Below are 72089 nucleotides of genomic sequence, written 5' to 3' on the forward strand. Positions count from 1 at the left end.
GATTCATCACTTACATATCACACCCCGTGTTTATCCCAACAAGTGCACTCCTTAATGCCCATCACCCATTTAGCCCATCTCCCCACCCAACACCCCTCCAGCAACTATCAGTTGTTCTCTGTATTTAAGAATCCCATAGTTTGCCTCCCTCTCTGTTTTCATCTTATTTGTCCTTCCCTTCTCCTATGTTCATCTGTTTTGTTTCTTAAATTCCACATATAGGTGAAGTCATATATTTGTCTTTCTGTGACTGACTTATTTTGCTTAGCATAATATATTCAAGTTCCATTCACATTGTTGCAAATGGCAAGATTTCATTCTTTTTGATTGTTGAGTAATATTCCATTGTATATACATAACACTTCTTTATCCATTCATCAAAGTTTACAGATTTAAATATATATCTCACCAAAACCACCCTCACAGAAGCATGAAGAATAATATTTTACCAAATATTTGAGTGTTGTGCCTAGACATGTTGACAAATAGAATTATCATAATTGTTTAAAAAAGGAATTTTGAAAAGTGACAGAACAGATTAAAGTCTGCCTAAACACATTAGGTAAAATTGTAAAGATGATACCTCAAAAAAACTGACATCTAAAAAAGAGCAGTTAACTCCACAATATGGGTTATTATTCTAGACTGAACTTGTTAGCATGCCATCTTTCTTCATCAGACTTCATTTATAACACTTTATATCATTTTTATATCCATAGTATTTAACAATGTTAATGTAAAATGTATGTATATGTGTATTTGTATTTCTTGTTCACAGTCTCAGTAGACTACATCTGTAATCCATTCACTTAATTGTTCATTCAAAATATTTATTGATTACTTACTTGTGTCAGACACTAATTTAAATGTTTGGGAAACACGCAGTAAAAACAATGGAAAAATTTTAATCATTCACCACATTCCTTAAGCTAGGAAACTCAAAATATTTCAGCATCTTGAACATTTTTATCTTGAAATTCCACCTTTTACATATCACATATCTCTTGAATATATTTTTTTCTCCCTTTCAACTTGTCTAAGTTGCTTACCTCACTGGTCAATTACTTTCAATTCCTTTTCCTTGAACTCACATGTGCCACAGCTTGCCAACCATAGAAAATAATTCTAACAGGCACATTTCTCTATTTCCTTGCAGCCAACACTAAATGTAAACAAATAAACAAACAACCAAAAGCCAACAAATAACACAGAAACCCAAAACCAAAGAACATTCACTTTAAGTCACCTTTGATGATGACATTCACTTATGATGTCTATTCTGCAGCTTGCCTCAACTGAGTGGGGTAAAATATTCTGCTATGTGTCTTCTTACCATCAGTCTTGCACAATATAGTCCAGTATCCACACAACAGAGAGTGAGTGTTAAAAATCGCATTTATTTATTTTTAATGTGTACTTATTTTTGAGAGAGAGGGAGAGAGCAAGAGAGAGCAAGCACAAGTGGAGAAGGGGCAGAGAGAAAATAGAGGATCTGAAATGTGGGGCTAGAACTCAGGAAACCATGGGATCATAACCTGAGCCAAAGTCGGATACTCAACTGACTGAGGCATCCAAGTGCCCGAAAAGTCAAATTTCAATGTTAGTCACTTGCTTCCTTCAACTAAAATAAATTATGTATCTAAGTTGCCTACACAGCCCCTTACAGCTCTCTGCCTGAACCTTATTCCACTTATTAACATAGTCTTCTCCAGCCATATGGAACTCAAGAATGTGCATATTTTGTCCTAATACTCTGAATCTTGAACATGCACTTCCAACTACCAGGGATACTTTGTCCTGATTAACAATTCATATACATATTTGAGGCTTCTGCTTAATCATCAATTTCATAAGGATGCTTCCCTAACTCCTAATTATTATAGATATTATTACATGATCCCTTAACTTTGTACTTCACTTCATAGCACATAAGCATATATCATTATTTGTTTGTTAGCTATATTTCCCAATCAGACAATAAGCTTCATAAAATATATAATCTGGTCTGTCTTACTTATTCCAGTGCTTTAGCAATAAGATTTGAATACAGCATGTGTTGAATTAATAATTGTTGAATTAATAAAGGAGTAAAAGATTATTTATAGACATAGAAACAAGTACTTAAAAAAGAGTAAGTAGTTTTCAATGACCCATACATTCCCATTTAGTCCCTATTCATACTCTAATGTGAATCTACTACATTGTTTTCATTCTCAAACAATGCCTTATCCCCTCTTTAAATCGTATGGATCAAATTGCAACTTCTCCTTGTACATTTTCTTAGCTTCCTTTGTGTGTTCTTATTCAGATCATCCTGGACAAAATCTCTTGCTTGAGTTTGTCATAAAACCTAGACCATTCATGTTCGGCAAATGATTCCATTTCCAGAACCTTTAGTCTTACGTTACCAAACATTTCATTTTCATTTTGATTCTCCTTGTGTCAAATCTTCTAATTATTTTTTCCTTTTTGATTATCTAGCATTTGTTATTACCTAAAATTATTTATGTATTATCCAGACCAAAATGGAAGTTCTTTGAGAGCAGCAAATTTGTTATGTTATTATCCACTGATTCTCCAGTTCCTAGATCAATGTTTGGCATATGCTAAAAATTAATAAATAATACTGTTTTATTGATTGACTGTGTCATGTGCCCTTATATATTTTAAAACATTTTTGAAGATATATCCTTTTAAGAACAGTGGAAAAGAATGTGAATAATAATTGTTTTCAATTATTTTTTAAAACTACTGATTAAGTGATAAAACCATTTTATATGATCACCTGGAGTTATAAATAGGGTATTTGTAATCAGATAAAATACATTTTACTTTTGTCTGATAACAGCATGTTTAGGAAATCATAAACTTGGTAAGACAAATTCTTAAGTATACCATCATAGATATTACCAAAATGTGCTACACTACATAGGTCAACTGTAAAAATTAACGAAGGCTAATGGTTCCAAGAATAAAGTGTCAGCTTGTCAGGGAGGATTACACAAAGCTCCATGAATGTAATTCTTTGACGTTTCAGTGACCTCATCAATAAAACACGGACAATAAATTCTCTCTCATCTGGGGTGATTTTGAAGATTTAAAGAAACATCACATATGAAAGGCTTAAGATATTTCCTAACATATATTAAATACTAAATGATACCCATTAGTATTGTACCCATATTAGTGGATATGAGGATATGACATCTCATACTGAATCATTAATATTTAGATACGTAGGTTAAAATATTTATTCTATATTCGATGTATGGATATGTTTTGAATTCAAGTGCAAAATTAAACATGACCTCTGAAATAAGATGAGATGTTACACTTTCTATGATAGCCTTTAGTTATTTCTGAAATTCCAGAATTACAGTTTCATTACCTACTGATATTTAGTGAATCAGAGGGGAAAAAATAATCAAGAAGCTCATAACTTACATGAAAGAAACTCAAGGATGTATATGTAGTATTATATAAAATTTTTGATGATTTATTTTATATAGAAGCCTGAGCAATTTAGACTCTGACTGCCCTTGGCCATAGGATAAAGTAAACAAAGATTATATCTTATTTTTCTTTTAAAATGAATTGTCTAAATCTTTTACTGAATTGACTAGGGTACATCCATAGCATGTAGCATGACTTCATTCATTAAATAAACATGTTGTGTCAAATATATGTTACTCTCAATTCCAATTTGAATTATAAAATGAAAGAAACTATATAAAATACAAATTAGCTAAATACATTACTGGAATGGCCTATCATTTGTGTGCAAGAGAGGGAATTGAAACAAGTGGTGAGAATGACCACTTTTTCGCTTATTTGATAATTCTTGTTTCCGTATAGTATATATAATTAAAACTTGAATATATTTTCCTATTATCATCCTTTATCACAGTTTTAAACAGATATTTTAACACTAAACCTTTCCAATGGAAAACAAGTTCAACTGGTGAGTCAGAAGGAGATTGAAAATAATATTTACAAAAAACATAAACATCTGCTCCAGGAACCTTTACTTGCTGAGTGATATGCAGTATTTCATTATATGCAATATTACTCAGCTCTGAAAAATGTGTACAGAACATAGTGCTCAGACTTTGCTGTTTTGAAAGAGATTTTTGAAGTTCTTTCCACTAATCCACTAAGGGTTTCACATTGGACAAATTATTTTGCTTGGACCAACTTTGGTTTCCTCATTTTTAAGATGTAAATTATAATAGTGTCAGCTTAAATAATCAATATAAGAACTATATGACATGTAAATCACTTATCACACTGATATTAATAGTGAACATTGGATAGATTAGTTCCTATTGTTATTCCAATCAATAATGAAAATATTGAATTCAATTAATAAACGCTGGAATCCCTTTTCAACTTACCTACTTGGTTATATGGCCATCACATTTTTTTTAAGTAAGTAAATTTAGTTAGAGCTGCAGAACATATACATATATTTAACTAAAGATTAACATTACATACTTTCTTATAAAATACATTTTAATGAAACAGTATAAATGTAGAGCAGGAATAAATTCTGAATAATCAGAGGTTTTATTTTAAAAATCTCAAATATCTACAAATATTACCATTCATTGAGTTGACTAAAAGATGCTGTTGGAAATAATCATTTACATTTCTCCTGCTTCCTTTTTATTCTCCATTTGGCCTGTAATTACTTAAGGTTGCTATCAGTAGAACATTTCCCACTGTGCATCCCTATGAAATAATTGCACCACACGGCAAATAAAAGGTTTATATTCAGACTGTTATTTTGGGTTCTTCAGCAACACAAATGCACCTGTTCTCAACACAATTAGGATAGGCCATATTGAAGATAATCAAAACAAATAATGAAAAATGGTTTGCTTGATTTGCAAAATAAGGCATAATGCCTACTCAGACACTGGCAAAGCTTTGATAGTGATGCTGTGTGGAATTAACATATTTAATGAAAATTGATTTTGTTTATGTACAGAGGTAATGGATATGCCTGCATAATTTCTGGGCACTGGCTCTTAGTTATTAATTATTATTTTATAATTTACCCAAGACAATTCAAGCCAAAGGTAGCATCTGTTTGGCACTGAGGTTCTACTTAGATTTAATTTTCCAGTTCAAGAGAAATAGCTACAGAGAGTCAAATAATCTATTCAAGGTCAGAAAAACAGTAATCTGCCTTGATTAGTGATCTACTGCAGCTCAGATAGTGAATCACAGGAGTTAACCAGCAAAATAAATTCTTGTCAATGTACTATGCAGAGAAAAAAGTGGGAGAGTAGATAAAGAATTAGACTGATATTTGTTTTCTGTATGTGTGTGCATGTTTAAAGTTTATTTATTTTAAGAGAGAGAAAGAGAGGGAGGGGAGAGAGGGAGAGAGAGAGAGAGAAAAAGAGAGAGAGAGAGAGAGAGAGAAAGAGAGAGAGAGAGAGAGAGAGAGAGAATCCCAAGCAGGTTCCACACTGTCAGCACAGAGCCTGATTCTGGGCTCAGTCTAACAGAACCAAGAGATCATGACCTAAGACAAAATCAAGAGTCGGACACTTAACTGACTAAGCCACTCAGGCATCCCTGAATTTAACTTTTAGAAAACTTGATTTATGGGGCGCTTGGGTGGCTCAGTCGGTTAAGTAGCCGACTTCAGCTCAGGTCATGATCTCACGGTCCGTGAGTTCGAGCTCCACGTCAGGCTCTGTGCTGACAGCTCGGAGCCTGGAGCCTATTTCAGATTCTGTGTCTCCCTCTCTCTGACCCTCCCCCATTCATGCTCTGTCTCTCTCTGTCTCAAAAATAAATAAACGTTAAAAAAATTTTTTAAGTAAATAAATAAACATTAAAAAAATTTTTAAAACTTGATTTAAAAAACTAAGCCTCTGAATCACTATCCAGATTGGTACATCTACTAAAAATTGGACAATTTATGTATCCTTGATATTTGCAATAGAGCTTTTGCAGTTTAAAATTCATGGTAACATTTAATTCCATTCCAAACAATAATTGCAATAGAGATTTTGTTAACATTATTACTTCACAGAAGTAATCTGTAATGAAATTGTATCAGGAAATTGAGATGAAGAGAGAATATTATAAAATTGAAACATATAATAAGTGACATGTTAGGAGTCAGATGTTTTGACTACTGTATAATCCAGGACTGTGTATCTATATAATTCTGTAGTAACTCTCTAATATTAATATTGCTGTAAAGCTTAGAATGTAGCTCAATCAATATTGGATTAAATGAATTGTACTGAATTCTCTTGCTGTTTCTATTATACACTACTTTCTCATTCAGATACAATTTTTTAATGTTTATTTAAATTATTTTATAGAGAGCAGGAGGGGCGGGGAGGGTGGAGAGAGAGAATCCCAAGCAGGCTCCATGCTGTTAGTGCAGAGCCTGATGAGTGGCTCAATCCCACCAACTGTGAGATCATGACCTGAACTGAAATCAAGAGTTGGACATTTAAACAACCGTTCCACCCAGGTGCCCCTGATACATTTTTTTTAATGCAGTGTCATGTTTCCAAGTATATTTCTTTATTAAACTTTGCAACTTTATAGAAAATTATCTCAGGCACCAAGCTGTGTTTGAGTTCCCAGCTTGGCCTGTCACTAAATCGCTCCAAAAATATAGTGCAAATACTACTTTTAGGGAATATTTGTCTTCCTTTAGTTAAGTTATAGGACTAGTTAAAAATAGAATATATTAAATCACACTGCAAGACAATCCATCTAATCTTCGCTTTGTGTCTTATAATATACAATTATACATACTAAATATACTGTCTATGAAACCCATGCAGAATTTAAAAGGAATAGTCTCTAGTATTAATAACAATTCTATATTTTAGCCCGGTATTTTTAGAGCAGTTATCTCTCCCCTTGTATAGCATATATTTTGATTTACTTTAAGAATAAGATTTCAGATAAATTTCTCTAAAGACTAATATGTAATATACTAAATAACATAAACTTGAACATTTATCAACCAGAAAAAGGTAGAGAATAGGCTGCCTCCTCATTCCTGTAGACACAAATACTATCACTTGAGTTTAACAATTTTATCTAAGTATGTGCTCTTTATCTTTCTCTACACACACACACACACACACACACACACACACACATACACCCCACATCTTTATTTTATGTATTCATCTAATGATAGACACTTAGTTTGCTTCCAGATATTGGCTATTGTAAATAATGCTGCAATAAACATAGGGGCACATATATCTCATTGAATTGGTGTTTTGTTTTATATGGATAAACACCCAGAAGTAGAATTGTTTGTTCTCAATGGCATTTTTCACAGACCTAGAAAAAATAATTCTAAAATTTTGAAGAGCTAACGCCATCTTGAGAAGGAAGAACAAAGCAGGAGGTATCATGCACCCTGATTTGAAACTACACTAGTAAGCTATAGCAATCAAAACGTATGGTACTGGCAGAAAAATAGGCACATAGATCAGTGGAATAAAGAGCCCAGTAATAAACCCATGCATAGAAGGCCAATTAATCTATGACAAAGGAGGGGATAATATACAATGTGGAAAAGACAGTCTCTTCAATAAATGGTGTTGGGAAAATTGACAGCTACATGCAAATGAATGAAAGTGAACTGCTCTCTTGTACCATATACAAAAATAAGATCTCCGTTTTTATCATGCTTCTTTTTTTTAAGTTTATTGTTATTAATTTTTAGAAAGATACAAAGAGTAAGCAGGGGAGGGGCAGAGAGAGAAGGAGACAGAATCCCAAGAAGGCTCCACACTGTCAGTGCTGAGCCCAATGAGACCTAGGCACCCCTATCATATTTCTTACAAGAAGTTGATCAGAGTTCTATAAGCCAGAAGTTACATAACATGACTTAAATTCTTCTGAAAATAATAACATGAATTAAAAATTGTAAACATATATGTTTAATTTAGATGTATGAACAATACCCATAAAGTAACACTTAATAGAATCCATAACTTTTGTAGGTAAGGTTGGAAAACAGTGTACTTTTACAGAATGAAACACTCTTTAGTGAAAATGGGGAAGATAGGAAAATGTGCCAGAAAGATTATCAAATCAATACTTTACAATATGTCACTGTTAAGCTTCACTTTCTTTTCATCAAATCTCTAATTGGAAACACACTATACAGTTAAAAAGTCATCAAATTTCATGTTCATTCTATGAAAAATTAGAAGTCTAAAGATAGAGAAATTATTAAAAAACATGTTTACACCCTGCTCCCTTATTATAGGAAATGATTATTTGACAAACAAAGAACTGTAGCTATGAAAAATGCCAGAATATGTTCACAGATGCAAAATAACTTGATTACACTCTACTTCAATTGGGAGTCCAAAAACAGCTGATTCAGTGGGTGCTTATTAAAGCCAGCTTCTGAAAAAGAGCTGTCAACGATTCAATTTTCTAAGGAAAAAAATGTTCAAAGGAGAGAAATGGGTCTAAAATTGTCACCTTTCAGAACTAAATATCTTGAGTACTAAAGGCTTACTCTGATTAACATTTACACAAATATTTTCCTTTTCCATTTTAACACGTTCTGAACTTTATAAATTTAGGGGTGGAGTGGAAAGTGTGACCTGTTTTTCCTGTGCATTAAGTTCTGTGGTTACTCTTCTCAGGATTAAAGCGTAAAGAAATATTATGTATGTCTAGAAGAAACAGAAGGAAATCTAAAGTTTCTTCCAGAAGCTTTCAGTAGAATTTAACTTTTAAGTCATTAATTGCATGGGTCTTGATAGACATAGCCTTGATAAAATAAATATCATTGATACTCTTTCAAATGGAGCATCTCCTCTTAAAAATGTTTTTCTATGGGGCGCCTGGGTGGTTCAGTCAGTTGAGCATCAGACTTCTGCTTAGGTCATGATCTCACAGTCTGTGAGTTTGAGCCCCACTTCGGGCTCTGTGCTGACAGCTCGGAGCCTGGAACCTGCTTGGGATTCTGTGTCTCCCTCTCTCTCTGCCCCTCCCCTGCTCATGCTCTGTCTCTCTCTCTCTCTCTCTCTCTCTCTCTCTCTCTCTCTCTGTCAAAAATAAATAAACATTTAAAAAAATAATAAAAAAAAGGAAATGTTTTTCTTAGGCACTCCAATTTCAGGTCTAGAATTGAGCTAATGGTTTTGAAGAATCCTACCTGAAGCACAGGGCTGTGGGGAAGTTGTGCAGTGCTCCTATGTACAGAATCAAAAGCTGACTAGAGAATAGAAGTTCCAAAATTGTTACATCGTTCTTTGTCTACTTATTACCTTCTCAATAAGGTAAAACTATTTAAAACTACCACTGGTAGTTGGAAGAACTTTACTTAAACCTGCTTCTTTGCTTCTTCACCGTGTGCTAATTAATATATATACACTCACATAGTTAAAATAAAAAAGAGACCAGCCTTGAAAATTCCCAGAGCAGACAAAACTAGTTTAGTCATACAAATAAAGCTTAGTCTAGCTTATTTTGCAAGACTAACTTCACCTGGGTCATTTCTTGTTTATGCCTCTAGAAATCATAAGCAAAACTTAAACTGCTTCCCAAGGTTGATATGAGGCAACCACTGACCAATTCACTATCATTTCAGAAAATTCTAATAGTATAGCCAATCACTATGAAGAGGAAATAGTCACCGCCTTCTCACTAGATAAGCTGCTTCATGACAATATACCCCAGAGCCTCATTCCATGTTTTAGTTTGAGTGCTCCTGGAATTCAAACTGTCTTTGTGGCAGATGCATAATAAACTTTTACTAATTACTATTTCAGAGACTCATTGGTTTTACTTCCATTTCTGAACTTTTTAAAATATAAAATATTATTAGATACATAGTATTAGATATAAATGTGTATAACATAGATAATGTATAAAAGTGTATTTGAGATTAATTCTAAAAGTTATTGAAAAATTGGTATCTGTCCATTAGAATTGCAAGTTTTGAGTTCCAAAAAGGGGAACACTCTATGTTATTTGTTTTCAACATGAAACAAAGAATGCCTAAGGAATATATTTGAGTAAATAATAAATCAAACTAGGAAAACATCTCTCTGCACAGATTCAAAATAATTTCTCCTGGGTGGTGAATGTGTCAGACGTACAGAGAATAATATTACACACAATATCCAGGACTATGGGATTAGTGCTGGGAACAACTCTGAATATTATAATATTACATAAACATTTCTTATACAGTATATTTGGTTAAAAACCATACTGTGATGTTTAGAAGATATTTCTACAGTGATACTGCACTCAAATTTATGTACCCATATTTAAATAATGTTTTTCATATCTGTAAATAAAGATGTATATCCTTATTTTTATTTAAAAATATTACTTTAGCTGAAAAATTGCATATATAGTATTTTCAACCTTATCTTTTATTTTTTCTCGTTACTAGTCTCTGTCAAATAAAAAGATGAAGTGACTGGTTTTATATTGCTCAGATATAGGGAATTTATGACAGAAACCTTATGAACTCAGATTATGAAATTCAGGGAAATGTTCTTACAGAATTACAACTGCAGTTTTGAATTTTTGAAATTTTGATTATTTGCAAAATTTCACTTTTTAATTTTCTTACTCTTCTCAATGATTATTCTATAACGATGTAATTTTCAAAGCATTAAAAATAAAAGGAATTTTCACATGCATCATCTCATACACACAGGAAGGACAGGCATTATTTTCTTTAATTAGAATATGCACAAGGAGGGTTAGAGAATTTGAGATTTGCTTAAAGCTACTCTTATGCACTGAGTAAAAATAATAAATGATACATAATATATAATAAATAATATATTGTCAAATAATAAATTGTGAGCCAGGTCATTCTGTAGTAACCATCATCCCAAAATCTCAAGGTATAGGACAGTAAAATTTCTATTTTGCTCATGGAAGAAGTCAGGGTCCTGGGTTTTACATAATTATATGTATAAATAGGGGCGCCTCGGTGGCTCAGTTAGTTAAGCCAGGGCTCTTGCTTTCAGCTCAGGTCATGATCTCACAGTTTGTGAGTTCAAGCCCCAAGTTGGGCTCTGTGCTGATAGCAAGGAGCCTGTTGGGATTCTCTCTCTCCTCTCTCTCTTCTCTTCCCTCTCTCTCTCTCTTTCTCTCTCTCTCTCTCTCTCTCAAAATAAATAAAAAATAAACTGAAAAAAATTATATGTAAACAGATATGGAAAGATTTTATATATGGATAATGCATACATACAAAACTAGGTATGTATTATAAATTATATAACACATACATTATATATATGCTAAAATGTGTATTACATACCCAAAATATATTTATTATATATATACCCATTATATATATTTTATAATTATATATACTGTATAATTTTATATATATATATTATATATATATACCCATATAACATATGTATATGAACTTACACATATATATAGTACATAATATGTACATGTAGATGTTACATTAGTATAAACACCATTTAGACTACATCTCCCGTAGTTACTATAATTGTGATAAATGTTTGCATGTACATAAATAAAAACACCTCGAAAGCACCCAGACCGACCCCCGCGCCACGGGCCTACCTCGTCCCGCAGAACTTTCAGGAAGAGGCATCTGCTGCTCACTCAGTCCCCACAGCAGGGCGACCAGGTCAGCTTCAGCAAGTTCAGGTGCCGCCCGGGGGAGTCCAGACATGGCGGCAGCCAGGACCTGCTCCCAGAGAACTTCCCGAAGATGTTCGGCGAGCTGCCAGGTGGTGCCCCCTCCAGACACGGCCAAGCAGCAGGAGTGGCGGGTCGTGCACGGATTTTCGCGGCTACAGGAGGAGGCCTCCAGGCGCCCAGGCCGAGCACAAGGGGCCGGCACCCGGAGGGAGGGCCCGGCTGGCTGAGGCGACCCACTTGCCCCGGGTGCGTGCGCCGCCCAGATCCTCAGGACGCGCCGCGGCCAGGCCCAGCGCGGCCATGCGCAGGAGCCTCACTTCTTCGGCCCCCGCCTGGGCTGCAGGGTGAGGCCCAGGCGAGGCCGCCCTCTCAGACTCCCGTTGGCCGGCCAGGGGGCGTCGGGAGGGCCCGCTCTGTGCTGTCTGCACGCGGCTACGCGGCTGGAAACTGGGCAGAGACCGACCGCTGGCTCAGGAGGCGGGTCGTGGTGTGCAACCTGCTTCTGCAAGGTGCCGGGACCTGTCCGCTTACAGCCTGTGGCCACAGCGGCCTGAGTCAGGTCCTCCTGCGCCCGAGGGCCGCAGCGCCAGGGCCCCCAGAGAGGGAAGCTTGGCCACAGATGCTGAGCTTGCTGTGTAAACAGTGATTCAGAAATGTGCGGGGTTAAAAGCAGACATGAAATCGGGCAACGTGGTGGGATGCTTTCAAGAGACAAGCTCGGTCTGGGATCTCAGATCGCCTCTGACCTTGTGCAAGGCAGTTTGCCCTCAAACAGGTTTATTTTGCAGCGATGAAAAAGCAAAAACGAAAACAAAAACCCAAGTGCATCCTTCATCCCTCCCATTGCCACTGACGGAGCGGGAGCAGGAGCCCGCAAGTCAGACAGTGGCTTGTAGACTCGAGATCAAATTAATACATCTTTTCCACGGAACTCCGATCAAGTCACAACGTCATTTTCAAATTGATCCTACAAAACTTTAACTCAGGCTTTCCCCAAAAGTGTTCTTCCCATCCACTCAGATCATCAAGCTTAGAGTCTATAAGCTCTGGAATAATGAAAGAGTCTGGGGATGCCTGGGTGGCTCAGTGGGCTCAGGTCATGACCTCATGGTTGGTGGGTTGGCGCCCCCACGTGGGGCTCTGCGCTGACAACTCAGACCCTGCTTTGGATTGTGTCTCCCTCTCTCTATCCCTCTTCTCTCTCTCTCTCTCTCTCTCTCTCTCTCTGTCTCTCAAAAAATAAAGAAAGAAAATATTAAAAAAAAGAAAGTTTCTACATCTGGTGAAATATAGCGTGGCCTATATGTTATGTCTTGAGGTAGCTTTTCTGGACTTGGATGCTCATGAACAAAAAATGACAAGTATCTGCCCCCTACTTTGATTCCAATCTGTTCCCAGAGCCACACTCCTAGATATTACTAGACCTACATCCTAGGAATTTTATATCTTTTTGCATCATGTCTTTACATATTTTGACTTAATTTGGGGTACTTTGGGACTCTATGGACTTCCGTGGGAGAACCACACTTTTAATGACTTTCCCTGAGCCGTATTTTTCAGATGGAAGTATTGAATGTATGCCACCATAGTCAGTACAGGCATTTTAACAATGGGGGTATAGGTCAAATTACTAATTTCTGCTTCATGAATCAGTAGCTCCAAAAATTATTCCATTTTATATTTTACTGGTTTTTGTACAATAGTACCTGCTGCTACTTGCTCTGTAATTCCTGAAATGTATGTATACTTTCTAGTCCTGTTCAACTCTGCTTGCAAATGGCTCAATTATTTTGAGTACTTAATTAACACTTTCTTGTATTACCTCGCACAGAAACAAACGCGTAGCAATAATTTCCTATTTTCCAGTCTTACTCTGTAAGTTTGCCAAGTTTATTACGTATTTTATCTGCTTTCCTAGTGATTACTACTGACTATTTTACCAAATACAAAAGCCACTGAATTCCATTGGTGACCATTCTTCAAGACTTCAAAAGAGTTTCTTAGCCAACTGCTGTTATGTTGTTGTTGCGTTATGACAACACCAGACTTCTAGAAGCCAAAGTCTGTTTTAGTCAAGATGGGGTATGATATACTGTGGTAACAAACCACTCCCAAATCCCAGGGAATTAATCCAGAAAGTTTATTTCTCTAGCATATTAAATGTCTAATTCAGGTGGGTATGGGGGAGTAGTGAGGAGAGCAAGTATCTTTGATCACCAAAGTCACTCAAGTAACCAGAATAAAAGAGGTTTCATCTGTGTGGTGCTTCCATGGGAAGCATGGGAAGAAAACATGATAGTCCATGCCCTGCCTATTCCACTTTCAGCCAAGAAGACACACATATAATTTCTGTTCATATTTCACTTGGCAGAGCAATTCAAATGGCAATTATGAAATGCAAAGTGGTGGAGAAATATCTTCTTATCATATGGAAGAAAGCAAAAGCACAGAGCATACTTGGTATACAATATTAATGCCTTCTAGCTCTAGTCCTCTGTGTCATCTAATTTAACTCTAATAATTTTGTGACTATAAAATGCAAATTTTATGAATGGAAATGACTGTATGCATGATAAAATGCTGAACTGATTTCTAAAGATGAAAGAGCAACTCAGTTGTCATATGCGCTGCAATGTACTGGTCTTTGATGGTTATAAAAGGCATGGTCAAACAGCAAGATTCTATACCTAAAACAATAGTACTGAAAATGTTCAGGTTTTCCTATTCGTATTTTTCAGAGTGAGAAATCAGAATGATTGTTATCCATAGTATGTATTCTGCCTAATTTTTTAGTTTATCTAACGATTCTACAAAGAAAATATAAAATTGTATTTTAACCATGTTCAACCAAACCCAAGAACTGTTATTATAACTTTCACATTTTTATCTCCACTGCATCCAGATATTAATAATAAATGCATAATCTTGTAATGGTTTATATTTGCCATGGGTTTTTAAAAAGCAGTTAAGGGTCCTGTTAGGCTCTTGAACTTTAAAATCAGGTAGCTTAGCAAAGTCTCAGGACTTCATCTATTTCCTTTTGCTTCATGAACTCAAGGTATACATAGGCAATTATTAAGAGAATGCTCTTACCTGACAGTGAAGAGAATTGTTATTTTTTTTCTTTTTGCATAAACAAAATTATGTTCATTCGGAGTGATAAGACATAGTCTTTTTTGTCCTTTCTATATATATAAATATATATAATATAATATATAATAAATTATTATATATAATAATTAATAATAATTAATAATATTTAATATTAATATTAATTAATTTTATATAATATTAATAATATAAATTATTATATATTATATATAATATGTAATAAATATATAATTATATTTATATAATTATAATTTATATATAAATATAAATATATATTATTATTATATATTATATTATATATAATATGTAATAAATATATATAATTATGTTTATATAATTATAATTTATATATAAATTATTATATAATATATAATAAATATATTATAATATAACAATATAATATAATATAATATAATAATAAATATAGTATGATATAATATAATTATATAATATATATATTCTATAAATTTATAAATTTATAGATTCTATAAATTTTATATATTATATATATTATTTATATATATATATATATATATATAAATAATTATATATATATATAATTTCAGAGAGAGAGAGAACAGGGGAGGGGCAGAGAAAGAGGGAGACAGAGAATGTTAAACAGACTCCATACTCAGGGCAGAACCTGATCTCATGACCATGAGATCATAACCTGAACTGAAATCAAGAGTCAGATCCTTAACCAACTGAGCCATCCAGGCATCCCAAGACATAGTCTTTAAGCATCGGTTTTAAATAAACCACTTCTTTACTGGTAATAATCAAGTGTGCTTATTAACATCTTTCTGTTTCTTCCACTTATCCTGGTCAAATGATTTTATATCTGACCTTCCATTTCCTTCTATAAGTAGCCTGTTTACTTTTTGGTAGATTAAACAAAAAATGCCTACAGTTTTTCCTCTCCTAATAAAAGTTATGATTTTTTTCTCCACCTCTTAAGTTTGAAATGCCACACAGAGTTTTGGTCAATGACCAAACATGACCAAAGCAAAAACTCCAAAAGCACTTACTTGTTCGTTGAGACATCATCTCTTGCTGTGATGAGGAAGCCCTGTCATGACCATCCTGTGAAGAGCCATGATATGGCCTGCAGAATAATGAGAGATGTGTGACAGTTCACCTCTGTGATCTCAGACAAAACTCAGCCAAAAACTCATACTCAAGGACTCACTTCCCTGCCCCTCTCTGCACTGATATAGCAAACCCTTAGATCTGTTGGGGGAAAATGGAACATTGAAGAGGCCAGTACCTTCTCTTTTGGTTTCTCACTTGCATCTTTGTGGAGTGAATAAAGGCTTGATGGTAACTTTTAGTTTATGATCTTAATTGACCACCTTAAAACCTGACAGCTCAGGGCTCTCTGACACTCTCACATTGATACAACTCAGGTGATATATGTTGACAGCTTTGATCTATATTCCTACAAGTCATATACATTTAATAATAACACACAAATCCAATGATGAAAAACAGTGTCATCCCAGAAAATAATCCATTTTTAGAATCCTGGATAGTATACTTATCAAATTTTTGATGTTATTAAGAGTATAGTAGACACCACACATGTATATCTTGACAATGTCTTTTGCACCACCGCAATGAGTGATTAATACTTTTGGGATTTAGATATGATGCCAAAAATATAATTCCTTAGTGTACCATGAATTATTTATATATTTTTCAATGCTCTATAGATCTGTCATCGAAAATAGAATATCACTTAAATCTATCCTAAATTGTTCTTGCAGATTCATACCTCACAATTTGACAAGTATCTTGGAATGTTCTCTATAAGTTATTATTTCACTTCATGGTTATTATACAGTTCCAAAAGAGTGTCCCTTGTGTACAACCCCAGGCAGGAAAATGAAAGCTGAAGGCTTGTACATCTGCTCAGAAGTTATATTTCAACAGGCACAGGCATATAGAAAGTAAATAAAGAGGTCTTCTAGCTATCCAGTGTTTACCAGAAGCAAACAGTAAAGAACTAGCTGATTGGAATAAGCTCTAATCATCATCTCTGAGTGTTAAGAAAGTAGCAGAATCAACCCACTTCAATACTTATCACTGGTCCAGGCAAATAATTACATCAGAAAGATAAAGGTATACCCCCAAATCTAAAGACTAAACATTATTTCGGCATAGCTAATTTCTACAATGGGAAGTGGCTCAGACACTTGTCATAAAACAAATTCAATACAGTGATCACTTGGATCCTGCTTTCTAGGATGACTACATCCAATCCTGTTTCACTCTGAAGACTTGTCTGCTTGCCTCCTCAACTTGGGAATTTGGGTGGGGGGGGGACTTTTTCCCTTTATTTTTAAAAGAGAAAGCCTAAGGTCTCAGCTTTTTTTTTTTTTAATAAAACTGGTATAGTCCCCATCACTCACTCTCTATTTCTTGCCTTCTGTGATCCAGAGAATCTCAGGAGACCCAGGACTCAGAGCTGGTAGAATGGAGGCCCTCCTCACCCAAAAAACTGTAATAACCTCCTAGATTCCAACAGAACTTAAAGACTTTACTTGTCAAAGCTTCCTTCCCCCGAGAATCTTCTCTAAGGAAGGCATTCAGTGTTTTGTTTTATGATTGAACTGCCCAGGAAAATGGTCTGAGTCTCCAGAAACTGCTGTGGTATGAGAAATACTGGAATAAAGGACTGTCTTATATGGGAAGATTCAGATCCCGCAGCCCTGAAATTTGTATGAAATTTCCTGGGTGGGGCCTGAAATCTCGTGTCCCAGAGGCTTTCATTTTTAGCTGACTCAATTACCGAGCCCCAACCCCCTTCTCCAAGCTTGAGAAAGTATAGTATAACCAATTGTAGATTGTTTGGTGAAGCAATGCCTCAACTATCCAGTTTGTTTTTGAGTGTTCACATGGCATGGGTGATTAATTTCACTCAGTCTTTCAATAGCCCATATACACATGGTTGCAATATCTGTTAACCTGTTTCCCTGCTACATGTCAGGTACCCCACCATGCCCCATCCCTGGTGTATACCCCTTGCTGCCCTGTTAGAGGAAGTGGTTGAAGGTGTTCCAATTATTCCTGGTTCAGTTTAGAAGAGAGTATTTTTACCCTGTTGGCATATCTTCTGGATAAGTAGCACAGAAGTAAAGTCCTGGAATCTAAATATAATCTAGCTACTGCTTTTTGCATGAATGTCTCCAACAACTATACTCATGCAGACATTTTCTCTGCCGTCTTCTGATAAATTTTGTAGACAGTAAACATATTGCCCTCAAACTCACCATCCACCCTTTGATTTCATCGGACAGTTGGCTATTCTACCAGAGTCACGAAGGTGCTTCCAAATTACCCATGCAACCAAATTACCCATGCAAATTTGCTTCCAAACTACCCATGCAACCACATTACAAGTATTAAATTTATAAGAGCTTAAGTCCAACATATTAGGAATCTGTATTACTTGGTAAAAAGTAGCAGTAAAAATAAAGACAGCAGTATAAATGGGGGGGGGGCAGTGGGTAAACAATAAGATATGTTAAAAGATGAAAAGTAAAATAATTCAGTTGAGAGATGGAGTTTGAAGCCCTCTAGTAACATGCCAAAGTTGTATGACCTGAGGAAAAGAATGTAACTTCTATCAGTTTCTTCATGTGTAGAGTGGGCATAATAATAGTAATCACTTTAGAGGGCAGTTGTAATACCTAGATACATGGGACTGTGCTTGGCCCATGAGGGTTTGCTACTGTTTCCATTTGCTGTCTCTGAATTTATTTTTTTCCTAGGTTCAAAATAGGAATGATAACCTCTGATGTGCATGACTACTGGGGCTGAAGCGGTTCAACACTGAAGTGCTATGTGATATGGGAAAGAGAATTATGTCTTGAGGCCTTACAGATAAGGTTGTCATTACTTGGGAGCTTATAACAACTGCACAAATATGTAATTTATGCAATGATGGCAAAAACAATTTATTTAAAAGCAACTTATTTTGTAAATGTTCTACTTACGTAGTATTGAAGTAATTACTACCCATAGGTAATTTTCTCATCAATCACAGAATAGTTACTAACTAATATTAATGATGGTACCCCCAAAATATGCTACAAACAATCACTTTCACTTAATAATAATCATTTCAGAAGCTATTTAACTTATTTAAATATAAACCTTGATTGTTCACTCACATGAACAAAGATATGACCTATATTAATATGTTTGACTGATAACTGAAAATGAAAAAAAGAAATAATAAAATAATGTAAATATAAGACTTAGAAAGTTTTCTAAAAATAGTAAAGGAAAATGTTAATCTAAGAAAATATAATTCAAGTCCTATTTGGAGAAGTTAGTTATCTCAAAAGGAGATACACATTTATTATGTGTATAATATTGGTCATTCATTGTATTAGTAAAGATTAAACATTGTTATGTTTAATCTAAACACTGACTCTGTGGGCTGCTTGGGTGTCTCAGATGGTTGAGAAACTGACTCTTGATTTCAGCTCAGGTCATGATACCAAGGTCATGGGATAGAGCCCCATGTCAGGCTCCGTGCTGAGCATGTAGCCTCTTGGGATTCTCTGTCTCTCTCACTCTGCCCCCTCCCCTGCTCATGCTCTCTCTCTAAAATATAATATATAAATGTGTGTGTGTATATATATACACACATATATATATGTATATATATATATATATACACACATATATATGTATATATATATATATATACATATACATATATATTGATCTATTGCCTCCGTGAGGTAGGAACTATTGCATTTTCTTCCCTCCCTCCCCTTCTCTTAGGCAAGAAGACACTTACATTCAAAATTCAGGGTTGATTCGTGACTGTGTCTGGTCAGAACCAATTCTGTCTTGGGTTTCAATAATGTTGTAGTATAGGCATTATATTAAAATTATTTCAATAAAATCATTATTCCTGCTTTTTATGGACTTTTATTCTTTTTTTAATTTTTTTAATTTTTTTATTTTATTTTTGTGAGAGAGACAGAGCACAAGCAGGGAAGGGGCACAGAAAGAGGGAGACACAGGATCCGAAGCAGGCTCCAGGCTCCGAGCTGTCACTACAGAGCCCGACTTGGGGCTCGAACTCATGAACCGTGAGATCATGACCTGAGACGAAGTTGGATGCTTAACTGACTGAGCCACCCAGGAGCCCCTGTGGACTTTTATTCTTATATTACATAATAATAGTACACAGAAATATAAAGAAAAAAATTGAAAATAAGAATTTTCAACAGAATATTCAAAAATTGTTTTTTTTTTAAATCAGGACTTTTATGTGTTAACCTTTACATATTTGTTAAAGTGACTGTTAGTGATAGGACCTCATTTCATTTCAATTTTAAACACTCTTAGCTCCAAAGTTTGCACTGGAAATGTTGACATTTCCATGCACTTATACAATGAAAACTCCAAATAAAAATTTTTGGTTTTATTGACTATAAGGTTGTTGTCTTTAAGCAGATCAGTTTGGTGCCTATGAGTAGATAATGCAAATAAACTTTGTGACACGTAATTCCCTCAGTAGCATTATTCTGGAATATAGCCGAATGGTTTTTACAATGTAGATGTTTCATTTATTTTATTTGTTGGTAGTTAGTGCTTGTCAAAATGTTTTGCATTGTCCTGTCTTCACATATAATTTCAGTTCCACTTTTATCCATTATATATGGTGATTGTTTAGAGTAAAAAACTCTGTGCCTCTTTTAGTCATTTGGCTTTTCCTCAGGTAGTGGCATATGTATGTGGGAGGATACTTGCTATGTAAAATGAATACAATCAATCATACCACATTCCCTAAAAGCAGTCTCGTGATCACATGGGAGGGTCTGGGGCAAAGAGACAAGAATATCAAATAAGGATGCAAACTTTAATTTAAAATTGTTCTGCAGGTGAAGAATCGAGTTGAATTCTCTTGAGAATATGCTAGATCACTAAACTATACAATAAAATAGCAAGAAAGTCATAAGTAGAATCAGAAGGATATAGAGGTAGGACATCCTTAGATTTTACAATATTTTTTGCATATTCACTCATCCATTTGTTCATTCATTCTTTAACACCCCCATAATTCGCTACATATTTATTGAGCTGCTATTGTACTCAATTAACTATAGAAGGTCCTGAAAATTCAGACTAAAATATTTTTTTCACTTCTTACGACATTCAGAAATAGGCTACAAAATAAATTTGCCTTGCAGAAATAATCTACAACATGCTAAAGGGTACATAATAAAATGGAGTTAGGTATGAGACTATATATAACAACAGAACAAAGATGTATCATATTTCCACCTAGAGAGGTCTTGGGTGATGTGGAGAGGGAAAGAAGGAAGAGGGAGAAGCTAAGGAGATTTCAAATAGAAATAGTACTTATACTGTGTCTCAAGGAACAGAGCAGGGGTTTGTATATAGATGTCTAGGCAGAGGATGCTGTCAAGCACAGAAACGTGTGATGCATGACATGACTTATTTACTGTGCATTGTCTTTGGAGCTGGGAATATAACGATGTACGATGATTTTGTGGTTCTGTTGTTATGAAGCATATAGTCAGTAGTAATTGTGCCAGATAATCTCCATTCTGCCAGATCCATCATCCATCTTTTCTTCTCCATTCTGTGGTCTGCAAAGATTATTTCCGTGGGTTTCATCATTCTGGCACCCCTACCCTCTGGCTTGTAATTAATGTTTGGTTAAAGAGAAGTCTGGGGAGGAGACTGGCATGTGGATTAAATGGAAGATCAAGGAATTTATGGTCCACATCCCAACCCCTGATCCTTCTGTACCTATAGAATTTTTGTCAGAGACTACATGGCTCAAGTGGCAGCCGGGGCCACCATAGCTGGCATCACCACTTTGCCTGGATTGCATTCCTCGAGCTGGGAACAGGCCCCAGAATATTGTAGGCATTCAGATATATTTACTAGAAGAAAACAAGGTGAATCTTTTCACATAAAGGTAAGATCATAGTAATTCTGATCAAAGTGTTCAAATACTACCCATTTCATTCAGGGTAAAGCTCACAATCTTCATCATGATCAATAGGCCTTACAGTATGCCCCTCCTTCCCCTCTCTGGCCCCGACAACACATATCACTACATCTGGACTATACCCTGTTCACCTCTCTCCTTATTTCTCCAGTCTTACTGTTTTCCGTTTGCTATACTATTCATGCTTTAGGATCTTCGCATATAATATTCCCCTTTTTTGAAAAGCTCATCTTATTTCTCCAAAGCTTAATCTCACTCTTCTTTAAGGTCTCTGCCTACCCCAATGCAACCTCTCCAGAGAGACCTCCCCTGACCATTATATGTTACTCTGATCTATTCATCTCTATAGCACTTACTGACAAATTATTTATCTGTATACTAGTTCGTTAGAATTCATTCTATCCTCTCTGACTATAAGATACATGGAGGAGAAATATTTGTTTTTGTTTTCCCATTAGATAATCATTATTAATATTTATTGAAAGAATAAGTGATTGAATAAAATTCCCTTTATTTATTGAATATTGTGTAGTATATTAGAATCAATGCATAACTTATTTTCTAAATAATATTATTTGTTCTAATGATATAGTAAGAAAATATTTCTGTATACCAAAATCATATCCTTTGTGTTATTTCATGGTGTTTTTTTGTTTGTTTTTTTTTTGTTGTTGTTGTTGTTTTTTTAAGAAACAGTGCAAGCAGAGGAGAGGGGCAGAGGGAGAGAGAGAATTTTAAGCAGGCTCCAATGCCCATGGCAGAGCCCAACATGGGGCTCAATCTCAGGACTGTGAGACCATGACCTGAGCCAAAAACAAGACTCGGACACTTAACCAAAAAAGCCACTCAGATGCCCCTCTGTGCCCTATCTTAAACACAACTCGTAACTTTTGAGATCAATTTTATGTGTATTATAGAATATATTTCAGTAGTTCTACAAATGATACTCCATGTTGACTGTCTTCCTTTTTTTCCCCTAAACTCTTCTTTATATTAACACTGAAATAAGGACACGGCTAGTAGAATTCTAAAGCAAGAGTTGCCCTTCCTTCCTTGACCATTTACTCTTTAAAAACAAAAAGAAACAACATAAAACATTTTAAAGATAAAATATCATTTATGTTTGCCTATATATTTACCTTTTCTAGCATTCTTAATCTTGCATATAGATTAACATTTCCATCTATCATTTTCTCTCTGCCATCAGGAATTCCTCTGATATCTCTTTTAGTGCATGTGTGCTGCTCATCTATTTTGTCTTTGTTTTTGAATGATATTTTCATAAGCATTCTAGGCTGGGAACTTTTTGTCTTTCGGTATTTTAAGAAGTACTTCTACTCTCTTCTGTCTTACCTTGTTTCCAAGTTGAAGTTTTCTTTCATCCCTTCCCTCTCTCTATATCTAATATGTCCTTTGTTTTTTTTTTTTTTTCCTCTGCCTGCTTGCAAGATTTTCTTGCTAACACTGACTTTTAGCAATTTGGTGATGACATTCCTTGTTGAAATCTTCTTCATGGTTCTTGTGGTTGGGGTTTATTGAACATTTTGGATAGGTGGGTTTGTAGTTTCATGAAGTTTTAAATGTCTGGCTATTAAGTTTCAAATATTTTTCTCCCCACCCCTTTCTTTCAGACTTTCCATTATACAGATATTTGACCACTTCAATTTGTCCCACAGTTAACTGATGGTTGATTAATTTACTTTTTTAGCTTTTTCTCTATCATTGATTCAGATAGCTTCTTCTGATAGGTCTTTCAGTTCAGTATCTGATATTAATCCCACCTAGGGTATTTTTCACCTCACATATTGTATTATTTATTTCTAGGTGTTCAGTTTGGGTCTCTTTTATATCTTGCATAGCTCTTCTTGCTGATTTTTTTCTCTTTACTTTCTCACACATATGAAATGTGTTGAATAATCTTGTCTAATAATTCTGTCATTTCTAGGTTTGTTCCTACGGATTGACTTTTCCCATCAACATGTGTCATATTTCCCAAATTCCTTGCATGCCTGGCAATTTTGATTGGATGGTAGACATTATATATTTCAACTTTTGGATGCAGAATATTTTTGTATTCCTATAAATCCTATGGTTTTGTTCTGAGATGCGATAAATCACATGGAAGAAATTTGATCTTTTCAAGATCTGCTTTTAAACGTTGATGGGCAAGAGCACAGCAAACTTGATCTAAGTCTAAAGTTGTTCACCTCTGTAGTAATAGACAGGTCACTCCAAACTTCCCGCCCTGATTCACAGCTCCATCTTCTTAACTCAGGAATACCAGTAGGGTTGGTTTCAAAAATCTTTCTTTTGAATTAGTCTGAAAACTCTTTTTGAGAAATAGGCTTGAACAATCACGGAGCTCACCTATTTTATTTCCACTGTCTCAGGGATCACCATTCTGCACTGCTTCATCTGCAATGTCTGATAACTGTTATCTCACATGTCTCTCAATTTCGTTGTTTCAATGGCAGGGGAGATCCCTTACCTATTACTCTGTCTTGGATGCAATTGGAAAAATTGGAGAACAAACAAATTATAACTGCACGGAAGAAAATGATTTCACAATAAAAGGGAAAATGTCACAAATAAAATATTAAAATCTTAACATTGAACCTCATAAATATGCACTCTTAAAATACATGACACACATACAGAAAGAGAGAAAGAGAATTTTAAAATCTCAGAAATCAATGGGTTTAGTTCATAAAGTTTAGTAGTGGTGATGTAAGCTTTGAACAAATATAAATAAGTATGATCTTTTTGATATTACATTCCTTTGTAGTCACAAGTTTGGGAACAGACATTTTCCCACTTTCAAGCAATATTACCAATTCAATTCAATTAAATTAGTAAGCTACAAAGGAAAACTCAAGAAACTAAAAGTATATATGTATTTTTCCTATGAACTATACATCTATAAAACTATAACAAAAAAAGTGAACAATAGATGACATTTTAGAAAAATTATACCATAATACATTACCAATCATGGATAGAGAAAAAGGAAAAAAAAATGTGGTGGTGGGGGGTAATTTTTTTAGAATGAAATGACAAAACATTCTAAAAATCAAAACATGTACTGTTTTTCCTGTTTCTCTTTAGATTTCAAATTTTATTACTTTGTTCTTTAATCAATATGAGTTGACTCTTTAAAATTGTATTTACTGTCAGGATATACATTTATTTATTTTTAAAAATATAATTATCTAGCTGTCACAGAACCACTTCAATGATAAGTTGTATTACCATTTTTGGCATAAAATTGCATCATTAAAAAAATCGAAAACAAGTAAACAAGGATCCAGATCCAAGAACATGGTTAAAAGTGGCCTGAGCAAAATAGAAATTTATTTGAATTTCCAGGTCTTACTTAATGAGCCTACTCATCATACCAATTGCTATTCTCCAGTGTATATTCATTAAAAAAAAGAGAGATGTGAAATTAAGCTTGTTCATATATATTTGAAATATTAAAATACGAATCTCACAGAATATAGTCTTCACAAAAGAATTATAATTTTGTAAGCTATTTAGATTATTTCAATTTGTTTGGATTTGATTTTCTGAAAGCATATTAGCAATTAAATTGATTTTACACTTGGACAAGAACATAAGTACAAGATAAGTAGGATATCACTGCATTTCTTTAAAAACATTGAATAATAATTATGTTGTAAGCTTTACTAACTTCTTAGCTTAATTATGCTGTATTTTCTATAATAGGATGATAATACTAAACAACCATCAGTAGGGAATGTGCTTTGAGCTGTTTTCTTCCAGTAATTAGTAAGGTGATTGAATATCCACTAAATAAAGTGGGAGAATTTGTAAAGACCACTTGGGAGAATGTGTGCATTAAACAAGCATAGTCTTTCTATAATCACTATGCTTTAAACCTAATTAAACTCAAGAGAATCCAATTAAATGAAGGGGAAACAATAAAGCAATAAAATGATTTGAGGATAAGTTTGATACTTGTAATCCAAAATTCTTTAGGAGTTAAACCCTATGATTAAAGTTTTAGGAAGAGGTAAATGGACTACTTGTATCTGGCAAACTGAATTTCAAATTGAATTGCAAATTCCACTACTAGATGAAATCATTAAACACAACTTTGAAAAATAATATTGATTTAAAAACTGTGTTTGGCTTTGCTGGTTCGAGGATACTCAGACTGTTTGTCCTTTTCTGACATGAGTGTATAAAATATATATTTATAAAAACTTTTGAGATCTGATATAGTAACTTAAAAAATCAAACAAGGTAATTTTTAATGAGACCATTAAAGCATATATAACAACATTTAGAATTATTTAAATTAGACAAGGTGTGGGGAAGATGGCAATGGAGCAGAAGGACCCAAGGCTCACCTCATGCCTGGAGTACAACTAGATAACTATCAAATCATCCTAAATACCCCAGAAATTGACCTGAAGCCTGGCAAAACAAACTCCACAACTAAAGGTAAAGAAGAGGCCACATCAAAGAAGGTAGGAAGTGTGGAGACACAGTTTGGAAGAGAAATGGCTTGTGGCCACTGTTGTGGGGAGAGAGCTGTGATCACAGAGAAAGATTAGAGACAGACTAGCACACAGGGGAGCACATGGGGAAAATGAAAGTGAGAGGGGCCGAATTTCATGAGCTCTTGCAACCAGCAGGGTATAAAACCTGAAAGTCAGGTATTTAAAAAGTTTTAAAAGTCAATGGGCTTGGCTAGAATAGAGCCCAGAGAGCATTATGCTGTTCTTGGAGAGAAGGCAGGCAAATAACTGTGGACGTACAGCTGGAAACAGTGGTCTGAAGAGTGCCTGGGACACACAGTGGGGAGGTTATTTGCTCATCTCAGAGTGCATCCCAGAGGGATAGCCATCACAGAGAGTCCCCCACTGGGAACAAAAAAACTGGCTAGCACCATTTCTTCCCCTACCCCTCAGCATAAGCATATGCCCATCCATGGGAAGAGCACAGAATTAACACTTGCTACCTAACTTATTTACACCAAGCCCCACTCCCATGTTTCTCTGGAACCCCTGCTCCCAGTCATGCTTGCTTCAGTCCCAGTGATGTGGGCCCCCTCCCCAAAAAGACTAGTGCAAACCCCTGCTCATACCACATGCCCTGGCAGCAGAGTTCTGCAGAGTCTTGGTTTCAGTGGCAGTGGTGGCAGGTCTCATTTCACAAATAGACTGGAGCACACCTAGTTAAAATGCACTACATTCAGGTCAGGAACAAAACACTGCCCACAACAGGCAAAGAGAGCCTCTGCAGATGACTGGCCTGAAGGATAGAGTAGCCAGGATAAAACAGCAGAGCACACAGCACACATTAGAGATGCTCCTGGAAGCACCAGGCCCTGGGAAACAGGGGACACTACATGGAAGTGCATGGAAGGGTCCATTGCCCTCAAAATGAGGAGACATGGTTGGTTTTCCTAACATACAGAAACAGGCACAGAGACCTAGACAAAATGAGAAGACAAAGAAATTCATCCAAAATGAAAGAACAGGACAAGGCTATGGTCAAAGATCTGTGTGAAACAGATATAAGTAACATGTCTGAGAGAGAATTTAAATTAATGATCATAAGGATACTCACTAGACTTGAGAAAAGAGTGCAAGATATGAGTGAGAGATAGCAGTAACACTGTAGAGAAAAAGGGCTCAATAAATGAAATGAGAAACCTGCTTGGTAGAACGAGTGGCAGGTTGGAAGAAACAGAGGACAAATCGGGGATCTAGAAGACAGAGTAATGGAAAGTGAGTCAGCTGAACAAAAGAAAGAGAAAAGAAGAATGCAAAATGAGAGGAGACAAGAAACCCAGTGACTCCATCAAACATAATAACATACATTTTATAGGAATCCCAGAAGAAGAGAGAAAATGGGGCAGAAAATTAAAGAATAGCTGAAAACTTTCCCAATCCGGGGAAGGAAACATTTACCCAAAATCAGGAGACACAGAGAACTCCCATCAAAGTCAACAAAACAAATCCACACCTAAGTAAAAGAGTGAAAGAGACTGTAAGTAAAAGAGACAACCAACCCAATGATTTTACAAGTGCGTGTGGATTACCTCTAATTTATGTTTTTCATTTGGACTACTAATTCACTCAGTAATTTCATAAAATGACAGTTTCGTCAAGAAAAATGTTAAGATTTTGAGTTCAAAGTGACAACACACAAATTGTATATAGATTTTCCTCATCATCCTAAAACAAAGCATTAAAAGAGAAACATTTGTTCCATATTTGATGAAAATTAGAGATGTCTCTTTTTCCAAATCATTCTACATGAAGATAAAAAATGGAGAGAAGGAGAAAGAACAAATAACAATGAGATGAGGAAGGTAAAACTTGTGTGTGTGTGTGTAAAATGGTTTATACCATGGAACTAAGTAATATTTCAGGAACCAGAGGCATCGTGCACACAAGAAAATGAAGATAAGGAGAGCGTGGTGATGGGAAAGAACAGTTTTAAAAAGCATAAAGTCTGACTTTTATATTCACGCTTAACGCTTACACTACAAGTAAGGAAAAGCTCCTCTACTAAGGAAGAGAGAAGGCTCTGAGGATGACGGTGATAATGCGCCATGAGAAAAACAGGAATGAGGTTCCTTTCACATTTGAGGAAACAAGTTTTCTTACCCACATAAGGCCCTACCTTCACAGGCACGATATTGGAGGATATTTTAATGAATGATCTAAATTGCTCAAGAGAAAAGATCAATAAGTAATGATAACTCCACTTTAATTATAAAGCGTAAAATGTAGTATTCTGGCTCTCTTCTCCAAGAATTATAAACCACATTCCTCAGATTCCCTTGTAAATAAGTTTCTGGATTAAAATGTAACCTCACAATTTACTAAATTTTGCAAAGTAGAAATAGGGTGAAATTATCTTTCTGGTGCTGATAGGCAATGCTAGTTAAAAAATAAGATTGTTGGGAAAGTTCATGGCATCCTGATCCAGGGGCACGGTGTCTAATCACCATCACCACAGATGTGCAAATTTCTTGTAATAGCAGCAGTGACTTCTTGACCTATATTGCAAGTATCATCATGTGCCCTTGAACTAAACAGTCGAAAATATCAGCGTGCCTTTTTCTCTGTTAGACCCTCAACCAAAACTTCAACTACTAATCCTTTCTGAAATTCCTTCCCACTTTAAGTTTATATAACCTGCATCGAACCTAACTGATAGAATCATTAAATTCATTAAATATCTTACATTGAACAACAGCCAGTATACCATTAGCTCTCCCAAACATGCAGTAGCATGCGCAGGCGTGTGCCCGCGCACGCGCGCGCACGCACACACACACACACACACACACACACACACACACTGATACATTTGGCAGAAATTCTAATCAGTTCTTTTGTGCTTCACAATGTAATATGAATCAAAAATCAGGGGACTCATAGCATCTGAGCTAAAATTGTCATAATGGTAAGAAAAATGTTCTATTACAATTGAATCAAGAGAAAAAATATTTAGACATATGGAAGCAAATACAACTGAAAATACTTGTATGTACCAGTCAAAGTATTTGATTCTGGAAGCAGATGAAATAACAGGGACATTGGAAGGTTTATTTGAAATTTTCAACAATATTTGAATTTTTAGATTATTTTCCTTAAGTGTTAGATTAAAAACATGAAAAAGGAAATAGAGTAATATTGAAATGAGTACACAGAATTATAACAGCAAAACTTATCCTATTTAAATTCATGTAGGGGCGCCTGCGTGGCTCAGTTGGTTAAGCGTCTGACTTCAGCTTGGGTCATGATCTCACCGTTCTTGAGTTCAAGCCCCACATCAGGCTCTGTGCTGTCAGCTCAGAGCCTGGAGCCTGTAGCCTGTTTCAGATTCAGTCTCCTTCACTCTCTCTCTGCCCCTCCCCTACTTGCGCTCTGTCTCTCAAAAATAAAAACTTCAAAAAAATTTTATATAAATAAATTCATGTATATTATTGTGCACTCAATTTATAGATAGTAGTTCATTGAGAAACTACTAACAGTAGTAAATTTCTCAATATATTTTCAATATAAACATGCTATTATATTAATTTCATTTATAGTATGTATAGAGTTATAAAGTGATTACTTTCTAATCTATTACTATTTGGTCAAAATTATACATAATATAGTAAAAACCATTATGGTAGGTGTTTCAATTCTAGACTTAATGATATGATAGTGGATTTTATATAAAAAAGAAGTCAAATATATGAAATGTTGCAAGCAACAACTTTTTAAAGAACTTACCCTTTTTATAGTTTCCAGTATGTGGCTTTGACGTTCCATACTATTTTAGAAACTAAAAGAATCAAAATGAAAGGGTTTAAAATTGAAAGGAGAAGAGTGGTAGTTTATTGATTTTCATTTTAAATAAAAACCTTGAGTCCTAAAGGCATCAACCAATTCCCTTTCTCCATCTTCTCTTCAGTTTCAGACACAGTAATTGGAAAAAGTTTGTGCCTATTTGGGATACTAACAAAAAGATACATACCTCTCAATTTTTAAAATGAAACTTCCTCTACTTTTTAAGATGTGTGATTACAGATAACAAAAACGCCATTTATCTACCCATATGACTCGAATCATAATTGACTAAATAATAATTGACTATCTATTGCCAGTTACATAAAATATCTCTTTCATTTATTGAAGATTTCTGTGTTCTAGGCTATAAAGGCATTGATTTGTTTTATGTTTATTTGTTTCTAAATTGATGTTTCATTGCTTGGATATAGGAAATCTATTATTTTTGAAATATGTAATAATCTGTGCTGATAAGTAGAATAAGTGACTTACATAAACCACATTAATTTGTGTAAACTCTAGAAGTCCATGAAATACAGCTTTAGGACAATTAACATCTCTTCATTCTTCAAGGCATTCAGGATGCCACAGCTTGAAAATTTTTGAATTAACATTAGGAAAGTAAAAAAGTATGCTATGTGTTTAGATGTGAAGAAGATAAATATAATCATGGCATCTGGATGCTGGTGGGAAATCATCCCACTGTGACTCTTGACTGAGAATAATTGACTGAATGAGTGGATCTGGGGACGTGCAATAGATTAAATTCCTGGGGATGGGTGAACTTTGTAACCTTATCATTGGTGACTGTTTTTTGTAAAGAAAGTCTAAATATCAGAAAAGTTAGCTGCAAAATCTATGATGGTGTAAAAATAAAAATGGTGTAAAAATAATAATATTTTAGTGTTGTTTTAATTGGTCAAGTTTCTCACAAAAAAGAGGTTAGAGTGGGAGAGAGCCAAAGCATAAGAGACTTTTAAAAACTGAGTACAAACTGAGGGTTGATGGGGGGGTGGGAGGGAGGGGCAAGTGGGTGGTGGGCTTTGAGGAGGGCACCTGTTGGGATGAGCACTCGGTGTTGTATGGAAACCAATTTGACAATAAATTTCATATATTTAAAAAATAATAACAATATTGGTGAAACTATGCAGTTTCATTCTCTCAATATTTTTATTTAAAACATATTTAAAAAAATTTTACAAAATAAGTAAATATTAAAAATTAAGTGTAAATTTGATGCTGAGAGTTTACACTAGTTGTTAAAAATGTTAACGTCCTTATATACTTTAAACGACTAAGTTCTTATGTGTAACATTCTGGTATCAAGGTAATGATAATCCCGTTAATCTTAAAAGAGTTGACCTCATTTTAATACTATTTCAGCAACTCTATCAAATATGTTCATAAAATTTGGCAGAGATGATCTGGTAATAGGGCATGGAGAGACTGAGTATTTACTCTTGCAGAAAACAATTAAAATTCACAAAGAAATTGATAACATATTTGAAGGGCCTAAAACATGAGTAGAGTAAAGGCAAAACTTTAAAAGAATTTATAATGTGTATCAGGTAAGAACTGTAAATTGTATGATCATGTCTGGGATCTTCCCAGATTCCCCTCATGTGGAAACCTGTAGTCTTACAAAGTCTGGGGAAGATAATAGATTTTAGAACAGCTGAGCCACTGGAAATTTAACATTCTTGAAGCGAGAGAGCTACAGACGTTGGAAATCTGAAATTTAAGTATAAACTCTATTCCAATCCCTGGCTGATTGTTAAATTTTGTGTGCCATGGGAGAACCCAGGGAACCTGGTGAAAACCAGCAACCCACACACATCTCAGGTGGCAGAATGTGAAAGCCTTCCTGGATTGAGATGGCAAATAACTGTTCTTGGTTCTTAAAGGACATGAAAATACAGGGAGGACACAACAACAAGAGAACTACAGAAAGACTAAGTCCAAAAGTCTTGAAGCTGTACAAATCTTTAATTTACTGGAGGCTAAGGAGTGGCAGGGGAGACACCCACATAAAGAGGTAAAATTAGTTAGATAAGGACAAGTATTATATCCCACACATGGCAGAGGAAACAGATTTTATAGTTTGAGATCATTCGGGGCACTTTCTAGTATCGCAATTCACAGAAAACAAGTCATGGTTATTGATGTGTTATCTACAATGTCCAGTCCTCAACCAAAAAATAATAGACATGAAAAGACACAGGAGATTATCACTTGTAATCAGGAAAGAAAGCAGTCAGTGACTCCATGTGCCCCCAGATTTTGGATTTCACAGATAAATATAAAATATTGATAAAGATGATATCATATGAGTAGAGCTATGAAAGTTTGTATTAGTTTCTTACTGTTGCTGTAACAAATTACTCCAAACTCAGTAACTTAAAACAATACAAATTTATTGTTTTATCGTTGTGGGATTACTAATCTGAAATTAGTTTACTGGGATAAAGTCAAGATGTCAGGAGACCTGGTTCCTCTGCATGCATCAGGCAAATTCCTTTTCTCACTTCTTCCACTTCTAGAGGCTGTCAGGATTCTGTGGCTCTTGGCCATATCACTCAAATCTCTGCTCCTGATTTCACATCGCCTTCTCCTTTAATATGTCAAATCTCCCTTACTTATCTTCTATAAGGACACTGGTGGTTATAATTAGGGCCTACACAGGTAATTCAGGAAATTCTCCATCTCAAAATGCTCAGTTAAATCACATATGCAAATTCCTTTTAGCCATGTGATATAATATTCTTAGGTTCTGAGGATTAGTACATGGACACCTTAGGGGGCAATTACACAATTTATCACCAAAGCATGGGGGGAATATAAATACCAAATGAAAATTCTAGAGCTGGAAATTAAAAGTGTTCTTTCATAGTAGTTGGTTACCATATGTAACACACCAACTTCCATTATCATTCCTTGTGACACAGAGTTTTATACAAATGATCAGCTTCACATCTTGCTCATGAATTGTTTAAATAGACGTTGTTTTTAGAGCAGTTTTAGGTTCACAGAAAAACTGAATAGAAAGTACAGAGAATTCCCATATAAACTCCTCCCCCATGCATGCACAGCCTGGACCCACTTGCTGTCCATATACCACACCACAGCCGTACATTTCTTACAGTTAATGAACCTGGAATGATTCACGATTATCACCCAAAGCCTACAGTTTACATTAGGGTTCACTCTTGCCATACATTTTATGGATTTTGACCAATGTATACTGACATGTATCCACCACTGCAGTATCACGCAGAATAGTTTCCCTGCCCTAAAAATCCTCTTGCCCTGCCGATTTATTCTATCTTCCCCTTTCTGCTGTTCCCTCTGCATTCCACATACTGATCTCCACATCTTTAACTCAAGTCTAGTAGCATGAAAGTATTGTTCATTGATCTCCTCTAAAATAACCAATAATTAAACAAACAAATATACAAAATAAAAGCACCAAAAAAGAAAGGAAAACACCCCCTGCCTCTTCAGTTACCCCTTTATTGCTTTAATTTTCATATCAAAATCATCAAACTTTCTTCCTTACTTTATGTCACTTCTCAGTTTTCTGAGCTCTCAGGAGTATTCATCATTACTCCATTCCCTATGAACCATGCAGTTCTCTGGGCTCCTCATCCTGGTTTGAATTATTCACTTCTGGATGTTTCTTCTCAGTCACTTTTTCACACTCCTCAATCACTTGACCTCTAATGACTATTTTCCCAGGCTTTTCACATGAGCCACATATTTTCTCTATATATACTTTCTTTTTTATTGATCCCATCATTTTCCATATTTTATATATTTACCTACATGTTGATGGCTTCTGAAAAATAGATATTTTAGATCTAAACTTTTGGCTCTTTTTATACCAAATTGCTTATTTCTTGTCTTGAATGTTTGTTCCACAGCACATTAAATTTAAGATATCCAGAATTGTGCCCCCCCTTTTTTTTTAACAACTACCCATGTCTCAGTCTTCTTTCCCCATTTCAATAAATGTCATTACCACTTACACAGTTGTTCAGCTAGAGATATTTTGCTTACTAGCTGTGTGCCAGGTGTTTTGAATATTTCACTATTTTTTCACAACATACAACTTTTCAAGTTAGATATACTCATTCTCATTTTAAACACTGGGAGCTTGTTGGTCAGAAGTCTTTAGAAAACATTCCAAGATCACATAGATTTTACCTCAAAACACTTAGCTCCCATGCTACTTTCCAATAATAATTATATAAAAATTTTCGGGGCGCCTGGGTGGCGCAGTCGGTTAAGCGTCCGACTTCAGCCAGGTCACGATCTCGCGGTCCGGGAGTTCGAGCCCCGCGTCGGGCTCTGTGCTGACTGCTCAGAGCCTGGAGCCTGTTTCCGATTCTGTGTCTCCCTCTCTCTCTGCCCCTCACCCGTTCATGCTCTGTCTCTCTCTGTCCCAAAAATAAATAAAAAAAGTTGAAAAAAAAATTTAAAAAAAAAAAAAAAAATTTTGGTGTAACAGATTTTAAAAGAAACATAATATGACTTACGATTTCAAATTCATTTTTCCCTTCAAGTGAGGCACCTGGGTTTCTGGGCATTTATTCCAGTAATTATTCCATTGCTCAAAACATTTCAAGCTCCTCATTGCATAAGGGTATGCTTGGTTTTGGTTTTTTAAAGGATCAAAATTATAGCATATGTATTTTTTAAAGAATTATTCTGCTATGAAGATCTAAAACACTTAGAAATTATTATAATTACAGAGTTTTTAATTAAAATGAAAAAATTGGGGCACCTGGGTGGCCCAAGTGGTTAAGATCTGACTTTGGCTCAAGGAATGATCTCATGACTTGTGAGTTCAAGTCCTGCATCGGGTTCTGTGCTGACAGCTCAGAGCCTGGAGCTTGCTTTCGATTCTGTGTCTCCCTCTCTTTCTGCTTCTCTTTTGCTGGCACTCTGTATCTCTCTCAAAAATAAATGAGCATTAAAAAATGCTACATAAATGAGTAAATAAATAAATATGCAAAAATATGGAGCATCTAGGTGTCCTAGTTTAGTGTCTGACTCTTGGTTTCTGCTCAGGTCATGATCTCACAGTTTGTGAGTTCGAGTCAGGGCTCTGCACTGCCAGTTGTGGAGCCTGCTTCAACTCTTGATATCGTCTCAGGTCATGATCTCACCATTCATGGTATTGAGCCCTGCCTCAAGCTCCACACTGAGTGGAGCCTGCTTAGGATTCTCTCTCCCTCTCTCTCTGCCCCTCCCCTGCTGTCTCACTATCTCTCCTTCCCAAAAATAAATAAATATTTTTAATTGTTAATCCAAAAATAAAAATATAGGTACAATTTAAAGCATTGAAATTTTTGGATGTTTATGTATGTTTGCATTCAAATATTGTCTTTCAATATAGTCATTGTGGGAGATATGTATATATCCCAATAATGCTCCTTGGCCTAAGTATTTTTGCTCATTATTTTTCAGATTTGTCCAATCTGATGGTTTATTACCTATAAAAATTATTCATAAATTTGTATTCACATTTCACATTTGAATATAAAGTTGTACATTCTAAATTACAAAAAAAAAGCCTCTTCTATAATTAGTCATGCACTTTTATCTACCTGTTTATGCACTAAATTGTACATGGTAAAATACAGTACAATTGGGTGTGAAAAACTAATTGGTTTTAATTACTAATTGGTTTTAATTCAGAGCCGGTAGGTTCTAGCTATCTATTCTCCTGTGTACTGTTATGTAAACGAATTCCTACCTGGCTGATGTTGTAGAAAGAATAACTAGTTATTCTTTTTATGGTGATGATATAACTTCTCCTGAGAAGTTACCTACAGAATTGGAGCTTGAAGGAGAGAAAATCTCACATGAGAAGGAATCTGTTCTTCTTTTTTAAAAAGTTGCCTAATGAGGCGCCTGGGTGGTGCAGTCGGTTAAGCGTCCGACTTCAGCCAGGTCACAATCTCGCGGTCCGGGACTTCGAGCCCCGCGTGGGGCTCTGGGCTGATGGCTCAGAGCCTGGAGCCTGTTTCCAATTCTGTGTCTCCCCCTCTCTCTCTGCCCCTCCCCCATTCATGCTCTGTCTCTCTCTGTCCCAAAAATAAATAAACGTTGAAAAAAAAATAAATAAATAATAAAAAATAAACAGTTGCCTAATCAATTCCAGAAAGGAAAGTAGAAAATAAATCTTAACATTTTAGGGGCACCTGGGTGCCTCAGTTGGTTAAGCGTCCGACTTCGACTCAGGTCATGATCTCAACGGTTCGTGGGTTCGAGCCCCGTGTCGGGCTCTGTGCTGACAGCTCAGAGCCTGGAGCCTGCTTCAGATTCTGTGTCTCCCTCTGTCTATGCTCCTCCCCTGCTCTCACTCTGTCTCTCTCTCTCTCAAAAATAAAGATTAAAAAAAAAAACTTAATATTTTATACATTTGAAGAAATGAGGCTAATTAAAATAATAACAATAATAACTACCCTTTTACTATGTTCTAGCCATTCTGTGCACTTTAGAGATTTGACCTAACACTTTCCTTTCTGTACAACATTCTTCAGTTATTCATTCTTCTCTATTTTAATGATAATTAAAGTAAGATGCTAAGAAAGTTAACCAAGTTTATGTAGCTAATAAGTGGGAAACCAGTAATCAGATCTACGTCTATCTGTATCCAAATCCAAGGGAAAAATAAAAGAGAGATAAAGAGAAACAATGCCTAACTAGGTTTAATCCATCATTCCCCAAATTACTTAACTATGAAAACTTTTTCTACACCCCAATAATCCTTATTAACACCCTGTAGAGGTGTCCATGGAATGTTCTTGGGGAAATGAAAATTATTTTTAACTTACTCATTTTGAAGACAAATCAACTTATATTAGGCTTAATATATTAGGGTATTTGCCCAAGATCACAGAGAAAGTTAGAACCAGAAGAGCATTGCACAGTGTTTGGAACATAGTAGGTATTCAGAATATTTGCTTTTATCTGTTTAGTTTTTTTTTTTTTTTTATCCTCAATGTGATACCTTTCCACTATAGCACAACTTCTTAAATGAAATACTAGTAATAAAGAAGTTCTTTTTTTTTCAATTTTTTTTAACGTTTATTTATTTTTGAGACAGAGAGAGACACAGCATGAATGGGGGAGGGGCAGAGAGAATGGGAGACACAGAATCGGAAGCAGGCTCCAGGCTCTGAGCCATCAGCCCAGAGCCCGACGCGGGGCTCGAACTCGCGGACCGCGAGATTGTGACCTGAGCTGAAGTCGGACGCTTAACCGACTGAGCCACCCAGGCGCCCCAGTAATAAAGAAGTTCTAATCAGTTTTATAAAAAAAGAAATGGAATTTAACTATCATTTGGGATCATATTTCTTGGATTACTTGTCTACATCCCTTTATAGGTATTACCTCATTTAGTTTTTAAAATGATTCTATGGATTAGGTATTATTCCTCTTCTTTCACAGATAAGAATATGGAGACTAAAAGATGGTATTTTTCAAAAGAAATTATTTATAAATAAAATGTTTCTTCATTTGCACCCAGATTTGACTAAGTTTACACTCTATAGTCAAATAGTTAAAGATGGAAAGTGAGTTTGAGAGCAAGAGCAAAGTAAGAGACAGGAACAGCAGGGTTTTTCTCTAAATAGGTGATTTCCTGTCTTTAGATAGAGCAAGTAAACAACCTCTCAGCAGATACACACAATTGCAAGGGTTGTTAACACAGAGCGCACACTGCGCCATTATACAGAAAGCTCATGAGATTTTAGATCCTCAGATAGAGTCAGGTAAACTTAAAATTAAGAAGGTAAACGATAATATCAAAAAGGATATGCAAATGCTTATTATATGATCTTCAGCAGGGTGTGAAGTGCTCGTGGGCAGTAAGCAGTCTAACTTACTAGTTTACATTTCCCCACCTCTTAGTATAGTCCCTAGGACTTATTAGGCTTTCAAAGTATTTGTTTTTTTGTTGTTGTTGTTTTTCTTAATGCATGAACATTTTTCTTGTGGTTTTTGTTCATATATTTTTCAGTAACACTTGAGTAATACAAGAGTAGCTGTAATATCCTAAAACACTAAAAATAATTATGCAATTATATATTGTAATAAAGATTGTATCTTTATTCTATATATATACTGGTGGCTGATTAAGACTGCTATATGCAATCTGATGTTTTAGAGTTCTGTGATTCAAAGAAAAAGGCATATGTGCCTAGTAAATGACTGTCTTCTGATTCAGATTTTCATACCAAAGGAAGAAACAGTCTTTCCAGAAAACTCAATTGACAATATGCATTACAGACAGGACTCTGAAATGACATGAAAAGCTAATTCAACCATATTTCCATTAAAGGCTGATTACCAAAATTAGATTATCCAAACATGAATGTAATTCACATTTACATGCTATTTTTATGTCAAAAATAATTTAAAATTCATTTTGGGTGTCGGGGGGGGGAGCATCTGGGTGGCTCAGTCAATGGAACACTCAACTCTTGATCTCGGGGTTATGAGTTCAAGCCCCACGTCGGGCATCGAGCCTACTTAAAAAAATTCATTTTGCGGAATTAATTCATAATGATATTGCATATGGTGTGACAGACACTCCTTGACCAAACTTTAATCAGGCTCCTCTAAGCCCTCTTTTCAACTAGGCCTGACCTTGGTCCCATTCCTTGCCAGGTATGCATAGCCCAGTTTTAGCAAAACTCCTGTTAAGTCAGTTTAGAGGGAATCCTCCCCTACACTCACATCTGATCACCCTAGCCTGCCCTTCACAAGAATCCTGCTAGGTCAGTGTAGCAACAATTCTCCTTATCCTTGATGTCTCTCTCTCTTAGTAATTTTCCATTCACTGACACCCCCTACATGGTCCTTGGACATAAATACCCCCTTGTGCTTGTTTTGTCTGGAATTGAATTCAATCTCTCTCCCATTTTGCGACAGTCTTGACACCTGTCACAACCATCACGAGGAGTCCTCGATACAAGTTGTCTGAAGTGTCAGAATATTTTTTTTGTCTACAGATGTTAAGATTATTAGGCAACTACAAACACAGAGGCTGAATGTTTCTGGAAAAAAGTACTAGGCGCATTTTTATAATGATGATACAGTCCATATGAGAGTAAAAAAATATATATTAAAATGACAATTATATTGGCTGGCATTCAAATTGGCTAGCATTCATTGGCTAGTGAAACTGATCTGTGTGAACCAGAGTAGATGTGACCAGAGCTCATTGGCAGAGGAGGGCAGTAGATGACAGGAAGTACTCAACCATACATTATGCTCATAAATACATGATTAAAGGAAAAGGAGGCAAGGCATGGAGAATACCCTAGGAAGTTTGGTTGATTAAGATCAATCAAAGCTTAAAAAGAACAAATGACAATCTAAGAAGAAAATTAGAAAGACAATTGTTTTATGATACTAATTTCTTATGCCTCTACATTTACTTTTGAAAGATCACATACTTATTTTAGAAGACTTATTTCAGTTCTAGATAAATATGTCTGACCACTCATGACAGTTCCCATCTTTCTCAACCTATGTGAATGACTGGAAAGCAGTTGTGCTCTTTAAATCTTAACATGATTAATAATTTGCATGAATATTGAAAATTTGATGTATAGACCCATTTTAGATTTATATTACCTGTTTGTTCAAATTTTAGAATTTTTTCTCAATACTTAATTAATGCTATATTGTCCCCACAGAGTTTAAAAACTATAATGTTACAATTTCAACTTTTGAATGAAATTAATATTAATTTCTCTGCATTAAAAATAGAATGTAATCCATAATTATCATATCAGTTTGGAAAAGTCATAAAAGTATATCTGGATATACTTTTCCTAGAAGGAAAATGCTCTTCCCACATTCTAAAAGGAATGTATTTTATAAAAGTGGACACTATATATTATATTCAATAAGCTTCATTCCCCAAATCAGTGGATTTTAAATATTTACTTCAATCTTAAATGAGGATGAATTAAGCAGGGTAAAAATATTGTTTCACACTCCATTTTGGGATCTTAAATGGAATTTTTAATTACAATTTGGGGGGGCTGCATTTCTTCTATAGAAGAATGAACAAGTCATATAAATGTTTATCTACAGAAACAGCAATATCCCGTATATGTTTTATTTTCAATCATAAGGTGTCAGATTTCTAAAATAAATTGTATGTGTATACTAGAGATAGACAGAATGAATAAATATCTTTCCTGAGACTTGTTTCACATTAATTCCTTTGCAGGATGGGTCATGTTAGAATAGGTATAAATGAAATAGGACAGACTATGTGGTAAGAGTTGTTGAAATCCAGTGGTGAGTACATGGTGTTTTAAAAATATATTATAACTTTCATTTTGGCATTTGTTGAAAAACTTAGAAAACATCTAAGTGGTATTGGATATTTTTTGTAATGGTTTCTTCACTTTTTGTTAAATCAGATTAGTTTTCTCCAAGGTAGTTTTATTTTTTCACAAACTATATTTTTAATATTATTACTTTTTTCAAACTCCACTACCACCACAGTGCCACATTCGACAGCTCCTGCTTTTCTGCCTGAGTACAGCTTGCACACCTTCACACGGACATCCTCTGTTCAAATCAATTGAATCAATTCAGTGGCTCTTGGGATGAGAGAGTATTTCTCTTGGTACACAAAGCCCTATACTTTCTACCTTCTCACAATGCTTTGTCTGCTCACACTCAATAGACCTCACCCCACTGATTTCCATTCAGTACCCCCTCTCAGACATGGTCTTCACTGCAATGCTTTTAATCTATCTTCTTTCTGACTTACTCCATTTTTTCCTAATACAACATAAAGTCTGTTATTGTGTTTTCCCTTAGAGTAATAAGTAAAATCACATCATCTCCATTGCTCCTTCATAGCAATTTGAACATTTCCCTTCTTAGCAACTTTCAAAATTTATTATAATTAACTGTGTAATCATACGTCTGGCTAAAATGTGACTCTTTTGTTCGTTCTGTATCCCATTGGAGAAACCAGTATCTTGCAAATGGTATGGACACTGAATAAATATCTTTCAAATATTACTAGAAGTTGATTCAATGGCTGGGTTGGGCAAAGAGTTTGTCGTATCAGAAAAATGCAGTTTTAACTGTAAAGTAGCCATAATTGTGTAAATTTACTTTTATATGGCCAGAAATTATTTATTTACATATTGAATACTTATTTTATTTGTTTATCCACTAATTCAAAGAGAATAAACAACACAGCAGTGTTTAACTTCTGAACTTGCATGGTAGTTCAAAGTGCTGCAGGTCCATGAACTTGCAAACTCATGAATTTGCAAAGATATGTGAAGGGAAGCTACACAAGACAATTAATAAACTAATTAAACTCACCGAGTCAAATTTTCTCAGACATGAGAAGTGCTAAGAAGTAAAATGAAGTCTGGTAAGCAGACGATAGCTAATTCTCTATCAAAGTTTGCCAGTTTTCATAACTTTACCTTAAAGGAAGGAAGGAAAGAAGGGTAAACCCTAAAACCATATAATAGACTGTTATCTCCACTCTAATCATTTCCACACATATTTTGTTTTTTCCTCTTATTATTACTCATAAGTTATAAATGTGACAGAGATCTTTATTCCTCAATTAGTGTGACACCATTAACAGCCCTAGTGAATTTGCCTGCTGGGCTAATGTGCTAATGCAAATGCTTCTTTAGTTTGTTGGATATTTGGTAAATAAGTTTAAGTCGACATGGTAACATTAGTCCTATGACTAATTTTACTGAGTATTGGTTTACTTCTGTGACCCTCATTTTGTATGTATTTAATCGGGATTGACCTGTAAAAGATGTTTCAAACTGCCTAGGAAGTACATTTTCCTTTTATACAGGTATTGCGTACATTTAAAATCAACGACAAATGAATCCATATATTGTAAAATAAGGTTAAATCCCAAGATCAGACAACAGAATAAAAACTAAATGGTGATATTGGAGGGAATTGTGTAATTTATATATTTAACAAATTTATATATTTAAAAAATATATTTATATATTTAACAGAATAAAAACTAAATGGTGATTTTGGAGGGAATTGTGTGATTTCTATATTTAACATGTTTAAGAAATAGCATACTTTAAGTAGAAATAATATATTGTTAGACATTTTACTTTTTTGCATTAAAATTATTACCTGTAAAGACCATGAATTACCTTGGAAAACTGTTTGGTGATTTCTTACGGAGATGAACATGTATGTAGCATATTAAAGGGTAATCTTACTGGCTATCCAAGTGCACACAAAACTTATGTGTAAATTTTTTAATACCTCTATTCATAACTGTCAATCCCTTCACTGCTGTATGGGTAATCAGACAGTGATTCATGTAATTGAGTACTACTCAGTGATAAAAATAATAAACTGTTGTGTGAGACACACAAAACAGATGAGTCTCCGATGCATTATCCTAAGAAAAAGGAGCTAAACATGAGATACTACTCATTGCATGATCCCAGCCTTATAAATTTCTTGCAAAGCAAAACTGTAAAAACACAAAATTGATCAGTGGTTGAGAGGGTCTTGCGGATGGGACAGGGGATTGCCCGCAAAGGAGCACAATGGAGTTGTTTTAGTTGATTCAGATTATATATTGTGATTGTAAAAACCCATTAAAATGTACAATAGAGGGGCAGCTGGGTGGCTCAGTCTGTTAAGGATCTGGCTCTAGGTTTTGACTCAGGTCATGATCTCTCAGTTCATGAGTTCAAGCCCACGTCAGGCTCTGTGCTGACAGAGCAGAGCCTGCTTGGGATTCTCTGTCTCCCTTGCTCGCTCTCTCTCTCTCTCTCTCTCTCTCAAAAATAAATAAATATACCTTTAAAAAGTACACAATAGAAATAATTAATTTGACTGTGTATAAATTATTTTTAACCTCCCCCCTCCAAAAAAAAAAAAAACACAAACAAAGTATCTGTGAAGGGATAAAGTCCTTACCAATAGTTAGCTGAGATTCTAGTGCAAGCAGGGCACGGTTATTTCTGACTAAAATCTAGGAGAAATTAAGGTAATGCACTAAAGGTTACTGTTTATCAAAACTATTTTTCTTTTCTACCTGGCACAAGTTAAACTATATTTACTGGGCTCCCTCAGAATTTGATGAAGTCATGTTAAATTATACCCAATGGAAGGAGAGTTGTGGGACACCCACATTTGGCACATTTCCATTCTCATTCTCTTTCTGCCACTTTGACAGAGAGCACAGGTTGACTCTGGAAGTTGAGTGTTATTGAATATACTATAACCAAACAATGGAAGAAATTTTGTATTTATTTTCAAAAACTAAAATTTCTCAGGATGGGAATTTTCTACAAAGACAAACATTTGCAAGGATGTATGAAAACAAGCTAGACACAGTATCATTCCCAGTGAAACTTTAGTCCAATTAAAGAATTTATATTCTGGAAGTGTGAATGATGACCATTTGTTTTTGATGGGGGAAAAAGATCAAGACAAATTTTTAAACTGACTGCTTGCATACTGCTGTAATAATGAGATCACTTAAGTTAATCATGATCTTTTATCTATGTTTATTTGAAAAAATACAACTTCTTGAACATACTAAATTTGTGAATAAACTGTGAGGCAGACAGAGAAGAAATTCCAGTCATGAGACTATTTTTAGCTTATTATTTCATCAGTCATAAAGATATAAATAGTCAAGTCACATTCAAGGTTTTAACATTTGTTTTTCATGATTTATATGTACATATAATATATTTATATTATATGTATATTGTACACTGTATACATATTGTATATTGTATACATATATGTATTGTATATATGTATTGTATATATATGTATATATATGTATACTGTGTATACATGTGTATACATTGTGTATATATATATGTATACTGCATACATGTTGTATACATATATGTATTGTATATATGTATTGTATAAACATATATGTATAATGTATATTATATGTATAATATATTATATAAATATATATATGTACATATAATGTTATATATTATCCAGAAGTTACCTCCATGTGTTAATTTTCTGTGTCCAGTTAAGGTTTAAGACACTCAGATGTTGTAGAAGTTCAATAAGCATTGCCAAATGAGGCAATTTTCTGAAGATCAAGGTAAAAATACAGAGGATACCAACTTAATGAAACTAGAAAGGATAGGCCAAAAGTAATCATTTCAGAAACAGAGAGAAGCCACATCTAGTCATGCACATGAAAGTATCTTCCTGCCCCAGCTTCCGAAATTCTTTCACTATGTTGAAGTTGGTGTTCTCTCTGATGCACCTGGCATTCTATAGATGTGATTCAGCATTTGGTGACACTTGAGTAATGAAAAGAAAGATAATCAGCAACAAGTGTTGGTAAGCAACTGCAGATTTGATGTACAAATAGGAAAGATATTCTCATCTTTCTATTTATCATGCTTTTACTTGTACTCAGATTTTTTTTCCCTTTTGTAATAACTTTATGAAACACCTAATTGAGATTTATATGACTTTTCTCAGTTGTATTACATTTATTTTTCTTCTGAAGATTTAAACTACTATAATTTTAAACATTAATGCTTTGGTTTCCAGATGAGGTTACAATTCAGTGAAATTAGATGATTTGCCCAAAGTCATAGAGTTAGTTATGGTAACGTCTGTATTTAAACAAGATGGGTCTGTTGGGTGGAGGGGAGATGGCAAATTGTTGCAAGAGCCTTTTGTGCTGAGTTTTCAATAGTTTTATTTTCTGTCCTTGTCCACTTCTCCTTGGAAGCAGAAGCTGAAGCTAAGATAGTTTATTTGGAGGGGTCATTATGCACTGGCACGCGAGAAGGAGGGCGGTACCGGAAAGGGAATGCAGACAAGAGGAGTACATTCTGTAGGCAGTGACATGGAGTAATCCTATTGGATCACTCTGGGAAATGATGCACAATACATGCTTTAGATGTATTGTGGCCAAGAGGAATGAGAATAAGAATATTAGTAACCCCATACCTCTCTGGTACTAATGAAGGTCTATTCTCTGCTGTACAATTTTTTTTCCAGTAACCTCTGCCCTACTTGTAGATTCACAGTGTGGGTTTCAGCAAGCCAGGATATCTGTCGTACAATGATGTGGCACTGACTACCGGAAGTATGACCAAAAATAAGAAAATTGAAACAGTTATAGATTTAATTCTGGCAGGTCTGACCTCCCAAACTCATACCGTATACAATACTTGTAAAATCCTGGTGACATTGGTTCCACTATTATTCACACTGCACATGGAAAAATCTAAAGATCCAGGAATGTTTAATAATTTTCTCAAGGTTACACAATCTAGAAGTGTAGTAGACCCAGGACTCCTGGTAAATATCTGAGTTTCAAATCTGTGATGTAATCACTTTTCAACAATTTTTCAAAGATGCTAATTTGTCATAGTTTTATATTGTTATTTTAATATTGAAAGCTAGTCTATTAATTTTAACAGTAATGTAAAGTGAAGAAATGGTGTCTTTTTTTCTAAGATTTTTTTTTTGTCCTACAAGTATGTCTATGAAACTAGAGTCAATCCACTTTGATTTAATTAGCTAAACTCACTTGTAAAATCAGATTGCATAGCAGCATTCAGGAATGTCAACACTATGTTGACAGGCTATTCAGATCCCATCAGAATACTTCATGGAAAATCATCACACCCAAACAATATTCTCTGATATTATTTTAGACAGCTTATATACAATGGGTACACAAGATAAGAATAGTGTAGAATGCAAATATAAGAATATATTAGATTTAATAATTTGAAAGAGGTAGGTAAGTTTAAAGGAAGAAATGGACAAATTCTTAGAAACTCACACTGTCCAAAATGAAACATGAAGAAAGAGAAAATTTGAACAGACCCATAACCAGTGAAGAAATTGAATAAGTAATCAAAAATCTCCCTACAAACAAGAGGCCTGGGCAAAATGGCTTCCCAGGGGAATTCTACCAGCCATTTGAAGAAGAGTTAATACCTACTCTTATCAAAATGTTTCGGGGCGCCTGGGTGGCGCAGTCGGTTAAGCGTCCGACTTCAGCCAGGTCACGATCTCGCGGTCCGTGAGTTCGAGCCCCGCGTCGGGCTCTGGGCTGATGGCTCAGAGCCTGGAGCCTGTTTCCGATTCTGTGTCTCCCTCTCTCTCTGCCCCTCCCCCGCTCATGCTCTGTCTCTCTCTGTCCCAAAAATAAATAAACGTTGAAAAAAAAATTAAAAAAAAAAAAAAAAAAAAAATGTTCCAAAAAATAAAAATAGAAGGGACATTTCCAAATGCATTCTACAAAGTCAGTGTTACCTTGATTCCAAACCCAGACAAAGACCCCTGTAAAAAGAAGAATTATAGGCCAATATCCCTGATGGGCATGGATGCAAAAATTCTCAACAAGATATTAGCAAATTGAACTCAACAGTACATTAAAAGAATTATTCATCATAATCAAGTGGGATTTATTCCTGAACTGCAGGGCTCGTTCAATATTCACAAATCAATGAATGTGCTACACTATATTAATATAAGAAAAGAACTATATGATTCTGCTAATAAATGAAGAAAAAGCATTTGACAAAAGACAGCAGCCATTCTTGATAAAAACCCTCAACAAAGTAGAGATGGATGGACCATACCTCAACATCATAAAGGCCATATCTGGAAGACCAACAGCTAATATCATCCTCAGTGGGGAACCTAAGAGACTTTCCCCCTTGGTCAGGGTCAAGACAAAGATGTCCACTCTCACCATTATTATTTAACATAGTGCTGAAAGTCTTAGCCTAAGTAATCAGACAACCAAAATAAATAAAAGGCATCCAAATCAGCAAGGAAGTAGTCAAACTTTCACTATTTGCAGACAACATGATACTCTATGTAGAAACCCCAAAAGGCTCCATTAAAAATTGCTAGAACTAATACATGAATTCAGCAAAGTACCAGGATATAAAAATCAATGTGCAGAAATCTGTTCCATTTCTATATATCAATAATGAAGCAGCAGAAGAAGAAATCAAGGAACCAATTCCATTTTAAATTTCACCAAAAACACTAAGATACTTAGGAATAAACCTAACTAAAGAGATAAAAGACTTAACTCCAAAAACTATAGAACACTTATGAAAGAATTTGAAGAAGGCACAAAGAAATGGAAAAGCATTCCAAACTTGTGGATTGGGAGAACAGACATCGTTAAAATGTCTATAGAACCCAAAGCAAATTCACATCTAATGCGATCCCTATCAAAAGGCCACCAACATTTTTCACAGAGCTATAATACACAATCCTAAGATTTGTATGGAGCCACAAAAGACCCAGAAGAGCCAAAGCAATCCTGAAAAAGAAATACAAAACTGTAGGCATCATAATTCCAGATTCCAAGCTATATTCCAAAACTGTAGTTATCAAGACAGTATGGTACTGGCACAAAAACCGACACATAGATCAATGGAACAGAATAGAAAACCCAGAAATGAACCCATGCCTCTATGGTCAACCAATCTTCACAAAGCAGGAAAGAATATACAATGGAAAAAGGACAGTCTCTTCAACAGTTGGTGCTGGGAAAACTGGACAGTGACATGCAGAAGAATGAAACCAGACCACTTTCTTACATCATATATGAAAATAAATTCAAAATGAATAAAATGCCTAAATGTGAGACAGAAAACCATCAAAAACCTGGAGGGGAACACAGGCAGCAACCTCTTTGACCTCAGCCATAGCAACTTCTTACTAAAACATAGCCTAAGACAAGGGAAACAAAAGCAAACATGAACTATTGGGACTTCATTAAGATAACAAGCTTCTACACACAGAAAGAAATAATCAACAAAATGAAAAGGCAGCCAGTTTGGGAGAAGATATTTGCAAATGACATATTGGATAAAGGGTTAGTATCCAAAATCTATAAAGAATGTATCAAACTCAGCATCCAAACAAACAAGTAACCCGGTTAAGAAATGGGCAGAAGAGTGGCACCTGAGTGGCTTAGTCAGTTAAGTGTCTGACTTAGGCTCAGCTCATGATCTCATGGTTCAGGTGATCAAGCCTCGTGTCAGGTTCTGTGCTGACAGCTCAGAGCCTGGAGTCTGCTTCAGATTCTATGTCTCCCTGTTTCTCTGTCCCTCCCCTGCTCATGCTTTGTCTCTCTCTGTCTCTAAAAAATAAATAAATGTTAAAAAAAAATTAAAAAAACAAAGAAATGGGCAGAAGACATGAATACTTTTCCAAAGAAGATATCCCGATGGTTAACAGAAACATGAAAAGATGCTTAACATCACCCATCATCAGGAAAATACATATCAAAACCATGATGAGATACCACCTCACACCTGTCAGAATGGCTAAAATTAACAACACACACACACACACACACACACACACACACACACACCAACAGGTGTTAGAAAGGATGCAGAGAAGGGGAGTCCTCTTGTACTGTTGGTAGGATTGCAAACTGGTGCAGCCTCTGGAGAACAGTATGGCGGTTCCTCAAAAAACTGAAATAGAACTACCTTATGATCCAGCAATTACACTATTAGGTATTTACCCAAAGGACACAAAAATACAGATTTGAATGGGTATATGCACCCCAATATTTAAGCAGCATTATCAACAATATCCAAAGTATGGAGAGAGCCCAAATGTCCATCGACTGATGAATAGATAAAGAAGATGTGGTATCAAAATAAGCAAATCAGAGAAATACAAATTCCATATGATTTCACTAATATGTGGAATTTAAGAAACAAAACAGATGAACATATGGGAAAGAGGGAACAAAAGAGAAGAGAGAGAAACAAAGTACAAGAGACTCTTAATGATAGAGAACAAATTCTGGGTTGTCAGAGGTAGTATGGGTGGGAGATGGGCTAGATGGGTGATGGGCTAGATGGGTGATTAAGGAGGGCACTTGTTGTGATGAGCACTGGGTATTGTATGTAAGTGATGAATCACTGATTTCTACTCCTGAAACCAATATTTTACTGTATGTTAACTAAAATTTAAATTAAAAAATAAATAACATGTTAAAAAATAAAGGAACAATGTTATATAGGAAACAAAACATCTGTTTTGAAATTTAAAAAAAATCTTGATTATAATTTTAGCATGGCAATTGAAAGTGGTATATTTTTGTGCATTTGTATTCTTTAGGCCTTGTTTTTATTAACTTAGAAAAATTAATTAAATAAACATTTATTGGAAACAAACAAGCCAATAATTGTGCTTTGTCTTACAAAGGTTAACAAGACAGAAAGGATTTCTACCTCATGAAGTGTAAGGAAGACAGGTAATAAGCAAATAAATAAATAACAGTTGATGATAAGGGCTGTAATGAAAATAAAATTATGTGATACTAGGAAGGGAAAGAAGAACTCCTTGATATTGAGAGTTCAAGGTAAGGATCTCTGAGAAGGTAAGAATTATGGAGAATGAAAGAATAATTCAGCCATGAGAAGCACACCAAACAGGAAAAATAGTTCCAAGATCCATGGCAGAGGTGAGCTCTGTGTGCATAAGGTACAAGGAGAGACGAATGTGGTTGAATAATTTTAAACAAAGGGTCAGGGGAAGTAGGTTAAGTTGTAGATAGGGAAGGATCTGATCTGGTATTGTGTAGAGCTAAGTAATTCATACAAAAAATTTTGATTTCATTCTGAACAAAACAAAAAGCTAATGAGGATTTTGAGAAAGGGTGATGCATAATACAGTATCTATCTATCTATCTATCTATCTATCTATCTATCTATCCTCTACCTACCTACCTACCTACCTACCTACCTACCTACCTATCTATCTACCCAGCCACCCACCCACCCCCTTTCTAACTCAGGATTCAGCTTTTCCTTGAATAGAAGAAGTGGAGATAACTATAAGTAAGTAAATTTGGAAAATTATTCTAAGTTAAAATGAATAGGGATGAATTATATTTTGTTAACATTTTAAGAAAGATAAAAAAAAACATACTAGGAAGAAGGAGAGAGTGAGGGCTGGAGCAGGAACAGGGAGGGAGAGGAAAGGATTGAAAGGAAGAGACAGGAGGAAGAAGGAAATGAAAGAAGAGAACAAAAAAAGACAGACAACATTTTTAGGTTATTGATGAGACAAGATGTATTGGTGTACCTTTTGTTGGTTGTAAGTTACACTTTATTTGAATAAATTTAATTTTTCCTGGACAGTGTACAGAAACAAATTCAGAACTGCAGGAAACACAAGTTTCAGGGTATTGAATACTGTTTCTCTTGACGGAATTTCTTTAGTGATTTTTTTCTGTTTTCTGGTGAAGCTTTTCAAGAGGACTATTTAGGGTAAAATGCCTGTTCTGGACTAATGAATCTGTATGTTTGGAAGAAGGGAAGTATAGTTTTATCACTATGATCTATGTATACTTCTGTGTATAGGTGGAAAATGTTCATATTTAAAAGGCCACTTCACAGTCAAAAGCCAATCCTTGCTATAGCATGGGGAATAATCAGTTCTGGATGGAAGGCTCGGGGAAGTCTTGCCAAAGGAGTGATATCGGGGCTGGATTTTGAAGGAGCAAATAACCAGTTCAAGTCAATATGTATTGAAGACTTATTAAATTCATGTTACTCTGTGATGGTGCCGTGAAGCATACAGAAGTGAATAAAATAGAGTTTCTCCAATACAGGGATTTACAATCTAATGAAGGAGACTAACACATATACATAAGCTGCTGTGGAAGTTCTCTTGATATCATTAAACTTAATCCTGGGACATACTGGGATGTCAGGCATTCTTAAAAGGCTTAGTAGCCATTATAACACATGCAGCAATGGCTTGGGACAAGTCAGCTAGATAAAAATTAGTCCATTGAGGATGGACTTAGCTTTGATAATGTGTCTATTCAACACAGTTATTGACTAGGTATATGGCCAGGAAAAGACAAGGCCCAAAAGACAGAGAGATAAAAATTTGTTAGTTTCATCAAGGAACTTAAAATCTATTAAAGGCTAATTTTAATGCAGTTTAATCCATATTTTGCAAAAGTACTAAACCAACACTGCTATAAATCACAGACGGTTTGTAAAAACAACTTTCAGTTGCCGAGTCCTCAGGTTGTTGGCCTATTTTCCTTCCCATAACCCTCTTAAGTAGGTCCTATAGTGATCACCATTTGCAAATGAGAGAACCCATGTGCAAAGAAGTTAATGAACTTGCTCCATAAGTAGGAAAGGAATATTCAAACTCTTGAGCAGTGTAGCTCCAGAGTCCATGCTATCAAGAGATAACAGAAAAACACCAATAAACATGGAAAGCATAGAAAAGATCCAGTATGGAATTTTCAGAAAAAAATATTTAGTAAAACGTTTCAGTTAGAAAAAATATGGTGGAAGTAACTGAGTTAGGAAGTTGGCAAAGGAGGAAATTGAGGTCATATCAAACAATTGCAGATTTTTGAATTGGGGTATTTTTTAGTGATCAAGTAGTCCAATATCTGGCTCTGAAAGTTGGTTGTTGGAGACACGTTACTATATGAGAATTAGTGTTGCTTTCTTGGTTTTTTCCTTTTGGTTAGAGTTATCCAGGATGATGTCTGGGTATTTGGGGTGAAAAATTTTGCTTGTTACCATCCAAAAATCACCCTTAAAATGAATCCTTCTTTCTAACCCATTGCAGCTAACAGAGCACATGGAACCTAACTCAGCTGCCATATCTTTGACTCATCCTTCTCATGAACCCTATGCCAAATGTCCATTGGCTCAACTTCTTAATCTCTTATTCAGTCTATCTGTTTATCTTCATTCCAAGTGTCAGTGTGACCAGAAACTACTTCAAATCAGTGATACATTTTATCTCAAAACTGCAAGAATATAAGTGGTCCTGTTGATCCAGAAGGGTCCACTTTTAATGATTTCAAAAGACTAACCTAATCTAGTACCCAAGTAAATCCTCTGCTAAAAATCCTGTTGATCCCAGCAAATAAAGTCTGATTCCTCATATTGGATGAAATACACATATATGACTGTGCTGCTGACCACCTTTTCTTGCTGGTCCCCCTCCACTCAACTTAGCTCTTTTGCTCCCTTTAGTTTCTTAAAATTACCTTTATCACTCACTTTCAGGATGTTTCATATGTTTGTCTACTTAAAGTATTTTCTTTATTACTGGCCATCCTCTAATTTAAGTCTGATCTAACCTATCAACACCTTAGGTAAGCCTCTCCTTCTTCCTCTCAGACTTTAATTCCTCTTAATTTCTTCCATGACTATTCCTACTCTAGCCCTTTTTTATTTTTTTGATTGTTATTATTATTGTTATTTATTTTTTACACCTACAGAGAAGTTGCTTGCATAATATATCTTTATCCAGGCTTATTTCTTGTTGACATTTTACCCCACTTGTTTTATAATTTTTTCTCTCTCGCAATCTATATATACCCACTATATATAATAGTGTATATATCTATAATGGTGTATCTAACAATATATCTATTACATGTAGAATATCTAGATATAAAATAGATACACTATTATACACATATATACTATTAAATATAGTATATATATATATATATATAGTGTGTACATACACTGTATATAGTAATATATGTATTTTAATGATATATATGCTATTATACATACACTACTATATATTATATATATGATTATACATTACGCATAAATATAGCAACACACTGTATACAGAATGTGTATATATATATATATATATGGCATATAGCATCAAATATATTGATATATATATATATATATATATATATATACACACACACACATATATGCATACACACACACATACACATAATTGGTCCTTTTTCTCTTGAGAATGCTAATATGTTAGAGAATCATACAAAATACATAGACAAGCATGATGTAATTATGCTTCCTTGTTCATTAATTCCGGTGTTAATTATAATTATCAACTCTCCTTTCATGCAAAACATGTACATCATTCTTCTAATTTTTTTTAGAGTACCAAAAGATATGAATTTATTGCCATTATTATGCTTGTAGAGTTGGAGTTTCTGGTGGTGTTCTCTGGTCCTTTCTAATCTTAGTTGCTTTGGTATATATACATATATATTTTTTTTCATCTTTTCTCCCCTCAGAGTCCCCCTTAAAATTTCTCACAGGGCTGGTTTAGTGGTCACAAACTCCTTTAATTTTTGTTTGTCTGGGAAACTTTTTATCTCTCCTTCTATTTTGAATGACAGCCTTGCTGGATAAAGAATTCTTGGCTGCATATTTTTCTGATTCAGCACATTGAATATATCCTGCCATTCCTTTCTGTCCTGCCAAGTTTCTGTGGATAGGTCTGCTGCAAACCTGATCTGTCTTCCCTTGTAGGTTAGGGACTTTTTTTCCCCTTACTGCTTTCATGATTCTCTCCTTGCCTGAGTATTTTCTGAATTTGACTAGGATATGCCTTGTTGATGTTTGGCTTTTGTTGAATTTAATGGGAATCTTCTGTGCTTCCTGGATTTTGATATCTGTGTCTTTCCCCAGGTTAGGAAAGTTTTCCACTATGATTTGCTCACATAACCCTTCTACCCCTTTTTCTCTCTCTTCCTCTTCTGGGACTCCTATGATTCTGATGTTCCTTTTTAATGAGTCACTGATTTCTCTCATTCTTAAATCGTGCTCTTTTGCCTTAATCTACCTCTTTTTTTCTGCTTCCTTATTCTAAGTTTGTCTTCTATATCATGGATTCTCTGTTCTGCCTCATCCTTCCTTGCCGCCACTGCATCCATCCATGATTGCAGCTCAGTTATAGCATTTTTAATTTCATTCTGGCTATTTTTTTAACACTTTTATCTCTGCAAAAGGAATTCTAATCTATTTTCGACTCCAGCTAGTATTCTTATTATCGTGATTCTAAATTCTGGTTCAGACATCTTGCTTGTATCTGTGTTGGTTAAATCCCTGGCTGTCATTTCTTTATGCTCTTTATTTTGGGGTGAATTCCTTCGTTTTGTCATTTTGAATGGAGAAAAGGAATTAATGAGGTAGAAAAATTAAAATTAAAAAAAATTGAAATTAAAAAATTAAACACACACACACACGCACACACACAAATCTAATAAATGATGCTAGATCCTAGGTGTGTTTTGGTCTGGGTGTTGAAAGTGGTTTGACAGATTAGGGGGGAAAAAGGTGGGAGGAAAGGAAATCGTTTGTGAATTTGAAAAAATGAATACACTGAAGTAGACTAAAATGAGAGGATGGGAGTAAAATAGAATTTGAAAAAAATTACACAAAAGTAAAGAATATAGTAGGAAAAAATTAAAGAAAACATTTTTAATAAAAATTAAAAATAAAAATGAATTTTTTCTCTTTCTGTATTCAAGAAAAAAGAAGAAACAAAAAAGAGAAAGAAAAGAAATCATTTGAAAATTTGAAAAAGTGAATACACTGTAGTAGACTAAAATAAAATGATGGAAGTAAAATAGAATTTGAAAAAAATTACATAAAAGAAAAAATAGTAAAAAAATTAAAGGAAAAATATTTTTAATAGAAATTGAAAGTAAAAATGAAGTTTTTCATTTTCTGCATTCAAGAAAAAGAAAAGAAACAAAAAAGAGAAAAAGAAAAAAGAAAACAAGGAAATCATTTGAAAATTTGAAAAGGTGAATACACTGAAGTAGACTAAAATAGAATGATGGAAGTAAGATAGAATTTGAAAAAATTTACACAAAAGTAAAAAAATAGTAAAAAATCAAAGAAAAACATTTTTAATAAAAATTGAAAATAAAAAGAATTTTTTCCCTTTCTGTATTCAAGAAAAAATAGTGTAAAAGAGAAAAAAAAAGATGGGCCTGCTAACAGATTGAAATAGGACTGAAATTACTTCGTTTTTCCCTAGAAGTCAGACTAATGTAGTGCTTTATAGTCCATAAACTAAGTAGGCGGTGAGACTTGTGTTCTTGAAGAGTGAGGTTGGCCCAGTTGGGCGGGGCTCAGTGTAATGTCTCCCCTCTCCACCAGATGGCACTGCTAGCCTACTGGGGTGGATCTTTGCAGCGCTTGTAGGTGCCTATGCGCATGCGCGGGGGCAGTGAACATGGCATCGCCCAGTTACCCAGTCTCTGTAATATGGGAACTCTGTTCTCTCCAATCAGCAATTGCACACCCGTCCTCTGTCTTCAGCTTTCGCCCACTCCCTGCTTCTTCACTGTCCATGACCAAGCCCCAGGCAGCACCTCTCTCCTGAGTCTTATCTCAGATGCGGCTGTTTTCCCTGGCCCCTTACTTTTGAAGGACTGCATCTTTGACTGTTCCGCCCCTCTGTGGGTCTCACCGAGCAATGGCCAAATTCTGGCTGCACCCAGGAACTCCTGTTGGACCCAGCTGCTGCCTGAGCCCCAAGACTGCGGCCAGGTACCAGCCTGTCCCAGAAAAAGTTCGCGAGATAGTTTAACAGCAGCTTTTCAGGGATTATGGAAAATCACAACACACATCTGGCACCGGGACCTTGTTCCAGCACCAGCAAATGTGGCCATTTTCTGGGGTCTGCTGGGACCAGGTGGCTTCAACAGTCTCTACCACATGTCCTTCCAGCAGAGGAACTGCTTTTCCCCGTGTGGCCCGAGAACTCCCGGACACCACTCTGTTCCTGGGGATTCGCCCTTCCCACCAGAGCACCGCCAGGTATGGAGCTGCGGAGTTGCAGCCTTTGCACTCCCCTTGTTTACAGTCTTCATGGAATTTAAACCCTCTCCTTTCTCCTTTCTCCTTTCTCAGTTTAGTTCCTGCAGCCGTTTCCAGTTTTCCACTTTCTCTCCAGCTGCTTTTGGGGAGGGGTACTTTTCCCACACTCTCCCCCGCCCTAGACACCGTTCTCTCTCCACCTGCAAAGGCGGCTCCCTGCCCGCTGCCAGCTTCTCTCTCTCCAAGTTCACCTCTCTGTGCCACGTACCTGCTGAATTCTGTGGGTCAGGTTGTGCAGATTGTTGTGTTAATCCTCCAATCAGTTTTCTAGCCCTGTAGGATGGTTTAGTGTTGGTCTGGCTCCATTTCATGGACGCGAGACACACAAAAAAACTTCATGCTGTTCTGCCATCTTGGCTCCTCCCTCATGAATATCTTTTCATTTTTATTTTTTGTAAAATCCTTTCAGAATTGCATCCATCCATCCTATGAATCTGATTTGAAACTGTCACTTTTCCATGAATACTTTTTATTTTGTTTCATCAACTACAATTCACACATATTCTGTTAATCTGAAAGTGCAAAATCATACTTTCTGAAAGCTTTTCAACATACATGTACTTAGAAATAATTTTTTCCTTGCTGTCAAACTCCAGTTAGAAATTTGTACTTTGAAGATCATTCATACATATCACATATTAGGACATGTGTTATTCTTCTATAATATTTAAAGACATACTGTGCAGAGAACTTCTTATATTTTTTGAAAACTTGTTATAAATTAGATGAACAAATTTTGTTCTCTCCACCTAATATTTTCCAGTCAAAACTTCTCTTTGAAAGTAAAGGCAAATAACAATTTTTTATGTTTGTTTTAATTTTGGATATCATATTTGCTTACTTTATTTCCCTCAACATGAATTCCTTAAGTTAGCATAGGTAGCTCACTTTTTAAATTAGTTAATTTACTTATTTTGAGAGACAGAAAAAGAGAGCAGGGGAGGGGCAGAGAGAGAGAGAGAAGAGGGAGAGAATCCGAAGCAGGCTCCGCATTGTCAGTATAGAGCCTGATGTGGGACTTGAACTCATGAACCGTGAGATCATGCCTGAGCCCAAATCAAGAGTCAGATGCTTAACCGACTGAGCCACCCAGGTGCCCAGTAGCTCACTTTCATAAACACAAAGGCATACTTGTCACCTGGGAAGACTGGAGAACATGACATTTAATTTGGGTATCTCAACCTTGTACTAGAAGTATATGAAAGTACTGGTAGTCATGAAAGGTTATGTTCTAGACACCTTACTTTATCTTTTATTCAGTGGACATTTTAAATCTATACTCTAGGCTAATTCTATTGCACTGACATACACTACACTTTTGTGCATCTTAACGTTTATGTAAAGACTAATTGTGCAGTTATTGTGAAGAAGAGTCTTATAAGTAGGATAATGAGCCTAGAGCTAAGTTGTGAAGTAGGAGTAAAAATTTGATTCACAGAACATGGGTCAGGGGAGGTCATTGAAGGTGAAAGGAAAAGGTTGTTTTCATTCAAATACACGAAAGTAAGGGAGCAAGCTATTCATGTAGAACAGCACATTAAGCCTTATTATCCCCCATAAAGTTGACCTTGCACTTTTCAAACCATTTTAAGTCTACTATTCAAAGAAGTGTTGATTTTTGTATTTGTATGTAACTTACTTCATTTTGCCTGATGGTGGACAATTTTTACCTCTTGTTTCTTTGCATTTATGATCTTTACCTTTGTAGAAAGTTCCTCCTACCACATCCTTGGAAAAGGAAAGAAGTGCAATACCTTAAAAGAAAGATGCTCTTTCTGTTGTGTGCTTTTGCACTGCATGCTTCTGAAAGAGATAAAAGGATACAAGATACCTAGTGAATTTATAATTTTCTTTCTCTAGTAATTACCTTCTCTATGCTTCATCCAGCACAGTGTTCTCCTTGTACTGTAGTCTCCTATGGTTTTTGTTTCCATTAGATATTTTATGCAATAATCCACCCCAGAAGGACCCAGCTACTTCTTTCCCACAAACATTGACAACCATTGCTCCATACTTGCTAATTTTAACTCTTTGTTGTTTTGTGCTTTTCAAAACCCCATCTCCAATAGTCGTGATTTATATTGAAAAGGGGCATTTGGAAGTCCTCATCAACATAGCAAAGTGGTCTCTAACATTTTTTGCCATTCCCGAAAATAATTGATTGCTTGGGTGATGCTTCAGCAGTGTAAATAACTGTCCGAATGTAACTCAGATATATGCCCCAAAGTTCCACAGCATATTTTTATCATGAGTCAAAAAATTATCACATTCACTAGGAAGGAATTAATATGCTTTTAAAAGTATCCTCATATTCACTTGAGGAAAAGTGTCAAAGGACACTGAGCTATTATATTGAGCTTGAATCAACCTAATTCTTTCCAGTTCCACTGTGGTTTCCTTCATTTCTCCTTGCACATTTATAAAATCTTAGATTATATTTTTCACTTGTGTAAAGTATTTTTATAAGGATAGCACAACTTTCCCTACCTCCACCTCTAGAGAGGGAGTTAGGGTTAACAGATTAAATTCTGAAAAGGCTATGTTGGATCAAAATAAGAATAGGTTTTATAATTGAATATTTGAATAACTACAGTAACAAGTTATTGAACAAAGAGGGAGGATTTTTGTCCCTAGACAGACAGGCAATTGAAAAAAAAATTTTAACATATTCATTTTTGAAAAGAAATAATCTATTGCTTTCCCTTAAGATTTTGGATTCTTCAGCTATGTAAATCAATTTATACTAATCCATGAGAGAGACAGGGCACAGTAGTAGGGAATATAGAATTTAGAATCAGACTTCCTGAGTTCAAGTCTTGCCTTTACCACTTAATAGCTTGTTATCCTGATGAGTCATCTATCATGGTTCCTTCAAATATGGCCCTGATATAAAATATGGACAATTACTGTACTTGCCATAATGTTTTAAGATCATTCTGTTAAATTCATTAAGAAGGCAAAATAGTACCACCAAATAGTAATCATTCCATAAAATTTTAAGAGTTATAAATCTTGCACATTCTTCAAATGAAAACTTCAGAAACAATGAATATGGTCATGGTGCTAGGGAGAAAAACTTAAAAATGCATTTGGTGTAAAAAGTTCATGGGTGTTTTATATTTGAAATCTTTCATATTTGACAATGGTCTCTCGTATTTTTTTTTAATTTTATTATATGAAATGTATTGTCAAATTAGTTTCCATACAACACCTAGTGTTCATCCCAAAAGATGCCCTCTTCAATGCCCATCACCTACCTTCCCCTCCCTCCCACCCCCCATCAACCCTCAGTTTGTTCTCAGTTTTTAAGAGTCTCTTATGCTTTGGCTCTGTCTCCCACTCTAACCTCTTTTTTTTTTCCTTCCCCTCCCCCATGGGTTTCTGTTAAGTTTCTCAGGATCCACATAAGAGTGAAAACATATGGTATCTGTCTTTCTCTGTATGGCTCTTGTATTTTATGTTAAGAAAATGTGCTATGGTCACATATATTAAAGCTACAATTTTTCTCTGCAAGAAAACTGGTTTTGTTCCATTGCTATTCAGTGTTGAACGATGCTGGGGAAAAGCCTATGGATAACCAATGGTTTTCTGCTGGTGCAACATAATTTAACGAACTTAACTGAGATGTCCTAACTGTAAAGATCTCCAATCAACATTCAGTGACATGGTTTAAAAAAAAAATCTGCTCTTCTATAGATACAAGTAATCACAAATATTAGTGTTGAAGAAGAGGACTACATGGTACTTTAAAGTTCATATAGCCACAAGAAATAATCTACATAGTGCTATAGTCTCATTGTTTTAATTTCACAATGGACTTAGTGGCCACAATCGACTATAAGCTTTGTGAAAGAATTGTGTTTGTGTTATTTTCATTTCTCCTTCAGTAATTGGCACAATGCATGGTACATAGACATCATTGCATGAATATTTGTTGAATTAAGAGACAAAATATTCCTACTCTCTTTTTTCTCAAATCTCCCTGATTATTTGGCCTATATTTTATTTTTAAATTTATTTTTAACGTTTATTTATTTTTTGAGACAGAGAGAGAGACAGAGCATGAACGGGGGAGGGGCAGAGAGAGAGGGAGACACAGAATCGGAAGCAGGCTCCAGGCTCTGGGCCATCAGCCCAGAGCCCGACGCAGGGCTCGAACTCACAGACCGCGAGATCCTGACCTGAGCTGAAGTCGGACACTTAACCGACTGAGCCACCCAGGCGCCCCTGGCATATATTTAAAAGTAATCAATTCTATTCTTTATAGTAGCTTTAGGTTAACTGAAATATTGAATGGAAAGTCCCTATGCATTTACATGCATACACATATAGCATTTTTCCTATTATTAACTTCTTGTATTAGGATGGTATATTTGTTGCAATTGATGAAACAATGCTGGCACAGTATTGTATATTATTATATAGTATTATTATTTAAAATCTGTAGTTTATATTAGAATTCCCTCTTGGTGGTGTACATTTTGTGGGTTTGGCAAATATATAATGGCATGTATCCACTATGAGAGTAGTATTATACTGAATATGGTTCACCTGCTAAATCATACCTAGCCCTTGCTCCATTCCTCCCGACTCCTGGCAACAATTAATCTTTTTATAGTCTCCAATAGTTTTGACTTTTCCAGAATGTCATATAATTGGAACCATAGTAATGCAGCTTTTTCAGATTGGTTTCTTTTACTTAGCAATATGCATTTAAGTTTCCTACATGTTTTTCCATGGCTTAATATCTCATTATCATGGCTTGATATCAATACTTAATTTTAGTGCTATATAATATTCCATTGTATGGATATATCAGTTTATTTATCCACCTGCCTGTTGAAGTATAACTTGATGGCTTCCAAGTTCCTAGGCTTATTTTTCAGCTCACTTTTCCAGTTATTTACCTAGTGCTTTTTTTTTTATTTATAAACTAGTTTTCTTGGTGATATCACTACCTGCAACTTACAGGTCTAGAAACAACTCACTGGGCTAGAGAAAATTCTAATAATCTAACTATCATCAGTAGCAAGGTAAAATATATCACCTAAATGTCTCTACATCATAACTTAGTTCTCACACACCTGAAACCAAGAGCACACTGTATATAATGTATGTTAGCTAACTTGACAATAAATTATATTTAAAAAATAACTTACTCTTCACAACACTTGACCATATGAGGCTTCAAATATATATTTCCAACACTTTTCTGGATATACAACCAATCACATAAAGCTGAACATACACGTTATGGCTAGTATCTTTCTGAGAATTTTCTAGAAGTTTTCAAATTTCATAAATGGTTGTTTTTCTGCCCCTCAGATTGTAAAAATTATTGCATCATTGACACCTCCTGATATCTCCCTATTTCCATAGGTATAGGAAATATACCTATGAATATAGGAATATTCATAGCTCTACTCTTGATAAATCTCTGGGATACAGCTCCACATACGGCATTATGTTACAGTTTACTTTATATGTTTACAAGTCAATTTTTCCCACAATATTCTAAATTTCCCAAAGGCAGGAAGTATAACTACATTAAATTTCTGGCACACAGTAGTAATTTAATAATGCATAATTACTTTATTAATATATTTGATTTGTAGATTTATGTTCATACTGTATTTTTTACCCTAAAATTGGTACTATATAATGAATTTGCTAACCTGATCTGTTTTGATGAGGTGCAGTTCCATCCTCAATGTTCACAGTTGTGTCATCTGTGGGTTCTCACTGGAACTTGTTCTCAAATACTCTATTAACAATTTATCTAATTTTTGAATTATATAACAAAAACTAATAATGTATGGTATTGATTTTTATAAAGTAATGATATTAAAAATGACTTAGTACTGAACAAAGAGTTTAAGGGAGAAGAGAGACCATTTGATAGTTCATACGGATGGACCACTAAGTTCCAGAATGAATGAATGAATGAATAAATGAAAGAAAGGAAGGAAAAAGGAAGTATAGAGGGAGGGAAGAAGAATCTTAACGTTAGAGCTGTTAAATTTTGTCAGACTTTTCTTTACCCTAACTTTTAAGAGCAGATGAGGGTTGAGAGAGTAGAAAAAAGCTTGCCAGCATAATAAAATTTGGCAGATATTCTATTTTCTGACAACTGTATTTCAGGATGATGGTGCCAAGAATAAGTATCAGTTAGGCCTGCTGCCCTGTCAGACTAATCAGGAAAAATCTGTCATTTTCTGTGTCTCTAGTTCACTGCATGTCCCAAAGTAGGCTCGTAGCATGGCTTTGTTATTTTTCAGGCAATCCTTTTAAGTTTAATATTCTAATAGGAGTGAGCATTGTCATGTAGACACTGTCTTGCAGAGTCATATGAGGAAAATTGGTGTGTGTTCCTAGGACAGTCATAAATGTGTCTCACGAAATGTCACCACATTATTTTTGGTTCCTCATAAATCTCACTATGTGAGATCATTTTAAGGTAGCATTCATTAAAACTATTTCATGTTTTAATATTATGGTAATTTAGTCAGTGTTATTTTTCAAAGGCAGGTACTTACATGATTATTAACAGAAAAAGTTAGCTTACACTGTTAAAGACGTTAGCAGAGATCCAGTTTCTTTTTCAGTTTTCTGCAGTTGAAATTCCTATGTTCCAGTGGTGTTGACTTATCAAAAAGGGATGTGGTGTGAATGTAAAGTAAGATCATCTGTAGAACAGATGGATTGGTGGGCTTTTCTACATTTCAAAAGCGGGTGTTATGTTTTATAATCTCTCTTTATATTTTGAAATATAAGAAGAATCAAACTATAGAATGTAGTTTAAAAATAATAAAATTAACATCAGTATTCTCAGTCCCATATGATATATGATATGATATGATATGATGATATGATAATGTGATGTGATACGTGATGTGCTATGCAATGATATTGTATCATATCATATCATATCATATCATATCATATAGTGTCATCTATACCCTAGGTGGGCTTTGTGACCTCCCCAGACTCAGTACTACAAAGCAGTCACCAGTGTACTGGGTTCAATATTAACCTTTCTCTTACACTTTGAAATAGCTCTCATGCATGTCTGCATCCATAAACTACCACATTGTGTAGATTTGCCTGTTAATTTTTTAAGGATATTTTATAAAAATGTAGATTGAGGCTTAAAACCTAACATTTTAAAATATCTCATGTAATCTTGTGAACTTAACCAGTGTTTTTAACTTAGGCGTGTGATTGTGGGACAGAGATTCCCCTAAACAAAATGTTCTTGTAGATTAAGTAATAGACTGCTCAGATCTTTCTCCCCACTTCCATATGAATTTATTTATTATAATGAAGCTTATCCCATCTGACTTCTAGCTACTTGAGCAGTTGCCAGTTCGTTCTTCAAAAATTTTCAGTCCCGGGGTGCCTGGGTGATTCAGTTGGTTAAGCGTCCAACTCTTGGTTTCAGCTCAGGTCATGATCTTGCGGTTAGTGAGATTGAGCACTGTGTCAGGCTCTGCACTGAGAATTCAGAGCCTCCTTGAGATTCTCTCTCTCCCCCTCTCTCTCTGCCCCTTCCTGTTCGCACCCTCTATGTAAATAAATTAACTAAAAAAATTTTTTTTCACTTTCTTGACCACCAAAATCATAGTTTACTTATGTATATAGTTAACACTTATTGCACTAATATTAATGTGGCTTATTATGCTGCTTCATATGCTTTGTGTGTGTGTGTGTGTGTGTGTGTGTGTATACATATATATATATATGTGTGTATATATATATATATATATATATACACACTAATGTTTATTTTTGAGAGAGCGAGTGAACAGGGGAAGGGCAGAAAGAAAAGGGGACAGAGGATCTGAGGTGAACTCTGTGCTGACAGCAGAGAGCCCAATGCAGGGCTCAAACCAAGGAACCATTAGATCATGACCTGAGATGAAGTTGGACGCTTAATCAGCTGAGACACTCAAGCACCCCACAATTAATGTATATTAAAGCACCCCACAATTAATGTGTATTTTTTTCTGGAGGAAAAAAAAATAAGCTTTGAGATACTGAATATTTTGTTCACATTTTTCAGGTAAAAAAACTAAGTGAGATTATATCTGAGGTCACTCAAACTGGGATTCCCTCCCAAGGATACTGAAACAAACCCTATGTCGGAGCTCCAAAATGTTTTTGGTTCACCATGTCTAAGTGCATTGCCACTTTGCTAAATGAGTATCTAAAGGTTTCAATTTTTAATTGCTAAAGTCCAAAACCTCAACAAATATGTACATCTTAAAACGTAGCAGTCACCTGAAATAACAACACACATTATTTGAAAGACAAATAGGAACATTTTCATTTCTGTCTTCAAAAATTACAATGATTCACTGATAGGATCTGTGCAATTATTGGGCATGTACAACTTGGAATCAGATTGGACACCACCACCCTGATCTACAGTTCTACACTCATTTTCATGCAGTACTTTCTTTTTATCAATAGTAACTATGAAAACTCAAATTCACAAAGATATGTCATCATTGAAAGTACGTCGTAGAATCAAATATTAAAACACTGAACACCCTCTAGCTAGTATTTTGTACAGTGACTGACAAATGTTAAACATCTCAGTTTCCCCTGAAACTTTAAAATACCCTGCAGTACCCCTGTGAGCTACCTGTGGTGCTCTGAGGTGCCTTAGTTCACAGCTTGGGAATGGCTGCCCTACGCTCCCTCCTTAGGCTCCTCACTATGGGCAGAGTCCCAATACCTAGCTCAGTGCATATTTTCAGAAATCATCCTAATGTATACATCAAACATCTACCATTTAAATAATACAAAACTGCATTTTGTTTTTACAAAATTATCTTGTATCTAAGTTATTCATATTAAAATTAAATATATTTTTATTCTAAAGTAAATGTGGATTTAAACATTTGTTCTATCATCTAAGAACTGTGTGATTTTCAACAGTGACTTGGACTTCACTGAGCCTGTTAGTTACATGGCAAAGGGAGATAATAAGAGACTTAGTTGATGAAATGAGTCCATGTATTTAAATTGTTTAGCCCTCAGTAAAACACATAATAAATGCAAAACATGTGATATCTTTTTCCTTTCCATCACTTTCCTCATTTTCCCCCTACCCTATGAATTGCAGTTGGCCTGAGCAATTGTGTGTAATTCAGGCTAAAATTTTGTCTGTAGATATTAATCTAGGACCATCTAATAGATTAATGTATTCACTGTAAGAAATTGACATTATGTGCAAAGGTGCTGCTTACTTTTCCCACTAGGTGGGCTTTCTTACCGGAATGGGAAAGGAGATGATAGGAAAGAGAAAAACAAAACAAAACAAAACAAAACACAGAGCGCAAACTAGAAGCTCAGGAAATTTTCTTTCATTTAACAAATATGCCTCAACAGAGGTGGTAGATTACACATTTTCAATATACATGTGCTTACACACATCCAAAAATTTTTTTTATTACTGAGTGCTATTTTAGCTGTCCAAACTACAATTTAAAGAGTGCCTTGAACATGAGTTTTAAAAATATAATTTGGTGAATTCACACTCTCACCAGGACAAATTCACTTCCTTCTATGTAGACCAAGACCCTGAAGAAAGCTATAAAAGCAAAATGGAGATTTATCATACTTGACTGGCTCTACCTCTACATTGTACAAAAAAGCCAATGTCTGAACTTCCATTGCTACCAATTCAACCCTTCGCTGATCTACTCAATTTATTTTGCCTTTTGATGGTTTAGGATATGGCATGCAATTATATGGGGGAATGGTCAGTCTGTTAACATAAACCTAATCAACTTCACAGAACTAGTTTGAGTTTTATCTTCATATAGCACTCTTTTCTGTTCTACTTTCAAGTTTTAACTAGTTTATTTACCCAATCAGTAGGATTACCTATTAACTGATATAATGATCATAAGTGAGATAAAAGAGACATATCTATTTTTACTTCTAATTAAACTGCTTATATTTCTAGTTCCACAAAATAGATTTAAATTTAATTTGTCAAAATCAATTTTAAATTCATTTCATTTATAAAACTGCATTACAGTTAGAAAATTCAACTTAACATCTTGTTTGATGCAATAGAAGCTATACATTGCCTTCAAGTGCACAAATAATGATCAAGAAAAATTATGTAAAAACCCATTCAAAAAAACTATAAAATGTGTCTGGCACTATACGACAGACCACCTGCTGATACCAACAGATATACATTTATGTATGAAATTGTAATATAAAGTGTTGAAACAAATTGTTGTCCTAAAAATTCTTTGTACTCTTATGGATTTGGATGATCTAAGGTTGTATGTTTCTGTTATTTGATTTTAACTAGAAATTGAAATATATAATTTTAACTAGAACTTGAAATTTGGAGAAAATATTGATGAAACTTTATTATCATTGAAGTTATATAAAATTATATTGAAATGCACAATTATGCTGTTGAATTATAATCTTTTAATATCTGAGAATAGAACAATAGTGTGTACTATGCAAGGTTGTTCTGTGGTGTAAGTAATAACTTATATAGAGGTCTTAGTGTATGATAATCCTTGACAGTATTTGTTTCCTTCTATATGAAAGCAAGAATATTTGAGAGACATTTAAACAATATAACAAAAGTTATGCATTAAAATTTGTAAATTCCATGTAAATCAATTGTGGATAAAATGTGTAAATCATTAAAAAATAGAAATAATACTGTAATATGTCTTGAATTTAAAATATTAAAAATAAAGGATTTCTGGGGGCTAAAGACAATGGCAGCCACCAGGACTCAATCTCCCATATTTTCTCGAAAAGTAATACTGAGGGAAAAGAAAAGCACATAAAACCATGCCTTCAGCTTAACTTAAATGAAGAGAATGCCTGAACTTTAAAATAATATAGGTAAAAACAGAAAAAAAAAGAAGAAATCACAGGGTGCAATTTCTCACAGACTGACACCAATTCCACCCCATGACAGTGTGCGTGGCAAACAGAGACAGCCCTACACTGAATGAAAGAGAGAGTGAGCAGCGGGTCCTAAGAGTGATCTCGAGTTATCACCAGAAAGACTATGTCTGTAGGTATTTCAGTTTGAAATGCTAACTGCATCTAGTGGTTCAGTGCATGGACAAAATATATCCCCAAGGATAGGATGAAAACATCCACGTGATTTGGAATGATACCTACAGAAACTCATGGGAGACAAAAAAGTCAAAAAGGAAGGGAAAGTGTTCTTTGGCCATTAGATGGTATAGGAGTAAGAAACAAAAGTGAAAATTTTAGGTTCTGCACATCGTAGGAGACCTAAAGACTTAGAGGGGACATAACCCCCTTCCATTACCAAAACAAATAAAATAAATGAAAACAAAATAAACACTAAATAACTGGCTTTGCTGTACTCAGACATGAGGATGCTCCAATTAAGAAGCCTATATACAGCCCAATAACACAAACACGAACAATAACAAAACAATTGACAGATCTCTCGCAAAAATCAGAAAACAAAGTATATCATTTATCAATTGAGTACAATGTTCCCTAGAAATGCAAGCATAAAGCAGAAGAAAACTTGAAGACACTACTCCAAATGGATTTAAATATTCTCAAGCAAATTATCAAGTATAAAAAGTAACCATAAATAAGAAATTCAAAAACTAGGAATATAAACAGACAAAAAATAAAAAAAATAGAATTGATGGGGCTTCTGGGTGACTCAGTCGGTTAAGCATTGGGCTCTTCATTTCACCTAAGGTCATGATTCATGAGTTCGAGCCCCGAGTAGGGCTCTGCACTGACAGTGCAGATTCTCTTTCTCCCTCTCTCTCTCTGCCCCTCCCCTGCTTGCTCTTTCGTTCTTTCTCTCTCTTTCTCTTGTTCTTTCTTTCTCTCTCTCAAAATAAATAAATAAACTTAAACTTAGAAAAAGGCTTTATGAAATTCAAGTAATAAGTGGAAGAATACACCATCTTCTTAGAGTCAAGAATATGGGGGCACCTGGGCATCACAGTTGGTTAAGCTTCCGAATCTGGATTTCAGCTCAGGTCATTATCTCTCACAGTCTGTGAGTTCGATCTCACAGTTGGGCAATGTGGAGCCTACTTGAGATTCTCTCTTGCCCCTCAGTTTGCCACTCCCCACCTCTATCTCTCTCCAAGTAAATAATTTTCTTTAAGTCAAGATTATAATGCAGTTGCCTAAAACAGTATGACTCAAAAAAGTTAATATGGAACATTGACGAAAGACAGGAAACCAATCAAAGGGATGACAATGAAATAGAGAAAGAAAAAGGTTCAAGAGAAAGTACAGATAGTGGAAGATAGGCAAGAAGAAGTAACATTTGTGTTACTGGCTCTTCTGAAGAACAAAAATAAAATAATAGAACAGAATTAACGTTTAAAATTATAATCTAAGAAGATCTTCTGAGGGGAAAGCAAGGGGCCTGGATTTATATATTAAAATATTTCACTGGATAGTTGGGAAAATTAACCAGCACAATCAACTTCAAGGCCTATCTCAGTAAAGCTACTACATTTTAAAGATAAAGGGACACCTGGGTGGCTCAGTCAGTTAAGTGTCCAATCTTGGCTCAGGTCATGATCTCACGGTTTGTGGATTCCAGCTCTGGATCCAGCTCTGTGCTGACAGCTCAGAGCCTGAAGCCAGCTTCAGATTCTGTGTCTCCCTCTTTCTCTGCCCCTCACCCGCTCATACTCTGTCTCTCAAAAATAAATAAATATTAAAAAAAATTTAAAGATACATGAAAAGATCTTAAAATCCCAGGCAAAATGATGAAACAACTTATGAAGACAAAACAATTATTCTATCATCAGACTTTCCAAAAATTGTTAACATTTTTTATTTATTGTTGAGAGACAGAGAGAGACACAGCACGAGCAAGGGAGGGGCAGAGAAAGAGAGGGAGACACAGAATCGGAAGAAGGCTCCAGGCTCTGAGCTATCACAGCACAGAGCCTGATGTGGGGCTTGAACCCACAAACCGTGAGATCATGACCTGAGCTGAAGTCAGACGCCCAGGTATGCCTGTCATCAGACTTTTCAAAAGCAACTATGACCAAAGGACATGCAAATGTAGCAGAATTCTTTTTAACTCAATGAAACAAATGTGAACCAAATAATTTTATAACCAGTCCACCTATCCTTCAAGGATCAAAGCTCTAAGAAAAATTATTTTCTATATACAAAAACATAGGGCATTCTCTTGCTATGAGGACTTTTTGAGGAATCTAATACTTGATTTTGCAACTTTTTGTACCTCAAATTATTTCAAACTAAAATTTAAAAATAGAAAGTAGCTTCATAAAAATATTAGAACAATGATTCTATGAGCCAACAAACATGTTTTGAATGTAAAATTCTGCTCATTGTTAATCATCATATATAAGGATGTTTATCATTACCATATAGTGGGATCCAGGTTAGGTGGATTGAGAAAAAAGGAAGAAAAGGCTATAAAGTGCCACGCAAATGCAAATACATTGTCATTATTTTATGTGAAATTTTGGAAATATATCCAAATGCAAATAAAATATATATTTCAAAGGCTATTGTGAACAAATATTTTGGTGTTGTTTGACCTAGTTTAATCAGGAATAATAAGTAAAATTTAATCACAAATACAGGAGAAAGTAGGAATAAATGGTAAAAATAATTAAGCTAAAATTTATTATTGTTATTGCTCTAGAGGTATGCATATGCTTAGAACAGAAATATTAATCTATAGCTATATTTTCAATAATAACTGATAAAAAATATTTATGGTAATAATTTGTGTATGGAGACATTTTTTTCTTTTATTTGGAGATAATTGGAGTTCATAGAAATGCATTGTTTGATATTAAAGAAAATGCATAAGACCTACTTTCCATTGTATTCGTAAATGAGTGTATAACCAAGAGAATTACCTAAAAATTTTCAGTTTTCAAACCAAGCATTTTATGATCATCTTCCAATGTTACAGTTTTTCAGCCAAACCTAGCAGCTGAATTTCTAAAATTGGCTCTTCTCCATGTAGCATGCCTCATGCAAATGAACCCAGATGAAAAGAATTGAAAATAGCTAGTATGTGTGGTTAACATTTGGATAACTGCATAAGCAAACAGCACAGGATCCTCAAATCCCAAAACATAATTGTTAACTACTGTATCTTTATAGAACAATATTAAAATGACTGTTTTTTGTTACTCTTTAACAATAGGATTTTATTTGTAGTATCCAAATGATAATCTCAATGCATTATTAATATGTGAATATACCACATAGAAATTTAGTCCTTTTGACACTTTAAAATCTGTGTTAGTATGTAGATTACTCGGGTAAGGGAAACAATATCAAGGGCTTAATTTAAATCCATCGTCTTGCAAATTTATTCAGAAATAGTTCTTAACTAAATGCACATTGTGATTGAAATAACCAAAGAATTGAACGTGTAATTTGCAAAATGCAAGTTACTAAAGAATCAGTTAATATCAAATTGACAAAAAAGCTATTTTTGAATATTAAATAATTATTAGGGTTCTTCTTTTCTGCTATAATAATCAATGCCACATATGAACATACCTAATATGAAAATATCTTATGATTATTGTTTCTGAACAAAGCTTGCTTAAACATGTGGAGAAAATACTATTTTAGGTTTACTTAGGAATGGAAGATACACAATCTCACCCTTAATGGAAACCTGTGAATACAGGATTGCATTCACCTCAAAGCAATATGTTCTTGTAAATGGAATAGAAACAAATCTAAAACCAAATTTCAACCATCCTTATAAGACTTATGATAAGAAAAAGGATATACTTCAATATATGTGATTTGTTCTCTCCCCCAGCTTTACTACAGACCATGTCAATGCACTGTACTCAACCTCTTCATGACAGATCTCTTTTTTTTGTTGCAACCAGTGTGCAAAAGGACCTTATGGTAGTTTATACTAGATTCAACAGAATAAGAAAGCCAAGACATATGTTTACAACCCTGTAGCTGAACAGAGATCACCCAAACATCTTACATACTACATGCCCTTTAGATATTTACAATATAATATTTACCTTTGATAGACAGGCTTGCTTTTATGAAACCAGTATCGTTTACTTTAGCTGCAGCAAAATTAGAAATTTAAATAACGAAGTGAGAGAAAACTCACCTTAGGATAAGACACACATAGCTTCTAATCCACCTTTTTCCATTTTTTAAATATCATGATCTTCAAGAGTAAGAACATAGTAAGTCTGCATCTTAGACATGGACTCATGCATCTTAGTAAACAAACAACTTTCTGTCAGCTTTGGTGTTATCTAGTATTGGACATTTTTCAACATTGTTTTCAGCTACAGCTATAGAATATAGATTATAGGATACACATGATATTTTTGCCACGTAAAAAGATGTATACCCTCTTGCAACCTATTTTTTCATTGGTTTGAATGCATATTCTGAGGGCACCAAAAATTTCACACTATTAGACTTCAATAAACAGCATGAATAATTGTGTAGATATCACTAAGTACTCACACAGTTTTGGCACTTCAGAAAAATTATTGGCCACATTGCTCAATCAACTAGACTAATAAGTTGTTTAACAAACTTGCCAAGTTTTCAAGGAGTGGTTGGAGCATGTTAGTGTGCTCTAAAATATTTCTAGGTGTTTCTAGACTTTTAAATTTCAAAAGTAACAATGGGTTTTCTATTTTAATTCTCTCAGTTATCAGTATTAAAAGAATAACTACCGATTATCACTATGGTTTCATAAAGCAAGCAAAGTTTATTATAAAAAATACAGGGAAAAATGATTAAAAAAATAACTCTTTAATCAAATTGTTTCATATTTATCAAACATCTAAAATAATGCCTGTATTTTTCTCACTTCGTATCAGTGATGAACATTACTTTTCACAAATAAGAGTGATCTATTGAACAGAATTTCTGAACCTCTCATCAAAACCAAACTAAAGTATGTGTCTTTCCTACTAACATTTATTCAACACGCCAAATAGAAGATTTCCTCAATGAAACAGATTTTAGCACTACAAAACACCTTACATGAAAGTATTCTCAGTAATGAGCCTGTTGGAAATATGATAACAGCACTTTAGACTTGTCTGGTAGAATTATTTTATCTAGCACTCAGACTAATTTCTTCAGCATCATCTGGAAGCACACATTTTCTAGCAAATTTTTTTAACTCCCTGTCTTCTTATCTTCTTCTTCTAGAATGTAATCACTAATATAATGGTGACTGTAATTTTTTGTTGTTGTTTG

Source organism: Prionailurus viverrinus, chromosome A1 (assembly GCF_022837055.1).
Source record: "Prionailurus viverrinus isolate Anna chromosome A1, UM_Priviv_1.0, whole genome shotgun sequence".
NCBI classification, from domain to species: domain Eukaryota; kingdom Metazoa; phylum Chordata; class Mammalia; order Carnivora; family Felidae; genus Prionailurus; species Prionailurus viverrinus.